The sequence below is a fragment of the Cynocephalus volans genome, chromosome 3 (genome assembly GCF_027409185.1).
Source record: "Cynocephalus volans isolate mCynVol1 chromosome 3, mCynVol1.pri, whole genome shotgun sequence".
NCBI lineage: Eukaryota > Metazoa > Chordata > Mammalia > Dermoptera > Cynocephalidae > Cynocephalus > Cynocephalus volans.
The window spans coordinates 25,324,596-25,396,684 of NC_084462.1; the positions used below are offsets into that span (position 1 = coordinate 25,324,596).

At 53.8% G+C, this 72,089-nt stretch overlaps 1 protein-coding gene across 1 annotated transcript; it reads left to right on the forward strand.

The window, feature by feature from the left end:
- The first annotated feature begins 1,036 nt into the window (after window positions 1-1,036).
- LOC134372506 (mucin-3A-like) lies at window positions 1,037-23,936 on the forward strand. Its single transcript, XM_063089985.1, has 22 exons — window positions 1,037-1,097; window positions 2,821-3,347; window positions 4,654-4,767; window positions 4,910-5,063; window positions 5,667-6,142; window positions 7,268-8,447; window positions 9,167-9,218; window positions 9,322-10,703; window positions 11,181-14,087; window positions 14,181-15,215; window positions 16,542-18,599; window positions 18,693-19,685; window positions 19,792-19,980; window positions 20,951-21,066; window positions 21,164-21,222; window positions 21,861-22,009; window positions 22,412-22,477; window positions 22,824-22,986; window positions 23,125-23,289; window positions 23,383-23,474; window positions 23,659-23,720; window positions 23,895-23,936. Exons 1-22 carry the CDS (start codon window positions 1,037-1,039, stop codon window positions 23,934-23,936), a joined length of 12,042 nt encoding a protein of 4,013 aa, XP_062946055.1.
- The last annotated feature ends 48,153 nt before the right edge of the window (window positions 23,937-72,089 follow it).

Genomic DNA, 72,089 nt, shown 5'->3' on the forward strand with positions numbered 1-72,089 from the left:
TGGAAATATACGTGCATGTGTGTTTTGACAGGACTTCTTCCACGATACCATTCTTCCTGATTTGAGCATAGTATTTTATAGCAATGACTATTCCATAGTCTTTCTGGATTGAAATAATCCAGTTTGGGCTGTTTCCGATTTCCACTGGAATTACAATAACTGATTGCAGTGAACATCTGCCTCCTTGAATTTCTTCACAGAGATGGAGGGTGGAATTGCTGGGTTCTAGGACAGCATGTAAAATTTTGATAGATGCTACCAAATTGCCTTTTCAGAGCAACACAACCCACTTACACTCCCAGCGGCTGGGGAAGAGTGTTTATTCTTTGCACCTTTGCCAACACTGAACGGACTCAAACTTCCTAATAGCTGTTAATTTGCTCAGTCAAAATGAACATTTTTGTCTGTTTCCACTGGCTGTCTGTATTTCCTTTTCTGGGAGCTGGCCCAGGTCTTTAGAAATTAAAATAACTTCTGATTGAATTCTGTGTTACTCCCCAGTCTTGTCAGGCTGTGGGGTCACAGCCCCAGAGTCCTGCTGCTGGCAGGATGGAGAGAGGGCAGAGTGAGGTGCATTGGGTGGGTGGGCAGTTGAAGGAGAGTGAGGTTCCACCTCCCTCCCCAGCCGGTGAAATTAAAACTAGGGAGAGGCTTCCAGAGCCAGTCCAGACTCCAGAGTCCAAGTGCTCAGCCAAGCATATCTTCCTCAGGTGGGCGGGGGGACAAAGAGCAACCTTCAGGGAAAGGCAGGCTGGGAACTTGGGCCACTAGCAGCTCTCCCTGCCTGACACATCCTGGGCTTGTCCTGTCTTCTCTGTGTTTTCGCTTCCCATGGTGTTGAAGTCCGGATCTGGGGAACCTGGGGGAGGTGGGGCAGCACAAAGGTGAAGCCACTCTCAGCCCCACGCCCAGCAGGGCAGACACTGCAACCTGCAGCCTGAGCTGTGCACACCTGGGGCTGCCTCTTGCCATTGACCTCCTGTCTGGAAGCCTGCTCTGTCCCCAGCCCTGGCAGCTGGCCATGCCCACCAGAGCCATGCAGCTGCTCAGGCTCCTTGGCCTCCTCTGGATGCTCAGGGCCTCCCCAGTGGTCACAGGTGAGGGGGAGAGGGGGAGGGGCTGGAGAGACCCCCCTGATGTTTCAGAGCAGGAGCGGGGAGGGTGGCTCTGAGGCCTAAGCGAGGCCTGATGAGGGGAGCAGGGAGAGCCCAAGCAGGGGCAAGAGAAGGGCAGTTGAACCTGCTGCTGTTGCGCTCGACCAGGGCCAAGCGGGTGGCAGGGGCGATGCTCACATCTGCATCTGGAGGGAGGGGGTTACCTCTCCTCAAGGAGTGTCTTCCTACTTTGACTCTGTTTTTTGAGCCTCCCCCTACTTCTGTCACCCACCCCAAGCCCACAGTGGGCTCTATCCCTCCCTGAACTTCCACGGGTGCCACCTTCTGCCTTCCTGAGAACCCTGCTTCTGCTCTGGGTCTCTCTCCTCTCTCTGCCTTTGGTCCCCAGGGGCACCTCCCCAGCTCCATCCCCACTCTCTCAGCCCCCATCTGGGCCCTCGTGCCTGGGTATGGCTGTTGCCATGGGCCTCAGTGGGGAGGTCCTGAAGGTTGCTTTGCTCCCAAACGGTGGGTGCGAGTCCACGCGTCAGGATCCCCACAATTCCTCTGCACGTCCCTCCTCTGCCCCGCAGTGTCTGCTTCTGAGCCCAATCCTAGACCATCCCAACCTAGAAGCCCACAGCTGGCCTTCTCGCTCACCTCTGGGGCAACCTCCTGGCTCTAAGGGCTCTAGCCTGGGAATCCTAATAATCCCCTGACCCCACTTCCTTGACATTCCCAGCTGGGCTGAGAAATGACACCCCAGCCCTCAGAAAAAAAAAATATGTCATGTCCCAGGTGAGGAGAGGCTAAAGCTGAGTGGGCAGGAGGCTGGGGGCCTGTCTTCCCCACCTCTCACCCCAAGCACAGCGAAATCTCTGGTCCTCAGTCTCACCATCTGTAAAATGGGTTGATGATGTCTAGAGAATGAGGGGGGTTCATATTGGTAAACTAATTAATTCAGTGGCCGAAACAGACTAGTTATATAAAATATGTCTTTTTTTGTGATTTAACACTCACTGCTAAAACTTAAAGTCTCTGGAACGCACACCTGCCTGCTGAGGTATCCCTTTCTGGAGGTTTCCTTTTCTGGCTGCCCCTCAGCCTCTCAGTGTGCTCCTCTCTGCATGTCCCTCAACCTCAGTAGGACCTGAGCTTCCATCTCTTTTTTCCCTTTGATGTTCTCTATGCAGTTTGCCCTTCTCTGACCCTTCGTCTCCTGGTTTCCATGCCATGTCCCCAGCCCAGCCTTGGCTGGGTTCTTTCTCTTTGGAAAGGAGAGTCAGCCCAGATAGCAATAGGGGACTGGAGAATGGCAGAGGCAGGTCAAAGGGTGGGGGCACAGAGCCAGGAGGGGCAGAGGACTCCAGGCAGCAGGTGGAGCAAGCAGAGGAAAGAGGGCCTGGCTGTGAGGGGGGTGGAGAAGGGAGCCTCAGCTGAACTCGCGTGTGCAGCATGGTATCCCAGGGCAGGAAGGTCAGTCATGCAGACAAGGCTGGGGCATGGGTCTGAGGGCATCCCACCCATGCTCCCCAGAGAGCAGACAAATGGTGCACTTCAGAGCCCCAAAGCTCCCAGCTCCAAACTGCCTCTCTGGGGAGACAGCGATGGCATATTCCACCTTCTGTGATATGTACCTGGATAATGGGGTTGTGAATAACCTACATGGTCTCACTATTGTAAATGGTGATGTACCAATGGATTCCTCCATTTACCACCAATACAGGAACTTTATCCATGGCCACATCCACACCTGGCATGCTGCTTCCCAGTGCAGAAGCAGCCCACACCACTTTCAGCACTGCCCCACCCTCCAAAGGCACAGCAGGGTGGCCATTTGGAACCCCCCCCATCTCTTCTCCTGCTCCCAGCAACAGGGCAAACATACCTATGACTCTCACGAAGTCCCTCCATTATAAACCCACTTTTGAAACATTGCTCAAATCTCCAATCACTTCCAACACCTCATCAATCCCAACATCCAAGTTTGTCATCAAGGTTGAAACCATGCCACCCACCACCCATCTTTTTCTGTACGGCACCAATGAGTGCATAAATCCAACAAGCTTTATAATCACGACCACCTATCCCACCACCACCTGTGTGACTGTGACCCATGTGTCCTTCACCAGCTCCTACACCACCACTTACCCTATTATCACTACTGAGAAAGTGATCTCAGCCATGACCTCTTCTCTCACTACAGCCACTATGGAGAAAACTCCCACAATGACAGCCCCATCTTCCTCCTCCGTCTCAACCACAGACTCAATCTCATCTACTATTGAAACCACAACCACATCTCCTACCCCAGTCATTACTTCTCTGTCTGCTACTACTCCTTCTCTGGTGACAACAAAAACCTTCTTGACACCTTCTCACCGACCACCACTAGTGCCTTCACAAAGCCAACAACGATCACAACTTCATTTCCTAAGACTAGCAATATATTTACAACAGAAAGTACCGCCAGCCATTCTTCCACGTCCACCAACATACTCACACCGACTGCACCTGTTGCTTCGGCTGCTACTGAAGCAACCGCGCAACCAGGAACACCAACAATGACAACCGTCAAAAGGAGCTCTGAGAAACAAACACAAGCTCTGGCGAGTGACACTGCCAGAGAAACTCTCACCATGGAAATTACGTCTACTTCTCCAATCATTCCGGTAAGCACACCAACAAATACAGTGATTAATTCCACATTCACCCCCTCCACTCCAATGACCGCCAGAACCTTACCAAGACCAACAAGTATGGTTCTGTCTTCTACATCTTCAGACTACTCCCCCACAGTCAGAACAAGCACAAATGTCATCACCTCACATTTCACTTCCTTGGGTACAGTGGGGACATCTACAGGCATAACTCTTACTTCTCTGGGTACGCCTATACCTACCATAACTCTAACAAATGTCACCCCCTCATCTGTAGGCAGTACTACTTTGTTGATGATGACAGACTTCACCTCAACACACCCTGCTTCCAGTCGATTGTCAAAAGTGACAGGGATCATTCCATCTTTCCCCAAAACATGAAAAACAGAGACCACTTCTGACATAACGGCACCCTCAGCTAACACTTCCACTGTGATAAAAACTTTCACTAGTATTGAGAACACTGTGCCAAGTACCCCCTTGAAGAGCTTTCCAGTGACATCGGCATTCTCCTATTCTGCATCTGCCAGCAGCAACAGGAACACTGACACAGAGAGCTTCCCCTCAGCTCCAACCATCATCAATACACTACGCACAACATATAAATCCAACCCGCCTCCCACAAACACGGATATAGTAATAACATCCACAACTACAGAAACACCTCCACCTACTGCAGCTGCTACTGAAACAAGCCAGATGAGATTCCACATGCCCAGAGACAAGGGCACTGGTGACAAAACACGGCACCCTACAGCTAAAGTTCCTACAGAATCTCTATTGACTACAATTATGGCTATTTCAACAATCATTTCATTATTAACTCCCACAGATTTGGTGAATTCGAGGACAAACAATGACTCTCCTACCAGTACCACCACCGCTTTCAAACCACTCAGCAGGAGAATTTCATCTCCGACACCTATCCCGACTACAAGGATGTTCAGCAATGGGACAACAAACAACAGAGCTTTAACAAGATTGAAGACAACACTGCCTACGACCAGGGCCAGGTCAATCCCTGCGTCTGACACAACCTACCCCACTCCTCCTAGTACTGCTCTGACACAGTCCACAACTAAAATCACCACTGCCACCATGACGAAGCACAAACCTGCCACTGCCACCACTCCCACGCCCACCTCCCTCTATCAGCCATCTACAAAAACAGCCACCACTGCTGTCACTGATCCGGTGACAACACCCAATGTGACTACATCATACAGCCCTCCAAGCTTCACTTCTTCAAACACCCACTCCATTTCCAGCACCCCCATGACGGCCCTCAGCTCACCTCCTTCCACCCCAGGTACGTTGATGACGAGCACAGCCATGACTCCATCCTCTCTAAGTACACACGTGGCTACCACAACACTCACAGCTGTCACCCCCTTATCTGTAGGCACCTCTCAGTTCTTGACGACAAAGACAGACCTCCCCACAGCACACACAGCCTCCAGTCCATTTTCAATGTCCACAAGTATCGTTCCACCTTCCACCACAACAAAGATAACGGAGCCCTCATCCCATGTTAGCACACGCCCTGCCAACACTGCCACTGTGAGCACTACTCTCACAAGTACTGACAGTAGTGAGACCAGTACCCTCTTGACTAGCTTTCGAGTGACATCTGCATTCTCCTCTTCCGCATCTGCCAGCAGCACCAGGACCACTGACACAGAGAGCTTCCCCTCAGCTCCAGCCATCACCGATACCCTCTGCACAACAGGGAAATCCACCCTGACTCCCACCAGCAGAGACTTTCTAACCACATCCGCATCCACAGAACTGCCTACACCCACTCCAACTGCCACTGCAACCAACTGGATGACCTCTCCTACTCCCAGTGACACGACCACTGGTGAAACCACATGGCCTCCTACCCCTGACGTTTCTACCGAATCTCTCTCAGACACAATGACCACTACTCTGACAGTCACTTCCTCCGTCACTCCCACGCCTTCAGTCACTTTGGACACAACCACCACGTCTCCCTCTGGCACCACCCATGTTTTCACGTCACCTCAGGATACAATTTCATCTTCCACACTTGTCCCGAGTACAGAAACCGTTGCCACTGGTACCACATACTCCACCCCTTTACCCACCACGGTGACCGCACTCACTACTACCAGTACCTGGCCGACCTCTACTTCTGAGACCACTTACCCCACTCCTCCTAGTACTGCTCTGACACGGTCCACAACTGAAATCACCACTGCCACCATGACAATGCACACACCTGTCACTGCCACCACTCCCACGCCCACCTCCCTCTATCAGCCATCTACAGAAACAGCCACCACTTCTGTCACTGACCAGGTAACAACAGTCACCCAGTCCACGTCACACAGCACTCCCAGCTTCAGTTCTCCAAACACCCACTCCATATCCAGCACCCCCACGACGGAGCTCAGCTCACCTCCTTCCACCCCAGGTACGTTGATGACGAGCACAGCCGTTACTCCACCCTCTCTTAGTACACACGTGGCTACCACAACACTCACAGCTGTCACCCCCCTATCTGTAGGCACCTCTCACTTCTTGACGACAAAGACAGACTTCCCCACACCACACACAGCCTCCAGTCCATTTTCAATGTCCACAAGTATCGTTCCACCTTCCCCCGCAACAGAGATAACGGAGACCTCATCCCATGTTAGCACACGCCCTGCCAACACTGCCACTGTGAGCACTACTCTCACAAGTACTGACAGCACTGAGACCAGCACCCTCTTGACTAGCTTTCCAGTGACATCTGCATTCTCCTCTTCCGCATCTGCCAGCAGCACCAGGACCACTGACACAGAGAGCTTCCCCTCAGCTCCAGCCATCACCGATACACTCCGCACAACAGGGAAATCCACCCTGACTCCCACCAGCAGAGACTTTCTAACCCCATCCGCATCCACAGAACTGCCTACACCCACTCCAACTGCCACTGCAACCAACCGGATGACTTCTCCTACCCCCAGTGACACGTCCACTGGGGAAACCACATGGCCTCCTACCCCTGACGTTTCTACCGAATCTCTCTCAGACACAATGACCACTACTCCGACAGTCACTTCCTCCGTCACTCCCACGCCTTCAGTCACTTTGGACACAACCACCACGTCTCCCTCCGGCACCACCTATGTTTTCACGTCACCTCAGGATCCAATTTCATCTGACACACTTGTCCCTAGTACAGAAACAGTTGCCACTGGTACCACATACTCCACCCTTTTACCCACCACGGTGACCGCACTCACTACTACCAGTGCCAGGCCGACCTCTACTTCTGAGACCTCTTACCCCACTCCTCCTAGTACTGCTCTGACACGGTCCACAACTGAAATCACCACTGCCACCATGACAATGCACACACCTGTCACTGCCACCACTCCCATGCCCACTTCCATCTATCAAGCAACTGTGGAAACAGCCAACACTGCCGTCACTGATCCAGTGACAACACCTAATGTGACTACATCATACAGTCCTCCAAGCTTCACTTCTTCAAACACCCACTCCATATCCGGCACCCCCACGACAGCCGTCAGCTCAGTTCCTTCCACCTCAGGTACCTTGTTGACAAGCACAGCCGTTACTCCCTCATCTCTTAGTACACACGTGGCTACCACAACACTCACAGCTGTCACCCACTTACCTGTAGGCACCTCTCAGTTCTTGACGACGAAGACAGACCTCCCCTCAGCACACACAGCCTCCAGTCCATTTTCAATGTCCACAAGTATTGTTCCACCTTCCCCCGCAACAGAGATAACGGAGCCCTCATCCCATGTTAGCACACGCCCTGCCAACACTGCCACTGTGAGCTCTACTCTCACAAGTACTGACAGTCCTGAGACCAGCACCCTCTTGACTAGCTTTCCAGTGACATCTGCATTCTCCTCTTCCGCATCTGCCAGCAGCACCAGGACCACTGACACAGAGAGCTTCCCCTCAGCTCCAGCCATCACCGATACCCTCTGCACAACAGGGAAATCCACCCTGACTCCCACCAGCAGAGACTTTCTAACCACATCCGCATCCACAGAACCGCCTACACCCACTCCAACTGCCACTGCAACCAACCAGATGACCTCTCCTACCCCCGGTGACACGTCCACTGGGGAAACCACATGGCCTGCTACCCCTGACGTTTCTACCAAATCTCTCTCAGACACAATGTCCACTACTCCGACAGTCACTTCCTCAGTCACTCCCACGCGTTCGGTGACTTCAGGGACAAACACCACCTCTCCTCCTAGCACAACCGACGCTTTCACATCCCTCACGAGTAGAATTTCATCTTCTAGACCTGTCCTGAGTACAGAAATCGTCACCACCGGGACCACAGTAACCTCCCCTTTACCCAGCTTGACGACCACACTGCCTATGAGCAGTGCCAGGTCAATCCCTGCATCTGACACCACCTACCCCACTCCTCCTAGTACTGCTCTGACACAGTCCACAACTGAAATCACCACTGCCACCATGGCGATGCACACACCTGCCACTGCCACCACTCCCACGCCCACCTCCCTCTATCAGCCCTCTACAGAAACAGCCACCACTACTGTCACTGACCAGGTAACAACAGTCACCCTGTCCACATCACACAGCACTCCCAGCTTCAGTTCTCCAAACACCCACTCCATGTCCGGCACCCCCACGACGGCCCTAGGCTCACCTCCTTCCACCCCAGGTCCGTTGATGACGAGCACAGCTGTTACTCCATCCACTCTTAGTACACACGTGGCTACCACAACACTCACAGCTGTCACCCCCCTATCTGTAGGCACCTCTCACTTCTTGACGATGAAGACAGACCTCCCCACAGCACACACAGCCTCCAGTCCATTTTCAATGTCCACAAGTATCGTTGAACCTTCCCCCGCAACAGAGATAACGGAGACCTCATCCCATGTTAGCACACGCCCTGCCAACACTGCCACTGTGAGCACTACTCTCACAATTACTGACAGCACTGAGACCAGCACCCTCTTGATTAGCTTTCCAGTGACATCTGCATTCTCCTCTTCCGCATCGGCCAGCAGCACCAGGACCACTGACACAGAGAGCTTCCCCTCAGCTCCAGCCATCACCGATACACTCCGCACAACAGGGAAATCCACCCTGACTCCCACCAGCAGAGACTTTCTAACCACATCCGCATCCACAGAACCGCCTACACCCACTCCAACTGCCACTGCAACCAACCGGATGACTTCTCCTACCCCCAGTGACACGTCCACTGGGGAAACCACATGGCCTCCTACCCCTGACGTTTCTACCGAATCTCTCTCAGACACAATGACCACTACTCCGACAGTCACTTCCTCCGTCACTCCCACGCCTTCAGTCACTTTGGACACAACCACCACGTCTCCCTCTGGCACCACCCATGTTTTCACGTCACCTCAGGATACAATTTCATCTTCCACACTTGTCCCGAGTACAGAAACCGTTGCCACTGGTACCACATACTCCACCTCTTTACCCACCACGGTGACTGCACTCACTACTACCAGTACCTGGCCGACCTCTACTTCTGAGACCTCTTACCCCACTCCTCCTAGTACTGCTCTGACACGGTCCACAACTGAAATCACTATTGCCACCATGACAATGCACACACCTGTCACTGCCACCACTCCCATGCCCACTTCCATCTATCAGCCAACTATGGAAACAGCCAACACTGCCATCATTGATCCGGTGACAACACCTAATGTGACTACATCATACAGTCCTCCAAGCTTCACTTCTTCAAACACCCACTCCATATCCAGCACCCCCACGACGGCCGTCAGCTCACTTCCTTCCACCTCAGGTACGTTGATGACGAGCACAGCCATGACTCCATCCTCTCTAAGTACACACGTGGCTACCACAACACTCACAGCTGTCACGCCCTTATCTGTAGGCACCTCTCAGTTCTTGACGATGAAGACAGACCTCCCCACAGCACACGCAGCCTCCAGTCCATTTTCAATGTCCACAAGTATCGTTCCACCTTCCCCCGCAACAGAGATAACGGAGACCTCATCCCATGTTAGCACACGCCCTGCCAGCACTGCCACTGTGAGCACTACTCTCACAAGTACTGACAGCACTGAGACCAGCACCCTCTTGACTAGCTTTCCAGTGACATCTGCATTCTCCTCTTCCGCATCTGCCAGCAGCACCAGGACCACTGACACAGAGAGCTTCCCCTCAGCTCCAGCCATCACCGATACACTCCGCACAACAGGGAAATCCACCCTGACTCCCACCAGCAGAGACTTTCTAACCACATCCACATCCACAGAACCGCCTACAACCACTCCAACTGCCACTGCAAACAACCAGATGACTTCTCCTACCCCCAGTGACACGTCCACTGGGGAAACCACATGGCCTCCTACCCCTGACGTTTCTACCGAATCTCTCTCAGACACAATGACCACTACTCCGACAGTCACTTCCTCAGTCACTCCCACGCATTCGGTGACTTCAGGGACAAACACCACCTCTCCTCCTAGCACAACGGACGCTTTCACGTCCCTCACGAGTAGAATTTCATCTTCTAGACCTGTCCCGAGTACAGAAATCGTCACCACCCGGCCCACAAACACCTCCCCTTTACCCAGCTTGATGACCACACTGCCTACGACCAATGCCAGGTCAATCCCTGCGTCTGACACCACCTACCCCACTCCTCCTAGTACTGCTCTGACACAGTCCACAACTGAAATCACCACTGCCACCATGACAATACACACACCTGCCACTCCCACCACTCCCACGCCCACCTCCCTCTATCAGCCTTCTACAGAAACAGCCACCACTTCTGTCACTGACCAGGTAACAACAGTCACCCAGTCCACGTCACACAGCACTCCCAGCTTCAGTTCTCCAAACACCCACTCCATATCCAGCACCACCACGACGGCGCTCAGCTCACCTCCTTCCACCCCAGGTACGTTGATGACGAGCACAGCCGTTACTCCACCCTCTCTTAGTACACACGTGGCTACCACAACACTCACAGCTGTCACCCCCCTATCTGTAGGCACCTCTCACTTCTTGACGACAAAGACAGACTTCCCCACACCACACACAGCCTCCAGTCCATTTTCAATGTCCACAAGTATCGTTCCACCTTCCCCCGCAACAGAGATAACGGAGACCTCATCCCATGTTAGCACACGCCCTGCCAACACTGCCACTGTGAGCACTACTCTCACAAGTACTGACAGCACTGAGACCAGCACCCTCTTGACTAGCTTTCCAGTGACATCTGCATTCTCCTCTTCCGCATCTGCCAGCAGCACCAGGACCACTGACACAGAGAGCTTCCCCTCAGCTCCAGCCATCACCGATACACTCCGCACAACAGGGAAATCCACCCTGACTCCCACCAGCAGAGACTTTCTAACCCCATCCGCATCCACAGAACTGCCTACACCCACTCCAACTGCCACTGCAACCAACCGGATGACTTCTCCTACCCCCAGTGACACGTCCACTGGGGAAACCACATGGCCTCCTACCCCTGACGTTTCTACCGAATCTCTCTCAGACACAATGACCACTACTCCGACAGTCACTTCCTCCGTCACTCCCACGCCTTCAGTCACTTTGGACACAACCACCACGTCTCCCTCCGGCACCACCTATGTTTTCACGTCACCTCAGGATCCAATTTCATCTGACACACTTGTCCCTAGTACAGAAACAGTTGCCACTGGTACCACATACTCCACCCTTTTACCCACCACGGTGACCGCACTCACTACTACCAGTGCCAGGCCGACCTCTACTTCTGAGACCTCTTACCCCACTCCTCCTAGTACTGCTCTGACACGGTCCACAACTGAAATCACCACTGCCACCATGACAATGCACACACCTGTCACTGCCACCACTCCCATGCCCACTTCCATCTATCAAGCAACTGTGGAAACAGCCAACACTGCCGTCACTGATCCAGTGACAACACCTAATGTGACTACATCATACAGTCCTCCAAGCTTCACTTCTTCAAACACCCACTCCATATCCGGCACCCCCACGACAGCCGTCAGCTCAGTTCCTTCCACCTCAGGTACCTTGTTGACAAGCACAGCCGTTACTCCCTCATCTCTTAGTACACACGTGGCTACCACAACACTCACAGCTGTCACCCACTTACCTGTAGGCACCTCTCAGTTCTTGACGACGAAGACAGACCTCCCCTCAGCACACACAGCCTCCAGTCCATTTTCAATGTCCACAAGTATTGTTCCACCTTCCCCCGCAACAGAGATAACGGAGCCCTCATCCCATGTTAGCACACGCCCTGCCAACACTGCCACTGTGAGCTCTACTCTCACAAGTACTGACAGTCCTGAGACCAGCACCCTATTGACTAGCTTTCCCGTGACATCTGCATTCTCCTCTTCCGCATCGGCCAGTAGCACCAGGACCACTGACACAGAGAGCTTCCCCTCAGCTCCAGCCATCACCGATACCCTCTGCACAACAGGGAAATCCACCCTGACTCCCACCAGCAGAGACTTTCTAACCACATCCGCAGCCACAGAACCGCCTACACCCACTCCAACTGCCACTGCAACCAACCAGATGACCTCTCCTACCCCCGGTGACACGTCCACTGGGGAAACCACATGGCCTGCTACCCCTGACGTTTCTACCAAATCTCTCTCAGACACAATGTCCACTACTCCGACAGTCACTTCCTCAGTCACTCCCACGCGTTCGGTGACTTCAGGGACAAACACCACCTCTCCTCCTAGCACAACCGACGCTTTCACATCCCTCACGAGTAGAATTTCATCTTCTAGACCTGTCCCGAGTACAGAAATCGTCACCACCGGGACCACAGTAACCTCCCCTTTACCCAGCTTGACGACCACACTGCCTATGAGCAGTGCCAGGTCAATCCCTGCATCTGACACCACCTACCCCACTCCTCCTAGTACTGCTCTGACACAGTCCACAACTGAAATCACCACTGCCACCATGGCGATGCACACACCTGCCACTGCCACCACTCCCACGCCCACCTCCCTCTATCAGCCCTCTACAGAAACAGCCACCACTACTGTCCCTGACCAGGTAACAACAGTCACCCTGTCCACATCACACAGCACTCCCAGCTTCAGTTCTCCAAACACCCACTCCATGTCCGGCACCCCCACGACAGCCCAAGGCTCACCTCCTTCCACCCCAGGTCCGTTGATGACGAGCACAGCTGTTACTCCATCCACTCTTAGTACACACGTGGCTACCACAACACTCACAGCTGTCACCCCCCTATCTGTAGGCACCTCTCACTTCTTGACGATGAAGACAGAACTCCCCACAGCACACACAGCCTCCAGTCCATTTTCAATGTCCACAAGTATCGTTGAACCTTCCCCCGCAACAGAGATAACGGAGACCTCATCCCATGTTAGCCCACGCCCTGCCAACACTGCCACTGTGAGCACTACTCTCACAATTACTGCCAGCACTGAGACCAGCACCCTCTTGACTAGCTTTCCAGTGACATCTGCATTCTCCTCTGCCGCATCTGCCAGCAGCACCAGGACCACTGACACAGAGAGCTTCCCCTCAGCTCCAGCCATCACCGATACACTCCGCACAACAGGGAAATCCACCCTGACTCCCACCAGCAGAGACTTTCTAACCACATCCGCATCCACAGAACCGCCTACACCCACTCCAACTGCCACTGCAACCAACCGGATGACTTCTCCTACCCCCAGTGACACGTCCACTGGGGAAACCACATGGCCTCCTACCCCTGACGTTTCTACCGAATCTCTCTCAGACACAATGACCACTACTCCGACAGTCACTTCCTCAGTCACTCCCACGCATTCGGTGACTTCAGGGACAAACACCACCTCTCCTCCTAGCACAACGGACGCTTTCACGTCCCTCACGAGTAGAATTTCATCTTCTAGACCTGTCCCGAGTACAGAAATCGTCACCACCCGGCCCACAAACACCTCCCCTTTACCCAGCTTGATGACCACACTGCCTACGACCAATGCCAGGTCAATCCCTGCGTCTGACACCACCTACCCCACTCCTCCTAGTACTGCTCTGACACAGTCCACAACTGAAATCACCACTGCCACCATGACAATACACACACCTGCCACTCCCACCACTCCCACGCCCACCTCCCTCTATCAGCCTTCTACAGAAACAGCCACCACTGCTGTCACTGACCAGGTAACTACAGTCACCCAGTCCACATCACACAGCACTCCCAGCTTCAGTTCTCCAAACACCCACTCCATATCCGGCACCCCCACGACGGAGCTCAGCTCACCTCCTTCCAGCCCAGGTACGTTGATGACGAGCACTCCCGTTACTCCACCCTCTCTTAGTACACACGTGGCTACCACAACACTCACAGCTGTGACCCCCTTATCTGTAGGCACCTCTCAGTTCTTCACGATAAAGACAGACTTCCCCACAGCACACTCAGCCTCCAGTCCATTTTCAATGTCCACAAGTATCGTTCCACCTTCCCCCACAACAGAGATAACGGAGACCTCATCCCATGTTAGTACACGCCCTGCCAACAATGCCACTGTGAGCACTACTCTCACAAGTACTGACAGCACGGAGACCAGCACCCTCTTGACTAGCTTTCGAGTGACATCTGCATTCTCCTCTTCCGCATCTGCCAGCAGCACCAGGACCACTGACACAGAGAGCTTCCCCTCAGCTCCAGCCATCACCGATACTCTCCACCCAACAGGGAAATCCACCCTGACTCCCACCAGCAGAGACTTTCTAACCCCATCTGCATCCGCAGAACCGCCTACACCCACTCCAACTGCCACTGCAAACAACCAGATGACCTCTCCTATCCCCAGTGACACGTCCACTGGGGAAACCACATGGCCTCCTACCCCTGACGTTTCTACCGAATCTCTCTCAGACACAATGACCACTACTATGACAGTCACTTCCTCCGTCACTCCCACGCCTTCAGTCACTTTGGACACAACCACCATGTCTCCCTCCGGCACCACCTATGTTTTCACGTCACCTCAGGATACAATTTCATCTTCCACACTTGTCCCTAGTACAGAAACAGTTGCCACTGGTACCACATACTCCACCCTTTTACCCACCACGGTGACCGCACTCACTACTACCAGTGCCAGGCCGGCCTCTACTTCTGAGACCACTTACCCCACTCCTCCTAGTACTGCTCTGACACGGTCCACAACTGAAATCACCACTGCCACCATGACAATGCACACACCTGTCACTGCCACCACTCCCATGCCCACCTCCCTCTATCAGCCATCTACAGAAACAGCCACCACCTCTGTCACTGACCAGGTAACAACAGTCACCCAGTCCACGTCACACAGCACTCCCAGCTTCAGTTCTCCAAACACCCACTCCATATCCGGAACCCCCACGACGGCCGTCAGCTCATCTCCTTCCACCTCAGGTACCTTGTTGACGATCACAGCTGTTACTCCCCCCTCTCTTAGTACACACGTGGCTACCACAACACTCACAGCTGTCACCCGCCTATCTGTAGGCACCTCTCACTTCTTGACGACAAAGACAGACCTCCCCACACCACACACAGCCTCCAGTCCATTTTCAATGACCACAAGTATCGTTCCACCTTCCCCCGCAACAGAGATAATGGAGACCTCCTCCCATGTTAGCACACGCCCTGCCAACACTGCCACTGTGAGCACTACTCTCACAAGTACTGACAGCACTGAGACCAGCACCCTCTTGACTAGCTTTCCAGTGACATCTGCATTCTCCTCTTCCGCATCTGCCAGCAGCACCAGGACCACTGACACAGAGAGCTTCCCCTCAGCTCCAGCCATCACCGATACACTCCACACAACAGGGAAATCCACCCTGACTCCCACCAGCAGGGACTTTCTAACCCCATCCGCATCCACAGAACTGCCTACACCCACTCCAACTGCCACTGCAACCAACCGGATGACCTCTCCTACCCCCAGTGACACGTCCACTGGGGAAACCACATGGCCTCCTACCCCTGACGTTTCTACCGAATCTCTCTCAGACACAATGACCACTACTCCGACAGTCACTTCCTCCGTCACTCCCACGCCTTCAGTCACTTTGGACACAACCACCACGTCTCCCTCTGGCACCACCCATGTTTTCACGTCACCTCAGGATACAATTTCATCTTCCACACTTGTCCCGAGTACAGAAACCGTTGCCACTGGTACCACATACTCCACCCCTTTACCCACCACGGTGACCGCACTCACTACTACCAGTACCTGGCCAACCTCTACTTCTGAGACCACTTACCCCACTCCTCCTAGTACTGCTCTGACACGGTCCACAACTGAAATCACCACTGCCACCATGACAATACACACACCTGTCACTGCCACCACTCCCATGCCCACTTCCATCTATCAGCCAACTATGGAAACATCCAACACTGCCATCATTGATCCGGTGACAACACCTAATGTGACTACATCATACAGTCCTCCAAGCTTCACTTCTTCAAACACCCACTCCATATCCGGCACCCCCACGACGGCCGTCAGCTCACTTCCTTCCACCTCAGGTACGTTGATGACGAGCACAGCCATGACTCCATCCACTCTAAGTACACACGTGGCTACCACAACACTCACAGCTGTCACCCCCCTATCTGTAGGCACCTCTCAGTTCTTGACGACAAAGACAGACTTCCCCACACCACACACAGCCTCCAGTCCATTTTCAATGTCCACAAGTATCGTTCCACCTTCCCCCGCAACAGAGATAACGGAGACCTCATCCCATGTTAGCACACGCCCTGCCAGCACTGCCACTGTGAGCACTACTCTCACAAGTACTGACAGCACTGAGACCAGCACCCTCTTGACTAGCTTTCCAGTGACATCTGCATTCTCCTCTTCCGCATCTGCCAGCAGCACCAGGACCACTGACACAGAGAGCTTCCCCGCAGCTCCAGCCATCACCGATACACTCCACACAACAGGGAAATCCACCCTGACTCCCACCAGCAGAGACTTTCTAACCACATCCGCATCCACAGAACTGCCTACACCCACTCCAACTGCCACTGCAACCAACCGGATGACCTCTCCTACCCCCAGTGACACGTCCACTGGGGAAACCACATGGCCTCCTACCCCTGACGTTTCTACCGAATCTCTCTCAGACACAATGACCACTACTCCGACAGTCACTTCCTCAGTCACTCCCACGCATTCGGTGACTTCAGGGACAAACACCACCTCTCCTCCTAGCACAACCGACGCTTTCACGTCCCTCACGAGTAGAATTTCATCTTCTAGACCTGTCCCGAGTACAGAAATCGTCACCACCCGGCCCACAAACACCTCCCCTTTACCCAGCTTGATGACCACACTGCCTACGACCAGTGCCAGGTCAATCCCTGCGTCTGACACCACCTACCCCACTCCTCCTAGTACTGCTCTGACACAGTCCACAACTGAAATCACCACTGCCACCATGACAATACACACACCTGCCACTCCCACCACTCCCACGCCCACCTCCCTCTATCAGCCTTCTACAGAAACAGCCACCACTGCTGTCACTGACCAGGTAACTACAGTCACCCAGTCCACGTCACACAGCACTCCCAGCTTCAGTTCTCCAAACACCCACTCCATATCCGGAACCCCCACGACGGCCGTCAGCTCATCTCCTTCCACCTCAGGTACCTTGTTGACGATCACAGCTGTTACTCCCCCCTCTCTTAGTACACACGTGGCTACCACAACACTCACAGCTGTCACCCCCCTATCTGTAGGCACCTCTCACTTCTTGACAACAAAGACAGACCTCCCCACACCACACACAGCCTCCAGTCCATTTTCAATGACCACAAGTATCGTTCCACCTTCCCCCGCAACAGAGATAATGGAGACCTCATCCCATGTTAGCACACGCCCTGCCAACACTGCCACTGTGAGCACTACTCTCACAAGTACTGACAGCACTGAGACCAGCACCCTCTTGACTAGCTTTCCAGTGACATCTGCATTCTCCTCTTCCGCATCTGCCAGCAGCACCAGGACCACTGACACAGAGAGTTTCCCCTCAGCTCCAGCCATCACTGATACACTCCGCACAACAGGGAAATCCACCCTGACTCCCACCAGCAGAGACTTTCTAACCACATCCGCATCCACAGAACCGCCTACACCCACTCCAACTGCCACTGCAACCAACCGGATGACCTCTCCTACCCCCAGTGACACGTCCACTGGGGAAACCACATGGCCTGCTACCTCTGACGTTTCTACCGAATCTCTCTCAGACACAATGTCCACTACTCCGACAGTCACTTCCTCAGTCACTCCCACGCATTCGGTGACTTCAGGGACAAACACCACCTCTCCTCCTAGCACCACCGACGCTTTCACATCCCTCACGAGTAGAATTTCATCTTCTAGACCTGTCCCGAGTACAGAAATCGTCACCACCGGGACCACAAACACCTCCCCTTTACCCAGCTTGATGACCACACTGCCTACGACCAGTGCCAGGTCTATCCCTGCGTCTGACACCACCTACCCCACTCCTCCTAGTACTGCTCTGACACAGTCCACAACTGAAATCACCACTGCCACCATGACAATACACACACCTGCCACTCCCACCACTCCCACGCCCACCTCCCTCTATCAGCCCTCTACAGAAACAGCCACCACTTCTGTCACTGACCAGGTAACAACAGTCACCCTGTCCACATCACACAGCACTCCCAGCTTCAGTTCTCCAAACACCCACTCCATATCCGGCACCCCCACGACGGCGCTCAGCTCACCTCCTTCCAGCCCAGGTACGTTGATGACGAGCACTGCCGTTACTCCACCCTCTCTTAGTACACACGTGGCTACCACAACACTCACAGCTGTCACCCCCCTCTCTGTAGGCACCTCTCAGTTCTTGACAACGAAGACAGACCTCCCCACAGCACACACTGCTTCCAGTATTTTAGCTACCTCCACAAATGTCGTTCCACCTTCCTCCACCATGCAGAATACAGTCACTGCAGTGGGTACATCTACCAATGCAGTCACTACCTCCTTCAGTACTGTCCTGTTGACTTCAACACCGACAACAATCATGTCATCTTCTCTGTCTCCCAGCAGCCGAATTCCTTCACTCACTCGTACCACTGCCACTCTTCCGTCCTCCCCACATACCTCCAGTACAGAAAACATTGTCTCCTCTTTTATTCCCTCTTTTCCTACTCGCTCTTGGTCTCCCACTGCAAGAACTTCTCCTAGCACCTCCATCCCATCCACAACTCTTACTCAAACGACGCCAATTTTTTCCATTTCCCCTTCTTCTACTACCCCGTGTCCAAAAACTACAACAATTACTGTTGTCTCAACCTCTACTGTTGATCCATGTATTGAATTGGATCCCAGCTTTGATCGTAGTTCTACTCCCATTACCCCATCATCAGTCCTTCCCTCTACTACTGCAATGGTCACCTTTCCTAGTTCCACCAGTATGAGAACCGTCCCTCCTACATATGTGGACACTTTTACTTCCATGAGTCTGGACAGTGAGCCCACCAACATCATAACTGATGCCCCTAGTTCTCCCGATGCTGGAACCGTACCCTGGAACACAGGTTGGACAAGCACCCCAGTGCCCACCAGTGAGAAATGGCTGAGCACCAAGTCTGTAACTACCCCACATTTGCCTGGCTTCACTAGTCTCCCACTCACCATGAAACCAAGCAGCAGTCTTCCAACTGCCTTGATGACTTCAAGCAAGTTGACATATCCCACCCCACCCACCACCCAGACTTCAAAGACACCGGTGGCTACTACCCAGACTCCCACCACCAGTACGTCACCCAGGACAACATCGACCACTACTCAGATGACTACACAGTCAACCACCACCCAAGGTTGGACCTGCTGCCTCTCTATTCCCTCTCCTCCCTCCCCTGTTAATTTTTCTGCCACCAAGGTCAGGCTCTACCCTGAATTTCCCTTTCTTCCTGTGCTTTCCAGGCACCTGCGACAATGGAGGCACCTGGGAACAGGGCCAGTGCGTTTGCCCCCCAGGGTTCTCTGGGAACCTCTGTCAGGACCAGGAGACCCAATGCCAGAATGGGGGAACGTGGGATGGCCTCAAGTGCCAGTGCCTCAGCACCTTCTACGGCTCCCACTGTGAATATGCCATGGAAGAAATACAAGTAGGTGAGTCGGCAGAGCCATGCCCTCTGCACTTCCTTCCAGAGGTGCCACGGACTCCCCTGGTCCCAGCCCTGTGGGTGGCCTGGAAGACCCCATGCCATTGTGCCCAATCCTTCCATCCCTGCTTTCTCTCCCATGTCCTCCGCTGCCCCCTATCATGCCTCCTCTCCATCCTCACCTCCAGGCAGTGGCTGGGACCACACTCCCTCTTGGGGCCTCCTCTTGTTCTGAGCTGCTTAGAACTGTATTAGCTTCCAATTGCTGCTATAATGAATTACCACAAACCTAATGGCTGAAGTGACACAAAATTATCAAGTTACAGTTCTGTAGATTAGAAGCCCGACATCGATCTCAATGGGCTAAAAAATCGAGGTGTCACCAGGGCTGTGTTCTTTCCCAGAGACTCTAGGGAGGAGTCCATTTCCTTGCCCTTTCCAGCATTTGGAGCCTCCCACATGCCTTGTGACAAGGCCCCTCTCCTTCCTCAAGGGCAGCAAGATGGCATCTCTCTGTGCCTTTCTTCCATAGTCACGCCTTCTTTCGATTGACTCTGACCTCTTTGTCCTCCTTGTCTCAGTGCTGAGGACCCTTGTGACTACATTGGGCCTACTCAGAGAGCTAGCATTAATTTTTCCATATTAAGGTCAGTTGATTAGCGATCTACTTTTGTCTGCATCCCTGCTTCTCCCTTGCCATGCAGTATGAGAGACTCACAGGTTCTGAGCAGTAGGACATAGACTTCTTTGGGGGCCATTACTCTGCCTACCACAGGGACAGACAAGGGAGGGGCCATGGGCTGACCGCTGTGCATCCTGACTTCTTCCCCTCATTTCCAGAATTCCTACCTCTCTCCCTGCTGCTGTTCAGTCAGTCCTCAGGGACCACAGAAAGGGGCAGAGGCAGGAGCCTGTGGGTTGGGTGGTGGTGACAGGGGCAGATGGTGACATGACCAGAGTGGGCATGCCATGTGCAGACACAGTGGAGGCCGAAGTGAGCATGGAGGTGTCCATTGATGAGACGTTTTCCTCAGAACTCAATGACACCACTTCAGAGGTCTACAAGAAATTCAGCAGCATCTTCCTGGATCAGGTGAGGGGGAAGAAGAGGGGAACTTAAGGGCTTGGGCCTCCAGATGCCCTCAGGACTGCATGTTCAGATATGAGCCCAGGGATCCTTGGCTTTTCAGATGAGGAAGATTTACCAAAACGTGCAGGGGTTCAAGGATGTGGAGATCCTGTCCCTGAGGTAGGAGACCCTTCTGGGGATGTGGAGGCCAAGTTAGGTGGAGAAAAGGGGTGCAGAGAAAGGCTGGAAAGTGCACCCCTGCTTTCAGAGTCATCAGATTTCATAGAGAGGGGGGCAGGAGGAGTATGCAAAGGGAACACTCCAAGGGGCATTTTTGTGATCACTTTCTGGGGTCATGTCTCTGTAGAAGAGGTGGCACCCTCCTCTTCAGCACGCTGGAAGGGGAGAGTTTGCAGGGACCTGCAGGGAGGTGGTGTGTGGGTTGTTGACTTGGCCTCTCTCTAGCTGGCACCTGCTCTGTTGGGTGGGTCAGAGAGAGAGAGAGAGACAGAGAGAGAGAGAGAGAGACAGAGAGACAGAGAGAGAGAGAGAGAGGCAGAGAGCCCAGGAGGGCCTGGTTTGGTGATGGCTTCATGCAACACGAAGAGAATGTCAATCATTCCTTGTCCGTCTTTCCGGGCTGGCCAGGTTAGGGATGCTGGCAGCCCCTTCTGAAAAGGATGTGTCTGGCATCTGAACTCATGACCTTTGTCCCCTTCCCCCCTTCCTGCACAATTTGTGGTTGGTCCTGGAGGTGCCCCTCCAAGGACCTATGTACCCGAGGCCTGGGCATCCTCTGAGACCCCTGACCCTCTCAGGAATGGCAGCATCGTGGTGGACTATCTGGTCCTGCTGGAGTTGCCCTTCAGCCTCTCCCTGGTGGATGAGTATGAGGATGTGAAGACAGACCTGTATGAGAAGCTCTACAATGCCAGCCTGGTTGAGTACAGCTGCCAGAATAACCAGAGTAACCAGAGTGAGCCGAGGCTGAAGGGAGGGTCAGGGTCAAGGTCACACCCCAGCCCACTCTGGCTCAGTCAGGGGGCCTTCTGGGATCAGGTGCCAGCCTGTGGTACCTCTGGCCGGTTGGGAGAAGGGGCACAGGTCTACACCCAACTGGGTCAAGGGTGGGGATAGGGAGGGTCTCGCCAGGACCTGGGTCCTGGCAGGTGTGCTCAGTATTTCCAGGATGGCTGAAGAGCCCTGATTATTCAGGGGAGAGGAGGCAAGCAACAGGAGTCTTCCCTCGTGGCCCCTCCACACCCCCCATTCTGAGAGATTCCTGTCTGCCCTCTGTCCCTGCCCTGTCTCCCTGGCCCTAACCCCTTTGCCTGTGCGCCCCATTCCATCTGTGCCTGTGTCCCTCCAGCGCTGTGCTTTATGTACGACTCCATCAAGGTGAACAACAACACCACGACAGATCTGACTGTGGAAGGTGAGGGTGGGGCAAAGGGCTGAGAGGCCTCAGGTGGCCATGACCCCTCCCTCCAGGGACATCTGCCCATTGAGGTTCCCTGGGGAGGAGGGGGAGACCTTTAGGGGAGGCAAATGATGTGGCCCAGGGCTGCCCTTCTGGCGCTTGTTTGTAGCTTCCACTCAAGGACCAGCAGGGTGAGGGTGCTGGTAGCCTGCCTTCCCCTCATCTAATCCTAGGGTCTACCCCACCACACTCATCCTTGGAAATGCAGTCCTCCCCATGCATTTCCAGTCACTATAACCAGGCCCCTGAGCAGAGTGAATGAGGTCTCTGTCTCTTTGCAACCCCCTCCCCAAACCCCCAGCCATCTGCCGCCGTGCCGCTCCCGAGGGCTACGAGGAGTTCTACTTCCCCTTGGTGACGGACGAGAGCCTCCTCTGCGTCACCAAGTGCACGGTGGGCGTAGAAAACGCCCTTGACTGTCACCAGGGCCAGTGCCTACTGGAGAGGAGTGGTCCCACTTGTCGGTGAGGCCCCGCCCACGCGCGGGAATCCCCGCCCACCCATAACACCGCCCCCGGCCCCTCCCACCCACCCGCTCGGGCGGTGCGCGTGAGGACGCGGGCGGGGTGGCGATGGGGTGTGACTGGCTCCCGTCCCCTCAGCTGCTTCTTCACCGACACGCACTGGTTCTTGGGCGCGCGCTGCGAGGTGGCCATCCACTGGAGGGCGCTGGTCGGCGGCCTGGCGGCGGCCGCGGCGCTGCTCCTGCTGCTGGTGCTCGCCTTGGTGGCGCGCTCCCGGAGGAGGAGCGGCCAGCTCGGAGGCCGGTGAGCGCGCTGGGGGTAGGGAGGGGGGGCGGGGGACTGCAAAGGGGACCCAGACGGGGCGGCCCTGCCTGACCTCGCGGCGCCCCCACTTAGGTCCTGGGACGAGGACGGGAAATGGGTTGAGGTCTGCGATGAGAGCATCGTGGGGACTTTTTCAAACATGGGCTTCGAGGACTACGGAACAGGTGAGTCCTGCCTCCTGGGACAGGGGGTAGAGATTTCCCTGGCATCGTTGCAAGGACACACACGTCGTGCCGGGGAGCTTGTGTCAGCGCTTCTCCGCGCCCCTGCCCCCTTCTCGCTCCCTCCCCCTCGCTTCTCCTGTCCTCCCCACCTCTCCTCTCCTCTGTGTTCTCGCTCTCTCTGTAGCCAAGTATGAAAACTTTGAAAACTTCTCTGTGAACCTGGAGAACGTGGACACCACTGTGAAGGTGAGGGGGCGGATGAGCGATGCAAAGGAACTCTCCCGGCTCCGGTTCCAGACTACCTCCCCCCACCCCCACCCGGGCAGGGGCTGGGCTAGGACCAGGCGGCAGTTACCTCCCAGAGAGCCCAAGCTGATGGCTCCCTGTTCTCATTCCCTTTCACGGTGTACTCGGTGGCAGGGGCACATCCAGAGACCTGAGATATCCTTCTCCTGGCTGTGAGCCCTGTGGAGGCCTCTTCCCCACACCTCCACCCTGCCCAGGACAGCAGGAGGGAACTGTCTGCACCGCATCAACTAAAAGAGATGGCCGAGGACCTATGCAGCTCTTGGTGTCCTTGGGCAAAATGAGACTGTTTCCTTCTCCCAGATTGGCTGAAACCCACCTGGAGGCCCAGTTCACATCCACACTCTTCCACTGTGGACCTTGGGCAAGTCAGTAACTTCTCTGAACCTCAGTTTCCTCACCTGTAAAATGGGTATAACATACTTGTCCTGATGCCTCACATACCACAGGGTATAACATACTTGTCCTGATGCCTCACATACCACACGTTTGGTCAGTTCTTTGTCTCAGTCCCCTCTCTTGTCTCAGCCCTCATGTTTACGCTGTCTCTCTCGGATCTCCCAATCCTCAGTCCTCCAGCTGGTTTCAGGCCTCAGTCCCTGTTTTGCTGTTCATATTCTTACCGCCTATGCCTCACCCTGAACCTGTAGCCATCCTGCAGCCCATGCTGTCTTCTACCCTCTCCATATGTAGCTCCTCGCTGTGCCCCTTGCTCTTTCCTTAAATCTTCTCCGCTTCTGAGCCCATTGCTTAATCAGTCCTCCCCTGCCCCACACCAGCCCCATATCTCCCTCAGTTTCCATGTTCTCCCTTTCCCAGTCCTGAAACCCTCAGCCCTGAATCCTTACTTCCCCTATCCCAGTGCCCCGGCCCTAAATCCTTCCTCCTCCCTGACACCCCTGTCCCTAGCTAGGTACAGATACCCTGTGTGTGTGTCTTAGGAGCCCCCAGCTGGCACTCCCCAGGTCTGATCCCCATTCTGAGGCCCCACCCCTTCCTTTCACCCCCAAGCACCCTGGATCCCTGTGTGTGTGTGTGTGTGTGTGTGTGTGTGTGTGTGTGTGTGTGTGTGTAGGGGGGCATGTGTTTCCCCAGGTCCCCAAAGATGGGGGAAGTGGGACCCTGAGGTGGGAAAGCCCCCTCTGTTCCCCTTCTCCTCATTCCCCTAGCCCTCCCTTCCTTCCCTCTCACCTCGCCAGTGCCCCCTTCCCATCCCCTCCTCTGTGTCCTCCTCTCTTCTTTCTCCCTGGTATCACCCACCCCAATCCCAGCAGTAAGGCAGTAATCTCTGAGCCCTGAAGCCCTCAACCTCCTTTGCCAGGAAGATCTAGCTTGGGGACAGGAAGTCAGCGAGTCTCCAGTTCTCCATTACACAATATAGCATTTCTTGTAAAAGGAGCTGCTCTGCGTCTCTCTTCTTTTCACCCCCTAGTGGTCTCCACTTGGTTGGAGAACAGGGACCCAGAGGAGATGTTGTCGGAGGGCCTGGAGACTACCATTTCTCCTGGGAAGGAAGGGGGGGCTCTGTGGGCAGCCTTCAGGGACTATGAATGTCCTTGTAGAGAACATAGAGACGGAGTGGGGGTGGGGGGGCGCATTTTGTTAGGGAATGGGTGGGGGCAGGAGGCCCCTTGGATTTTGTCATCTGTGCCCTTTTCTCCTTGTCATTGCCAGTTGAGGACTGGGGCTTTGGGAGGAATTGGGCCCCGGGTGCTGGGCCTGGGAGGTGAGTGGCCCAGGCTAGGCCTGCTTTTTGTGAGGGTGGGTTAAGCTAGGCCTCCCCAAAGACCCCGAGCCTCCCCAAGCCCCTATCACAAACGCATACTCACACCAGGGCCTGTGCATGCTGCATCTTGGGCCCTCATGCTCCCGATGTCACGGGAAGTCAGGCCTGCCTGACTGGAGCGGAAGGTGGTCGGGAATAATTTGTCCCCTTGGCTCTTTGGGTGGGGGGTTGAGAAGGGCCCCTGGGACCTTTTTCCTGGGCAGGGACTAGTCATGGCCTTCCCTCACCTCTGTCTCTGGCTGGGGGTGGAGGCCAGAACCATAAAGTCTCAGGTGTGAATAGGTGCCCCATCCAGGCAGACTGGTGGTGGGGGACTGGAGCGGGGAAGGCCCTGGAAATCTGGAAGGGGCTGTCTTGAGGTGGTCAGTGGGGAAGGAAGGCTGGAAGAAAGAGGAACTTCTTGGGGGTGGAGTGGAGGGTCTTTGGCTTAGCCTGGCCTGTTGCTGGCTGCCTCTCCCAGGGTTCTGAACCCCCTCCCTCTGTCATCACCCTCTCTCTGGTGTTTCTTGGCCCCCACCTGTTGGCGACATTCATGGGCTCTCATATCTCCGGCACCCAGTCCCTCCCTCTTGCCCTGCCCCAGCCATGGCTCTGGGTTCTGCTGACGAGACTATGACTTGGCATCAGCAGCACTCCAGGAGTTGGAGGGGATGAAGGTTGACGGGCTACATTTTGGCCAATCTCCTGTGGTCACCACACACTGCCCACCCAGCGCCATGACCTCCACCCCATCCTGGATCAGGTGCTGTTCTTTCCCTAGGCAAAGGTCTCTGGGGTCATTGTTATAGCTGACCCCTCCCTGGGAGGCTCTCCTTTCTTCAGCCTACTCTCTGAGAGGTGCTGGTGAGCTGGGTCCTGCAGATGGCTCTCTGGCTCTTGCCGTCCAGCCCGCTGCAACCACACAGAGTGAGTGAGCCCCAGTCAGGTGCTACCCAGTGGTCCCCGCACGTGCCCACATGAGGCCTCAGTCAGGGCTGCAGGGGGCTGGCCTCCCTCCCTCCCTGTCTCCCTCCCTTTGCAAGGAAAGGCTGGCAAAGCCATGCTGTGACCTCATCCTGCCTTAGGGGGAGTTAAAGCATCACTCTGCAGGCCTGTGGGGGTCCTGTGGCTGTGCAGTTGATGGCCTGCTCACAGCCCTGGGCCGAGGGGCCAGGGGCAGCTGAAATCCACCCCTTCTCCTCTCTGGGCTTCCCCTGGAGGATGAGGGGGCTTTTTCTTCACACAGACAGTGGTGTCTGCCTGCCCTCATCCAGCATCTGCCCGAGGGCCAGGTCTTTCCAAACCTGCACAGGCTGCCTGCCCTGGCAGGGAGGGAAGGAGGTTAGGGCGGCATCTAGTAGCCTCCCCCCCTTGGTTTGGGAGAGTGCAGATGTGCCTGGGAAAGCCCCCCCACCCAGTTAGAAATGGCTAAGTGGGGAGACACAGGCTGTGGAGTCTTTGTTGAGCCTTGTCACAGCCATGTCAGGGAAGTGACTGGTTATAAGCTGATCTCACTCATGCAGAAATGGACTTTCTGATTACCCCGAGGCAGGGAGGAACACTAGGTTGAAGGGAGGTGGGGGAGCAGCCCTGACAGATCCCCTTCTCCCATACCCAGATGTAGCGGGAGGGCACAGACTGGGAGGAGCTGTCAGGAGAGGAGCGGCGTGGTCTTAAGGACATTATGAGAGTCTATTAATAACAGACATATTCCCTTTAAGGCAATATACCGAGAGCAGGCAGCTATAGGCAGGGGGTTGATCTTAGCAGGGGACCTCCCTGTCCCTGCTCCCCAGGCCTGGCCCAGTGGGTCCTGGGACCTCTGCCTGGCCAGGCTGTCTGAGGAGAGGGATACTGTTGGTGACAATACTGATGACGAAGGCCCCAACAGTCGAGTGCATTGCCTCTGTGTGCCCTACTGGGCATTAGGACAGCCACCACCCAACCAAAGCCCTCAGGCCCTAGGGTGCTTACAATTGTGTGGGAAAGACAACACAAGTGACCCCGTTAGTATGCAGAAGGGTCGAGAAAACATCTGTCTACAATACGTGCAGAGCAGTCAGGAGCCAGCGAGGCCTGGCGAGCAGGGCTTTAGGGGGACTCCGCAAGTTCTGACTTTACCCAGAGGCCCCCGCCCTCACTCGCAGGGGGCTCTGCTGTTCACACAGCCATTTCACAGCAGCTCCTCGAATGATTCTCTCAAGGAGGATGTGTGAGGAAGTCAGGACAGATGGCAAAATGGAGGCTCAGAGACGATGGTGACTTACCCGGGGCCACACGGCAGACAGTTAACATGACTTCACCGACTTAACACAGGGTTTGCTCCCCTGCCCCTCCCTTCTCTGAGGCCCTCCATCCTCTGCAGCCCCTGCCCCGCTCCCCAACCCCGCAGGCATGTATTCTGGGTCCTCAGGAGCAGTTCAGATGTCAGGTCAGAGACCATGTGTAGGGCATGTGTAGGGGTTTTTTTTGTTTTTACTACTGCACCCTTCTATGGGTACTCCAGTTCACAGTGAGGTCTGATGAGGTTTTGGACAAGCAGACAGCGGGGAGAAGTAAGACCACGCCAAGAAGGTAGAAAAAACATTCGCAAAGAAAAAACATTCGCAGGCTGTGCAGGGAGTGCCCGGGAAGCCAGGGGCTGGTGTCGGGGGTGGAGCTGGAGGTTCGGAGAGGAAAGCAAAGGGGTGCTGGAGTATTTGTGGGTGACAGGACAATAAGACCACGATGAGGCTTTTAGACACCAGAGGAACTTTTGTGTGCTGAACAGGGCTGGGGACACTCCTGCCAGCGTAGACTAGCATCACTGAGGCCTGTTGAGAGGCACTGAGAGCCACCCTGAGATGACAACACTGAGAGCCCAGCTGGAAGCCCAACTCCCCTGGACATGGAAGTTCCATTCAATGGTGGACTGTGGGGGCACCAGGATGGACTGTTCAAGAGGCTGTATTGACTGGGAGGACAGGAGCCTCTTTTTGGTAGATGACAAGGGTTTCTAGCTGGGTCTGTTGAGTTTGGGGTGACCAGGGAATTTCTGGGTGGAGTTGTCCTGGGGGGTTGGGGCTCAGGGAAGGACAGGAATAGGGAAGGACACACTCTAGGATTCTACATTCTCCACGTGCTGCTGTAGGCAGAAAGACCAGAAAGTGACTGAAAAATGCCGGGGATCAACATGAGGGTTGGAACCTGTAACATGCATTGTGCACAGGAAATTTCAAAGTGCCCACAGTAAGGTGGGGAAGGGGAGCTCTCCGGAGTGGCATGGGGAAGGGGGACAAAGGGTGTGTCCTGGAGGGGCTGGGGCAGGGTCTGAAGGCACCAGAGCTCTTTGGCCTGGAAAGGTGAAGGTGCAGGTGGAAATGCTCAACATCTGTAGAATTGGGAAGAGTGTGCTGGAGGTGAGAACAGATTGTTCACAGCAGAGGGGCAACCATTGAAACGCGGGTGATGTAAATTAAGAGCAATTAAAAGGAGGTGCTACTTTACACAGAGTAATAAACGTATTCAGCAAACACCAAAGGTGGGCTGTGCCTGCACAGGTGCTCAGAATAAGGTAGGATGAATAAACACTTTACAGTAGAGCCAACGAGACTGGAACAGTGCAAAGGCCAAGACCGGTGCTGGAGCTGCGAGGGGGACCCAGTGCTGGAGGGGGGCACAGGGGCCCTTGGAGGGAAGCTACACGGAGAGACCACATTTGAGTTTTGTGGCTGCTGAGGAGGAGCACAGGAAGGAGGAACTGATGGATGCTCAAAGGCCTTAGACAAATTCAGAAATGACGAAGCCATACATAGCTGTGGGATATCAGAATACTGATAAACAGATTACCTGGGGAACAGCAACTTGAGGATGCCACGTGCCCCGATAATCTGGGTATTATATCAGTGATAAACATTGCTGAGTTTCATTGAGGGTCTACTATGTGCTGGGCACTGTTCTAAATATCTATCATCTCATTTAATTCTCACAACAACCCCAGGAGGAAGGGCTGTGACTGATTTCTGGTTTTATACAGGGGGAAACTGAGGCACTGAGATGTTAAATAATTTGCTCAAGGTCACCCAACCATCATGTGGAGGAGACAGGATTTGAACCCAAGCCTTCTGGCTCTAGAGCCCACATTCTTTGCCACTTGCCGTAACTGGGATGCCTGTATTGTTTCCTGTGGCTGCTGCAACAAGTTCCCACAAACCTGGTGGCTTAAAACAACAGAAATTTATTCTCTCACAGTTGTGGAGGGCAGAAATCTGAAATCAAGGTGTCATTAGTGCCACGCTGCCTCCAGAACCTCTGAGGGGGGCACGCTTCCTTGCTTGTTCCAGCTTCTAGCGACCCTGGCGTCCCTGGGCGCATGGCAGTACCACTCCAATCTCTGCCTTGGCTTCACATGCCCTTCTGTCTGTCCTCTGTGGGTCAAATCGCCCTCTCCTTTCTTTTATAAGAACACTAGTATTTGGATTTAGGGCCCACCCTCAATCTTATCTTGAGATCCTTAACTTAATTACACCTATAAAAACCCTATTTCCAAATAGGGTCCCATTCACAGGTACCAGGGGTTAAGACTTGGACATATCTTCTGGGGGGGACACAATTCAACCCACTACACCTGCATTGGCAGCGTCCAGGTGGCACTCACAGCAGTAGGTGATGGGCGGGGCGAGAGTGGCACTAGAAAGTCAGGAAGCCCATCTGCTCACCATAGGTGTTGCAGGGGGTGGGGAGAGAGCCAGGGTGGCCCTGTCTCATTCTCCACTGCAACTCTGCCAGGTGCAAATGACCTTACACAGAAGCTACTGAGTTCCTGTGTGGCAGGGGGGTGAACATGTGCCCAGGACTGAATGATTGAAGTGCCCCCAAAAGACTGTAGAATATTCTAGGGTGAGCAGGGTGGTCAGACAGGCATCATTCATCCCCATTTTCCAGGGATTGTTCGAGAAATCGAAGTTCAGAGCAGTTTGCTGGATTGCACAAGGTCACACAGCTGTGTAGAGGCTGATCTTGGAGACACACGGGGGCTTCCCGTTCCACACCCCATGGGGGCTGCCAGCACCACCACTACGTCTTCGTGGTGGCGGCTGCTGCTGGCGACCCCACTGACTGATTTCATCACAAGCAGAAATGTGTTTTGGAAAATGGATGAGGAGACAGTCTTATAGGCTGGTGACGGTCTTGAGACTTGTCCTCCAGGTGTCTTCTAATGCTTTTCCCCAAGAATGCCACAAGGTGAAAGATTTGCCTGACACACCAGCTACCTTAATTAAATGATAATTGTTTTAAAGAAAAGCCCAAAGACGTGTAGAATGAAGAAGCAATAAAAACCGTAAAGAGGGCAAGAAAGTACTCAACTTTACTTGTTTAATGACAAACCATGCCGTAACTTTAGACAGAACAAGAAAGTACCAAGCTTTTCTTGTTTAGTGGGAGAGCTAGCTGGCATCTCTGATGGTTGGTGTGGCTACAATGTGGGCAAATAGATAATATTTGTTAAGCCATTTGACTACAAAGGTCCAGGAAATCTCAGCTTGAGAATCATTAACAATGAGTGATTTTCCCCGGATTCTCCAAGGGGGTGATATTGTACATAATCTAACATAAAAAAAAAAAAAGTACAGAAAAAAAAAAGTACAGGTGTATACTTTATTATGTTTTAAAAATTATAACATAAATGCATTTAGAAAAAATAGACAAACAAAAGGAAGAAAATCTCCCTTAACTTTATCATGCGGATAACCATTAACATTTGGATTTAGTTTTGAATATGTATTTAGATTGATTCTGTGAGCAGTTTTATTGTAATGGCTGATTAATATTCCATTCCATGGAATACCACAGTCATCTAACCAGTGCCCTATGTGTCTATTCTTGGACATGTTTACCCCAATTTTTCACTATAATAAAATAATGATACAATAAACATTCTTATATAAGATTTTTATATCTGAATCAGATTATTTTAAAATCAGTAACTGGAAATGGCATCGTTATAGTGGTATGATTATTCCTGTGGTCCCTGATGTATATTTTCAAATTATCTTTTATGAATAGGATAGCGAGTTAATGCCCACTGACACTGTATGAGAACTCCCCAACCAACACGAGCTATCTAACGTCAGGTTGGGGGCGTTTTGATAGGTAAAAAATACATAGTATCTTGCTTTGCCTTAAATTGCTTTGCTTCCTGGCAGAGTTTACTTCTTCTCAATGGCTTGTTGGCCACTTGAGGGTCTTTGTGTGATTTTCCATTGCCCAGCTTCCTGGTGGAGCATCCCAGACCCTGGAGGTGGACCTCGGGAAGGACAGCTTCACCTGCTCTGCCACACCCTTTGGGGACACCGTTGCTGCCAAAATCCTGGGCTGGAAGGGATCTGAATCTTTTCACCCAGGGCATTGTTCCCTTGTCCCTCCCTGAGCAAGTGAAGAGCCTTGGCCCGGAAGGCAAAGGATGGCAGAGCTGAAGCCTTGAAGTTGGAGTCGCACTTAGATGGTGAGCAGGGAAGAGCAGCAGGAGCTGAGAAGGACCAGGAGGAGGGCTGGTGTCTTGGGAACTGAAGGAGATGAGAGATTTTAGGAGGAAGGGCAGCTCCATGTGAGGACAGGGATTTGGTCACTTAGAACTCGGCGTGAGCCGAGAGGGCAATTGCAGTAGAGATGTGGGTAAGGACAGGTCGAATGGTAACAAGATGGAGACATGGTATGAGTCCAGGAATAAAGACAAGAGAGTGGGCGTGTCCGAGTGCCCTCGCCCCCCATTCCAGAGTGTCCTCGCCCCCCATTCCAGAGTGTCCCTGTCTTCCTTGGGCCCCTCAGTAACCCACCATGTCACTGCTGTGGCCTCATCAGTCTCCAGGCCTCCGCCCCTCCTGCCCCTTCTCACACCTCCAGGGCACGGCTTCTAAGGCACAGTTGGCCTTGTGCTGAACGTTCTTCACTGCCACTCAGTCAAGTGCAAACCCTGTTTTCAGGCGGGGATCATGCCCACCTTACCAGCTCCCCTCTGCCGCCACTGGTCTCTGTGTGTCCTGGCCTACCCCAAGCACACAGCGAGCATGCTTTCTCGCCTCTGGGCCTCCACACATGCTGTTCTCTCTGCTTGAAACCTTTCCCTTCCTCTTCTTTACTCCCTGAGCCCTTGGCTTGTGCTAAATGCAAAATCCATCTTTAGCATGTGCTTGAATTCTTTCTTACAAGCTGAGCGACTGTGGAGAGTATTCCTGGAGAGTATTGAACCCTCAGGGCCTCGACTCATGTGTAAAGTAGAAATAGCCACATCTACCTCACAGGGTTTCTGGGAAGAGGACATCCAGTATTCACTGACTCGTGTGCTTAAGGGATTCTCGTGGGGCATCTACCCTGGGACAGCTGAACAGAGCAGAAGCGGGATCTCCTCTCCTGGAGTTTTCAGTGTGGAGGGGCAGAGGCACTCCGCGGGCAGTTACAGAATCTCCGAGCTCCACTTGTGCGATGGCCTGTGGCAGGGCGAGGACAGCAAGCCCACAGGCAGCCAATAAATGCCACCTCTCCCCACCCCTGCTCGTTCTTTTTGAGTCAGTTAGGGAGAGGATCATAAACTGCCTTTATGTGCCCTTTCATTGTTTGATTTGTCACAATAAACTTGTTGTACTTTTATAACTTAAAAAGTCCAGTAAGATTTATGAGTAAATCCCATCAGCTCCTTTTTTTAAAAAAAAAAGAGGAAGAGAAAAACAAGAGCTTGGGTGTTACCTTCTTGAAACCTTCCTTAACAAGAGGCGGGGGGCTCCCTCTACTTCCGTTGACGCCTGTTCTGCCTTCGCATGGGCTCACCCTACCTCCTCATGTATGGGGGGGTCCAGGAGCCCCAGGGAGGGGCAGGGGCTGATTTGTCTTTGATTGCAGGGCCCAGCATGACTTGTGTTAGGTCACAAGTAATTGCTTGTTCAATGGGAGCAGGAACGAGTGGGCTGTGAAGCTCAGAAAGGGTCTTCTCGAGGGTGCACGAAGGCTGCGTGGCCAAGGGTTGTGATTGTCTCTGGATGAGGAACAGAGGGGGCTTCCAAGGGGTGAGTGGGGGAGGCACCCTCAGAGGCCAGGAGGGCAGAGGAGCCCTTCGCTCAGGGAAGGAGGAGCAGGAGGAGAAGACAGCCCGTGGCAAGAAGCCTAGCTTAGAAGTCCTACCGCCAGGCCCGGGCTCACCCCGAGCCCTGCCACCCTCCGCCTTAGATGCACCCGAGCCCTCGTGTGCGCTCTCTGACCCTCCTCATACTCACGACTTGGGGATGTCCAGTCTCTACCCTGGGCAGGTTCTTGAGCTCAAACCCTCCACTTCCATCATGCTGAATTAGACAGCACTCAACTCATAGACGAGAGGATTGGGCAAAACCAAATAGACCTACTGACATAAAAACAAGCCATCTTTTCAGTCTTTCTTCATGAATTTAGAATTCTAAAAATCTTAGGCATTACCGCACCTTTGGTCTGAACTGCATTAATCAGCGATTAATGATAGTGCCTTTCCCTCATGTTTGGCAAAGCCAGTGATCCAGAACTGTCAATGGAAATGATGTGTCTTGACTCTCGGTCCACCACTCTACCCTGGCCTCCAGTCCTGGTCCAGCTCCTGGCTTCTCCCTGTGACCATCCGTCTCTTTCAGGGGCTGTCTGGGATGGTGGAGGGTGCCTCTGCCCTGGTGGCCTCCAGAGTTCCCTCTGCCAGGGGCTGAGATTGGCTTTCCTGAGAGTTCTGAAAGATGCAGTTTCAAGACACCTTTGGGGAGTGGTAGGGGACTGACAGCAGGGACAAGGGTCCACATGCACCACCCCTCAGAACTTCTAGTAACCCTGGGCTGAGGGCATTATTGTCACAAAGTCCCTGTCCACACATGACCTGATTCATCTCATAGGCAGGATGGAGAGAATTCGGGGACTGTATTCCCATCTAATATAGGAAAATAGAGTCCTACAGGTGCCATCGCATGTTCTAAGTGGCACAGAGAAGACAGAATAAGCCATCCAGTTCCAGGCCTAGCCTAACTCTCTTACTACTACAAGACTGCAGCCCACTGAGTGGGCTCTGTGACCCGGGGTGGAGGAGGAGCTCACCTTGGCAGGTCGTGAGGGCCACAGGACAGCCAGGTAGATGGGGTTGTCCTCCAGGTGGGGGGCCAGCCCGTGTGCATGTAAATGTATCTGGAGAGAAAGGACAAAGGGAGAATTATCCATGGTCACAGATAATTACTGCCTTGCCTCTCTCTTCCTCCTGGGTCAGTGGCAGCTGCTGGTTTAGAGGTTAGAGGGGACTCTCAGAAGTAGAGGATGGGGAAGAGATATCTGTCAGATTATAGCCAGATGATGTAAGGTGAGTGTGCCATCTGCAAATTACAGAATGTGAGGGACAAAAGGGATGTACCTGGGGGCATTTGAATGAATACGACCTTCTGCTCGAGTTTGTGCCAGAGCGCCTGAGTAAATGAACACGTCCAGTGCACCTAAGGAGGAATGCACAGGCAATATTGGGCAGAGGCATATACATATGGTTCTGTACAACCATACAGATTTGTCAAAGCCCACAGCCATGCTACTAACAATTCAAGTCGCAAGTCACAATCAAGCCCCAGGAAATTATCTAGTAACATCTGCACTATTACATTCCACAGAAGAGACAAAGGCCTACAGCACCACTGGAAACTTGTCCAAATCTACAGGTTCACCTGACACTTCATATACCCCTGAGAAGTGGAGCTGAGCTTCAATATCGTCTGCTGACCAGCTGTCTCCCAGCCCAGCTGCCTCAAGACTGTCACTCAACTCACTGAGGAGTTCATCAGTCACCGAAGCTTTTTTCTCAACCCCCAGGCTCATCAACAACCAGACATGAAACTCCCTCAGCCCTTCTGGTGGTCATAACTAATAACTGGCACCTCCCCAACCACAGGCATCACTGTAGGATCTATAATGTCCCCAAGCAACACAAGCTCACCCTGACACTGGAACCTGACAGTTTCCCAGCACCAGGCCACGGTGGGAGATCCACAACTGCTCCAGAAGCCCAGGCTCGGCACTCGCAACAGTGCCAGCCGACAGCTCCACGAGCCCAAGTCTTGGTGGAGGATCCACCACCATGCAAAGCGGCCCAGAATCCCAACACACAACAGTCTCACCTCATGGCCCCACGACCGCTCTTCCGGGTGTGGCCTCTTCATCTTCAGCCACTTCTGAAGTTATTCAGTTATTCACTTATTATACCTGCTCCTGGGTTTTCTTCCCTTCTATCCTCCTCTGCCCTTCCTGGTTCTCCAGTCCCCGGCTTCAGTCCCTTGTCGACTCCTGTCCCTTATTCACTAGCCCTCGCACTACTGTGATGACAACCACTTCTTCAGCTGCGACAGCAGCTAAGTTTGTCTGTGTGTCACTCTACGGGCCTCTCCTGTCTGCCTCCCTCACCAGCTTTGCCCTGTTTGGTCTCTCATTCCACCCTTTCACCTCTCTCCTCACCAATGTGTTGACGGATGTCGCTCTATTGGATTTGTAGGGCCCTTGTTTCCTTACTGCCCAGTGTCCCTCCTTCTGCCCTCACTATCTCCTGGGGATGGGGGTGGCAGCCGAGGGGCCTCGGTTGCTACGCGATCACCTGGTCCCTTCCCCACTTTCAGTGTGATCCCTGAATGATGGGACCTGGAATAGGAGCCAGTGTTTTTGTCCCTGGAGCTTTTATGGTGACTGCTGTGAATCCTGTCCACCCATAAGGCAATGCCAGGATGGGAGAACGTGGGACAGAAGAGTGTCTTTCCTCAAGGTTTCTTTGGTTACAAGTGCCTGACCCTTCCTCAGTCATTCCCCTTAGGTAATGGCCTCTTCTGAGCCGCAGCTCTTCCCAGGCCCTAGACCACTTAAAACAGGACAGCAGCATTGGAAGTCAGCCACTACCACTGCTTGACCCTTCAGGTAGAGGGGATGACGTCACTTTCACCCAGGTCACATGGCAGGTGGGACATGGACTTCTGCTACCCCTTTCAGGGCCCTTTTCACTAGCTCACCTGCCCCTCCAATCAAGGGTTTCTACCCCAACCCTTTCTGGAGCCATCCTCTTAGTTCTGTCTGGCTCTCAGTCCTGGCCACTAGCTCCCCATGGTATTGAGAGATAAGGGACAGAAGTCTCAGTGACCCCCACCTGCCTCTTGAATTTCCATCTTCCCTCCCACCCACTTCCTTTACCTCTGTGAGACCAACAGGCAGAGGATATACCACTCCGGGGAGACATTACTGGGAGGTTGCTGTCTCATGAATAGAGTGGCCTGTCCCCACAGAAAGCCCACAAAAAAATGCCACTTTAGGTGTGACACTGAAAGTGAATTTCACAAAAGACCTGACAAACATATCTTCCAAAGCGTACTGGAACTTCACTGAACTATTCAAGGAATTTAAACAATTCAAGAGCGAAAAAACAATGCAATTGAGAAATGGGCAAATGATCTTAATAGACATTTCTCAAAAGAGGACATACAAATGGCCAACAGGCATATGAAAACATGCTCAACATCACTAATCACCAAGGAAATGCAAATCAAAACAGCAATCAGATACCACCTCACTCAGGTTAGAATGGCTGTTCTGGCAGGCCAGTTAGCTCAGTTGGTTAGATCTAGCGCAGCCTTATAACAAGGTCACGAGTTTGTATCCCCATACTGGCCAGCTGCCAAAACAAAAATTAAAAAAAAAAATTAAAAAAGAAATGCTTTCTCAAAAAAACAAAAGAAAACAAGCGTTGGCGAGGATGTGGAGAAAAGGGTACCCTTGTGCACTGTTGACGGGAGTGTAAACTAGTACAGTCATTATGGAAAACAGTCTGGAAATTCTTCAAAAAGTTAAAAATAGATCTAGCAGATGACCCAGCAATCCCAGTACTGGGTATACACCCAAAGGAAATAAAGTCATTATATGTACTAGATATCTTCACTCCCATGTTTATTGCAGCGCAGTTTATAATAGCTAAGAGATGGGATCAACCTAAGTGTCCAACAATGGATGAATGTATTAAAAAAAGTGCTACATATACACAGTAGAACACCATTCGGCCATAAAAGAGGATGAATACCTGCTATTGACGGCAACATGGATGGACCTGGAGGTTATTATGTTAAGTGATGTAAGCCAGGCACAGAAAAACAAACACCACATGATCTCACTTATATGTGGAATCTAAAAAAAAAAAAAGAAAAAACAAAAAACAAAGTTGGTATTATAGAGACAGATTGTAGAACAGTGGTTACCAGGGACTGGACAGGGGAGAGAAGAGAAAACAGGGAGAGGTTGGCCAGCAGGCACACGATTACAGTGATTTCAGATGGTCACAGCAGGGTGCTAACACTAAGGTCTGGGGTTCGATCCCTGTGCTGGCCAGCCACCAAAACAAAACGAAACACACAAAAACAAACAAACAAAAACCCCAAATTACAATTAGACAGGAAGAATAAGTTCTGGGGTTCTACGGCGCAGTAAGGCGACGATGGTTAACAGTTAAGTTTTGTATGTTACATAATAGCCAGAGGAGAGGCTTGTGACTGTTTTGCCACAAAGAAATGAGAGATGTGTGGGGTGACGGTTACATTAACTACCCTGACCGGATCATTATACAACATGTATATGTGTCAGAACATCAGATTGTACCCCATAAGCATGTACAATTACAATGTGTCAAAGAAAATAAAAATTAATTTTAAAAAAAGAATCAGGTAAGAATCAGGGACTTGCTTTCCCAACTATAAAATGGGGCAAGATGCACCCGGGGAGGTTGCTGCGAAGCTCGGCACAGTACCTGGTCCTGAGTCAGCCACTGAAGGGAGCTACCCTGACTCTAGGCCAATGCCCCCTCCTCACAGCCGAGGAGACCAAGGCCAGTACCTGCCGGAGAGAGGCCCTGGTGATGTTGCTTTTCGTTCTCTGCCACCATCACTGCTGAGGGCAGGGCCCTCTCTGACTCAGGGCTCTGGCCATGACAGTCCCCTTGAGGGAAGCCAAGGGTTGCCAAGGGTCAGGGTCCATTGAGCCCCCTCCTCAGTCTCCCTGCCTCCAGCTGCATTTCCAGAGTATGACTTGCCTAATGTGTAACAAAGAGAGGACATACCTGGCAGCTTTAAGAACACAGGCATCTGGGAAGGTACCTCTCCTCAGGGGCCAGGGGGTGGGCAGAGCTGGAGAGTGGAGAAAGGCAGGGCCTGGTGTGCTGTGGCTGTGGGGGTGACACAGGTGTCCTGCCCACCCCCCCACTGTGGCCGTCAGATTCATGCACTTCCTCTGCTCCTCTTCAGCCCTCTGACCCAGATCCCCCTCCTACCAGTCTTTTCTCAGCTCCTTCCTGAGAAAAGACTGGGCCCATGCCCACCGCTCTCCCTCCTTCTTGCCTTTGTACATTCTGTGCCCCTGTCTGGAAGGTTCCACTCGCCCAACCATCTCTGCATGCCCAAGTCCCACTCTGCTCCACTCTGTCTCACTCGGGTCCCAAGATCTGGTTCAGATGCTGTCACCCTCTCCAGGGAGCCTTTCTGTGTGTTCAGCCTTCTCTGGCTCTAGAACCGCTCGGCCCCTCATGGTATGGGCCCTGCTGTCAAGGGGACAGTCATGTGTCTGCTCTGATTTCTCTTCACACAACCTCCTCCCCCACCCCCAGCACGCTTACTCACCTCTGCCCAAGCTGCCCGAGCAAACCCAGCCTTCCCTGTGCCTCCTGACACCCCAGTGGCCAGATCCTGCCCCCAGAGACCACCCTGGTGAGGGCGTCAGAGGCACACTCAGTGAAGTGGGATGAGAGGGCTATGCCCAGGGCATGATAGAACACAGAGGTGTGACCCAGCGGGTTGTGGGGTGAGGGGGTCACCTGAAAGAAGAGGCATGCTTCCTGCTTCCACAAAGGGACTGTGACCTCAAAGGAAACTGAGGCCAAATACATATAGCAAGAATTTATTGATCCAATATGACGATTGCAGCGGGGAAGATATAGATCAGGTCGCCCTGAAAATATGTTCTGAGGAGGCCAGCAGAACTTAGCATTTTATAATCACAAGAAGGAGAAAGGGTCAAAGGAGAAAGACATAGGACACCCCACCTAGTTTCTCCATCAGGCTTTCTATGTGACACATAGGTTTGAGATCATTATCTGGCCACACCCTACATGCAGGGATCTAGGTAAAGGTTTACAAGAAGCATCTTAGGTTATTTTACGGCTTTTGGGTGCCATATGGCTGCTTCTAAGTAAAATGGTCTTAGGATAACGTTTTCCAGGACAGGTGGACGTGATTACTGACTTACCCCAGATCTCCCAAGGCACTATCATTTAGCTGAGCTGGTCAGAGCAGATTCTTCTGGTTATTAGAACATGGAGCCCATTAAGGACAGAGGCCTCATGCCAGTGAGGTCAAGGGAGAGGGAGTCCCAGGCGTGGGGCACTGGATAAGGAGAGGCTCAGAGGTAGGAAACAGCGTTCCTGTGTGGAACCCCAGGCAGGTCAGTCTTGCCAAGAAAGGGGGAGTTGAGGGGCGTGAGGTGGTCAGAGTCAGGTCATGGAGGGCTTTGGGGGCTGGAATGGGGTGGGGGCACCCACTGGAGGGGCTTTAAACAAAGAGCAGCTCATTCAGGTGGATGTAAGGGGCAGCACTAAGGCGGGGAGACCAGGTGAGTGGAGACCGAAGGGGCTTGTTGCTCACAGGCTGGGGAAGGAAGAAGGGGTGATGGAGGATTCCCGGGGCTGTCTGAGCTGGTGCCAGGGGACCAGGCTGGCAAGAGGCCACTGCCTGAGACGGGCGTCCAGGGGAGAAGCATAGGTGGGGACACTGGGCTGGGGGCTGGTGGGGTGCTGAGGGGCAGGTGCCACAGGCTCTTGCATTTTGGAGTCCTGGGAGAGGTCTGCAGCCAGAGGGGGACGGGCAGCTCTCCGTGGGTCTGGAACCACAGGACTGGCTGGGATGTCCGTCCTGTCTGTCCATCTGGAGAATTCAGGAGTGGGAGGTGAGGGAGTAGACAGGCCGGCCCAGGCAGAGCATGAGACCTCAAAGGAGGCAGAAAGGGAGTGGCCGGGTATGCAGGGAGGAGTGGGGAGTGGGCTGCAGGACTGAGGAAGTGAGTGCTGAACATGAGGAAACGTGAAGGGCAGAAGGTTCCAGGCCAAGCTGGTCTCTGCCTGCTGTGGTTACCGTTGCTATAAGCGAGTGTGGCCCTGCAGCCTCCTGCTCCACCCTGACCCGTCACCCCACACCCGCGGCTGTACCATGCCCTGGACAGTGGCCCCCACCCTCCGTGGCCATGATGCTTGTCCTGGCACGTCAGGGGTGGGGGCTGCTCTGCCTCCACAGCTTCCTGGGCAGGCTTTAGGACCCGCAAAACTCCAGGGGTGAGCTGTGCTGGTGGAAGGAGGGAGGGGAAAGAGAGTGGGGCAGATGCCAACTGATGCTCCAAACCTGTCCTTTGTACTGGAAAAATCTCCAGCTGCCTCCTGCAGCCTCCCCCAGGCTCCTCTCACTCGGGCACCTCTCCCAACAGGCAAGCATGTGCAGGAGGACCCATTCAACCTCAGGAAAGCCCACAGCAGCAGCAGACCTCCCCAGGGGATGGTGACACCAGCACGGAGGTGACTCAGCCAGGAGCTGCCCCCCACGCCCTGGAGCTGCTCCCTCCTCCTGGGGCTGCTCCCCTCCCCTGGGGCTGCTCCCTCCTCCTGGGGCAGCTCCCTCCTCCTGGGGCTGCTCCCCTCTCCAGGGGCTGCTCCCCTCTCCTGGGGCTGCACCCTCCTCCTGGGGCTGCTCCCCTCCCCTGGGGCTGCACCCTCCTCCTGGGGCTGCTCCCCTCCCCTGGGGCTGCTCCCTCCTCCTGGGGCTGCTCCCTCCTCCTGGGGCTGCTCCCCTCTCCAGGGGCTGCTCCCCTCTCCTGGGGCTGCACCCTCCTCCTGGGGCTGCTCCCCTCCCCTGGGGCTGCTCCCCTCTCCTGTGGCTGCTCCCTCCTCCTGGGGCTGCTCCCTCCTCCTGGGGCTGCTCCCCTCCCCTGGGGCTGCTCCCCTCTCCTGAGGCTGCTCCCTCCTCCTGGGGCTGCTCCCCTCCCCTGGGGCTGCTCCCCTCTCCTGGGGCTGCACCCCTCTCCTGGGGCTGCTCCCTCCTCCTGGGGCTGCTCCCCTCTCCTGGGGCTGCTCCCTCCTCCTGGGGCTGCTCCTTCCTCCTGGGGCTGCTCCCTCCTCCTGGAGCTGCTCCCCTCCCCTGGGGCTGCTCCACTCCCCTGGGGCTGCTCCCTCCTCCTGGGGCTGCTCCCTCCTCCTGGAGCTGCTCCCCTCCCCTGGGGCTGCTCCCCTCTCCTGGGGCTGCTCCCTCCTCCTGGGGCTGCTCCTTCCTCCTGGGGCTGCTCCCTCCTCCTGGAGCTGCTCCCTCCTCCTGGGGCTGCTCCCCTCCCCTGGGGCTGCTCCCCTCTCCTGGGGCTGCTCCCCTCTCCTGGGGCTGCTTCCTCCTCCTGGGGCTGCGCCCCTCCCCTGGGGCTGCTCCCCTCTCCTGGGGCTGCTCCCTCCTCCTGGGGCTGCTCCCCTCCCCTGGGGCTGCTCCCTCCTCCTGGGGCTGCTCCCCTCCCCTCGGGCTGCTCCCCTCTCCTGGGGCTGCTCCCTCCTCCTGGGGCTGCTCCCCTCCCCTGGGGCTGCTCCCTCCTCCTGGAGCTGCTCCTTCCTCCTGGGGCTGCTCCCTCCTCCTGGAGCTGCTCCTTCCTCCTGGGGCTGCTCCCTCCTCCTGGAGCTGCTCCCCTCCCCTGGGGCTGCTCCCCTCCCCTGGGGCTGCTCCCTCCTCCTGGGGCTGCTCCCTCCTCCTGAGGCTGCTCCCCTCACCTGGGGCTGCTCCCTTCTCCTGGGGCTGCTCCCTTCTCCTGGGGCTGCTCCTTCCTCCTGGGGCTGCTCCCTCCTCCTGGAGCTGCTCCCTTCCCCTGGGGCTGCTCCCCTCTCCTGGGGCTGCTCCCTCCTCCTGGGGCTGCTCCCTCCTCCTGGGGCTGCTCCCCCCTCCTGGGGCTGCTCCCCTCTCCTGGGGCTGCACCCCTCTCCTGGGGCTGCTCCCTCCTCCTGGGGCTGCTCCCCTCCCCTGGGGCTGCTCCCTCCTCCTGGGGCTGCTCCCTCCTCCTGGGGCTGCTCCCTCCTCCTGGGGCTGCTCCCTCCTCCTGAGGCTGCTCCCCTCCCCTGGGGCTGCTCCCCTCTCCTGTGGCTGCTCCCTCCTCCTGGGGCTGCTCCTTCCTCCTGGGGCTGCTCCCTCCTCCTGGGGCTGCTCCCCTCACCTGGGGCTGCTCCCCTTCCCTGGGGCTGCTCCTTGGTGTCACTTGTCTCTCCCACACTTCAGCTCCACATTCAGAGGCCTGAGGGTGACAGAGCCGAGGAAGCTCCCACCCCTCATCCAGATCTGGAGAAAAGAGCAGCAGACAGAAAGCCCACCGCAGGTCCCTATGGTTGGCCAGGAGGAAACTGAAGTCATGCCCTGAGGCTGGGATCCACTCAGAGCTGATGAACTTGGCTGGTCCCCTGCCAGCACCTGCGGTGGGCCTGCTCCTTGCCTCCCCCTCCATCTGGGAACCCCAAGGCTCCCACTCTGAGACACCTTGACTCCCCACATGCTCCTTAGGTGACTCCCAGCCTTGGAATTTTCTTACCAGTAAAAGCAAATCTTCAAGAGCAGAGTTTGACCAAGGTCAAGGGTTTGGATCCCATACAGACCAGCACTCTGGGCCCCTTCCTGTGCTCAGAAAGGGAGCGCTTGCCCCGCTCCAGCCGGACCAGGACCACCTCTGCCTGAGGTTTCTGAGGCAGACAAGCCTAGGGTTGTGTCCTGGGGACACAAGTGACCTCAGGCCCAAGGAGTGAAGGATGGGAGACCCCAGAAGGCTGAGGATTGAGCACTTGATTCTGCTGACAATTCTGAACCCACAGACCCCTGGGCCCACAGACCCAAGGGCTGGGCACTGGCCAGGGTGTGGCTACAACCTGTCCCCATAGGACAATAAAAAGTGCTTGAGAGGAGGGAAGGGGGTCTCCTTGCCAGGGACTGGGGTCAAACGCAGGGGGCCCTTCTCTCCTGCTTGTCCCTTCCCGCCTCCCTCTGGGGGTCTCCTCCTCCGTTCCTCCAGGCTGCATGGCCCCTCTAATGGGGTGGTAAATCTGAGCGCTTGCACGCCTCAGTGCTGCTTGGCCAGAGAGGGGCACCTCCCTCTGCCCTTTGGCCCGAAGCAGGCCCCCACCCCCCACCATGAGGGAAGCTCCCTGCCTAATTCTGGGTTGGTCCTCAAGAACCTCAGTATTCAGGGGTCAAAGTTCTCCAAAGCCCATTTATTCCTGGAGTTCCTCGGCTGACATTCATTTTGCCAGCTCACAGGAGGGTGACAGGCAGGTGCTCTGAGTTCTGATGCCAAGGCTGGTGATAATGGCACTCTGCCTGCTGGCCCTCGTCCTCCCGCTCCTGCCTCCCCAAGCAGCTGCTCAGGCTGGTGAGTGACCCCCTAGCCCCGCTGCCCTCAGCCCCAGTCCACGGGCCTGCCTCCTGTGGCACGGGTGGGTCACCCTCCACCCGGAGCTCAGTTTTCCCTCCAGTAAGTGAGAATAACAATGCCTACTCATCAGGGCTGCTGCTAGGAGTAAATGCAGCCCCCAGGCACGGCCCGGCACATGACAGATGCCCAAGCAGTGACAGGGTCTGTCCTTACCCAGTGACTGTTCCTGTCCTATTCTCTCTCGCCTGCCACCCCCACGCCAAATGTGCGGGATCTTCCTCCCATGACAGAGACTTAAAGCTCTGCTCCCTCCCAATCTTGTCCTGGCCATTTCTGCATCACCCCACCCCGCCTTGTGCCCGAGGATATCACAGAGCCGTGGGCAAACGAACACAAGATGGTGTTTCAGGAGGAGCCCCAGGTTCTGATCCTGTCATGAACGAGCTGTGCGACGCAGAACCGTCAGCTCACCTCTGGCCTCAGTTTCTCCCCCCAAAAGACAAGGGCTGGCCCTCCAAGGTTCCTTCCAACTCAGCCTCTTTGGGCTCCATGGCCTCGGGGACCAGGCTCAGGTCAGCAGCGCATGTCAGTGGAGCCCTGCTGTCTCCGGGAGCTCCCTCTGCCCCTCACTTGTCTCCAGGGAAGGGCAGAGTGGGGACCAAGGCAGGAACTAAGCCACCCCCTTGAGATGTCACCCTGCAGTGATGTTACCCAGAGCTGCTGTCCTAAAAGAAGTAATAACGCCGTCTTTCCTGAACTTTCTGTGCCTCCCAGACCTTTAATCACGCATCTCTAATGGTGGCATTTGAGACATTGTCACAGGTCTTAGGAGGGGGGGGATCTTTCAGGCTCCCTCTCTTTCCTTCTTCCCTCCCTCTCTTTCTCTCTCTTTCTTTCTTTCTTTTTCCTGCTTTTCCCTTCCCTCTTTCTGGGTCCCCTTGTCCCCTGCCCCATCCCCTTCCCTTTCTTCCCCCTTTCTGCATGCTGGGGCTCACTTCGTCCTAGCCTCAGGCTCTCCGTCTGTAGAATGGGAGCTTTCAGACTTTGTTCCTGCTGTCCAGGATTCCATGGTTCCTCCCTCTCTGGGCCTGGTATTGGCTGGTCTCTAGGGCCCTGGTCAGCTTTGGGGCACCTGACCCTCTCATGTCCCCTCCTGGGGACCCAGAGCGCCACCCCTCCTCAGTCCACTGGGTTAGGATTGTCAGGAAAGGGCAGAGCCTAGAGAAGGGGACTAGCTAGGGGACTTGGCTGGCCTGAGCTGGCAGATATGCCCTCTCACCTGCTGGTATATCTGGTTATATTGCATATTAATGAAACATAATGTCCTCCTGGCTGGCCCAACCCTGTCCTGCCTTGGCCAATGCCTTCTGGCCACCCACACCCAGCATGAGTGTGACCAAGGCCCACAGCTCAGTCACCTGTCCACAGCATGATCCCTCCACCCCTTCTACCCCATCCCCCTAGCCTTCCTGGGGGTCTCTACTAACTCCTCTCCCCTCAAATCCACCCCTGCAACCACAGGGGACCAGAAGGAAACTATATTTGCCTCCTGGTGGCTGTTCTAACAAAGCACCCTAACCTGGGTGGCTTAGAACAACAGAAACTTACTGTCTCACAGTTCTGAGGGCAGAAGCCTAAAACCACGGTGTTGGCAGGGCCGTGCTCCCCCGACAGGCGCCGGGGAAGGGTCCGCTCCAGGCCTGCCTCCTACTTCCCATGGTTGCGGGCCACCTCTGGCATTCCTTTGTTTGTAGACACATCGCCCTGACCTCTGCCTTCATCTTCACCAGGTGTCCTCCCTACATGCGTGTCTGTCTCCAGGTCCATGCCTCCCTTTTACGTAAGGGCACCAGTCACATTGGACTAGGGCCCACCCTAATGACCTCGGTTTATCCTGATCTCCTGCAAAGACCCTATCTCCAAATAAGGTCATATTATGAGGGCTTCAATTCAAGGAATGAGAGGAGACCCCGCTGGGGTGGGGGGTGGTGGCAGCGGGGAGGAGGGCTTTTAAAAGTAATTGCTGTTGGCCAGAAACAGCAGTGAGGGAGAAGAGGTGGGTGGCCCAGGTGCCCTGCCCCCTTCTCTCCCCAGCTTATCTACCACCCCCCAACCCCCCTCAGCAGAGAGGTAGCTGCTTGTCTGCCCGGCCCCAACCTGCAGCCCTGACCTTCTGAGATCAGATGAAGATGAACTCTTTTGGCCTCAACATGGACAATCTATTTCTCTGTAGTTGGCCAAAATTAGGAGGAAAAAAGAGAAGAGAACCGACAATTAGAGGAGCATCCATGCGGTGGCTATTGTGCAACTGATCACTGGTTGTGGCGGCCCCTGCCACCAAACACTGTCCAAGGCCCAGTCCCTCTGTCACCTCAACCCCCCAACCCCAGCCCTGCAAAGCCTAGAGCTTCCTTCTCACCCCACCCCCCTCCCACCTCTCAGGGTCAGTGATCTGGGCTGCTGGGGAGGCAGGGTGAAGATGCTGACCATGAATCCATGGATTCCTGTAAGTGTCCTAACTGACCTGCAGGAGCCAGGCCCAGGGAGGGACAGGGATGGGCTGGTTCCAGGAAGCCCAGCCTCGAACTGCGGCCCATCTTTGTCATAAGGATGAGCGACTGCTCTGGGGATGGTTCTGGAACAGTCCCCTTCTTGGCCTCTGTCATCAGCTCTGACTGCCCATCGTGGGCACAGCTCTGGCATAGGGGGCCCATCCTTGCCGACATTCGCCACTGGTGCCTCACAAACTGAGCAACTTCAGGCAACTCATATAGCTGAGATGATGGGCGTGAGGCCTCTCGCCTGGTTCTAGCCGGGACTGGTTACATTATCTGCAGGGCAAAGTGTAAAATGGACACACGAGCCCTTTGTTCTAAGGTTATGAAGAATTTCAACGCAAGGACAGCAGAGCCTTAAACCAGCCTGGGTCCCTGCCCAGGAGCTGGCCAAGTATGTAGACAATTGACTGACAACAAACTGGGTCTTAAAAATTGATGTAAAAAAACCGATCAAAAAATACGTTCCCAGCCACAGCTCTTTAACCTGCTGAAACAGGTGCACCATGGGAGGGGCATTTGAAAACTTTTAATATTTCTTTAAGCATATTTGTCTGTTTTTCAGAATGGCGAATGGGTTTGGGGGGATTTCTTCAACTGTTTTGATTTTTACATTTGTTTGTTTGTTTGTTTTTGGCATCTGGCCAGTACCGGGGTCCAAACCCTTGACCTTCAGGTTATCAACATGGTGCTCTAACCAGCTAAGCTAACCGGCCAGCCTGATCTTTACATTTCTTGACCATTTTTTCAAACTTTCACTTTGAAAAATGCCAAAGGTAGAATGAGAACAGTATACATTTTTTAAATTTCTAAAATGTTTTCAGTGTTTCCATAATTTTTACATTTTGACTCTAGCTCTAAGCAAACAACTGTCGAAAACCAATCAGTAGAAAACAAATACTTCCAACTACCAGCTTGTGTTTCTTTGACTTTTTGTACACCCTAGGATGATTTAACCGTGTTTTTATGTTTTGTTTTTAAAGCAATCTTATCTGCTCTTGGGCTTATTTAGGTTTTTAATTCTTTTTAAAACTTGAAAATATAACTTTCTCAGTATTTACATTTTAATTTTTCATAATTGAAAGATCAAAATTCTATTAATTTATGTCATTCCAGTGTAGACAAAGGATAGTGAGATGGGAGGGCGGTTCTAGGAGGAGGACAGAGGCCTCGTAGGCAGTGGCCACAAGTTTTGAGTTTAGTCTAAGGTGAAGGAGGCCATGTTAATTGCCCAAAGTTGCCATAACAAAGGACCACAAACTGGGTGTCTTGAACAGAAATGTGTTGTCTCACAATTCTGGAGGCTGGAAAGTCCAAGATTGAGGTGGCAGCAGGGTTAGTTCCTTCTGAGGGCTGTGAGGGAGAATCTGTTCCCTGCCTCCCTGTAGCTTCTGCTGGTTTGCTGGCAACCCTTGGCATTGCTTGGCATGTAGAAGCCTTCCCCTTTTCTTTTTTTTAGAATAAGGAGATGCACTGGCTAGAATCTGCAGTGTAATATAGAACAGAGCTGGTGAAAGTAGACATCCCTGTCTTGTTCCTGATCTTGGGGCCAGGGGAAAGCCTTCTGTCCTTCACCATTAAGTATAATGTCAGCTGTAGTTTTTTCATAGATGCTCTTTATTGGGTTGAGGAAATTCCTTTCTATTGCTAGTTTGCTAAGACTTTTGACAAGGAGTTGATGTTGGAATTTTTCAAGTGTTTTAGCTTTATCTGTTGAGATGATCATATGGTTTTTCTTTTTCAGTTTGTTAATATGGTGAATTATATTGATTGATTTTAAAATGTTAAACCAATACTGCATTTCTAGAATAAACCTCACCTTGTTATGATGTGTTATCTTTTTAATATATATAACTCAATTCAATTTTCTAAAATTATGTTTAGAATTTTTACATCTATGTTCCTAGGGATATTCATTGGTCTGTAGTTTTCTTTTCTTGTAATATCTTTGGTTTTTATATCAAAGTAATGCTGGCCTCCTAGAATGAGTTGAGAAGTAGTGCTTCCTCTTCAATTTTTGGAAGAGTTTATATACAATTGATATTATTTCTTCCTTAACTGTTTGGTAGAATTCACCAGTGAAGCTATCTGGCCTAGAGTTTTCTTTGTAGGAAGGTTTTTGAACTACAATTCAATTTCTTTAATAGATATAGGGCTATTCAGGTAATCTATTTCTTCTTGACTGAGCTTTTGTAGTTTGTGTCTTTTGGGGAATGTGTTCATTTAATCTGAGTTGTCAAATTTATTGGCATAAAATTGTTTATAAAATTTCTTTAAAATATATCTGTAGGATCTCAACACCTTGGTAGTTTCCTTCTTGTTTCTTGTGTCTGGGGTTTGTCAAACTTCTTGAATCTGTGGACTTACAGTTTTTATCGAGTTTGAAAAATTTTGGCCATTGTTTCTTCACACATTTTTTTGGTTTCCCCTTTCTTTCCTTGTCTTCAGGGACTCTAATTACCCATATATTAGGCTGTTTAAAGTTGTCCCAAAGCTTACTGATGATTAAAAAAATTTTTTTAGATTCATCTTTTCTCTGTACATTTTGGTTTGGATGGGTTCTATTTGCCATGCCTTTAAGTCATTACTTTTTTCTTCTTTAATGTCTAATCTGTCCTCAATCCCATCTGATGTGTTTTTATCTCTAGAAGTTCTGTTTGTCTTTTTTTTTCCTTTTCATATCTTCCGCACCTTTACTTAATTGTTACACATATGGAATGCAGTTATAAAAACAATTTTAATGTCTTCTCTGAGAATTCTTAGATCTGTGTCAATTCTAGGTAGATTTCACTTAATTGATTATTTCCCTCATTATGGGTTATGTTTTCTTGACTCTTTATGCTTAGTGATGATTAGATGCCAGATATTGTGAATTTTACCTTGGTGATGCTGGATATCTTTGTATTCTTATAGATCTTGAGCCTTGCTCTAGGATGCAGTTGAGTTACATGGAAACAGTTTGATCCTTTTGGGTCTCATTTTTATGACTTCTTACACGGGTCCAGAGAAATGCTCGGTCTAATTCCCCATTACTGAAACAAAACCCTCCCGAATACTCTACCCAGTGTGGCTGGTGGGAACTGCCCTGGGTGAGAGCCAGGCTCCGTTCCTTCTAACCTTTTCCAGTGGTGCCTCCCTGGCCTTGGGCATGTTCTTCATCAGCATGACCTCCAGGGACCTCCATGTAGGTTTCTCCTCTCCAAAACTCTGTCCTTTAAATGAGCTGCCTTGTCTCCCAAGACTCTTGTCTGCATCTGCTCGACTCAGGCATCTGCTGGGCTCCCCCTGTGTTCACCTGCCTGCATTGCTGCCTGGGACTCTCAAGCCAATACACTGGGGCAACTGCAGGGCTCCATTCCTCTGTTCACCACCTTGCAGGAATCACTGCCCTCTGCTGTGTGCTCTGCAGTGTGTTGAAAGTCACTTTCATATCTTCTGTGTGGTTCTGTGATCATTGAGGTAAGGGGGGGCGTTGTTTCAGGTAGAAAGATAAATCCAATTCCTGTTACGTCATCTTGGCCCAAAACAAAAGTACAACAATTGCTTTTGTGAAGGTCTTTGCTGAGTGTTTAATCTATTTTACACACATGGCTAATTAAATTGCTTTAAATATTTTCAATTGCATTTATAAAATTAATATACTGTGTTTCCTATTTAAGGACTTCAATTGTCTGATTAATAAACAGAACCTTTCTAAGTACTTAAGAAATTCCATAAATCTAATAAATTAAATGTATATTTTTAAAAACTTCCCAAGAATGTATGCAATTCAACGAGTCTAATAAATTAAGTATATAAGTGTGGTGAAGCTTAAATTGTCTTAAACGTTTTAATATTGTTTACAACCTTAGCAAGATTTGACTGTAAAATCGCAAGTCTAAATTAATGACTCACCTCTATATTTTAAATCGCAACGACAAGGTTGTCATGATATTCTAAGAGGCCATATTCTCTTGAACATCAGAAATATATTAAATCCCAAATGTGAAAAGATTATTTAATACAAAAATATTAATACTATGAACTTGAATTTTTTAAGGATGATTGAAGTAATTCTGTATGTTCCTGGGACTACATGAAGCCCCCCATGGTGTTAGTGAGGATATTTTGTATCTCCTGTCACAAATATGCTCAAAATGTGTAATAGATCAGCCACAATGGGAGCATTTTTTCTTGCTTACGCGACGATACAAGGCAAGTGTTTCTGACTGGTGGTAGCTTCCCATCCTGTGGAGACTCAGGGACCTCGCCTCCTGAGACCTCACTCTCCCTCCAACCTCTTTGCCACCTGCCTGCACCTGCAGAAGGGAAGAGCAATTGGGACCATCAGGAAGTTTTATGATGGAAACTGGGAGTGGGATCCAGCCAATGTGCTCACATTCCACAGGGAAAAACTTAGTCACCCGTGAATATTTACTTCCCTGAAATGAGCCTCCTGAATTGGGTGGGAGCCGCCTTTCCTGCACCTGCACAACTCGACACCGCCCAGCCTCCCCCAAGACCTGCACGGCCCCCGCCCCACCTTCTTGCTTCACTTCTGTGCTGGACGAGGTCCTGATGCCTGATTTTTAGACCGTGAAATAAGCTCACTGGTTCAGGTGCCAGGGCCGTTCCAGAGCTCGGGGGTGCGGAGTGAATGGGAAGGAGGGCTGCGAGTCCCCAGATGGGAAGGAGGGCTGCGGGTCCAGGAAACTAGCTGTCCCCTTTGTGTCTTTCAGACCTCACTGAGAACAGGACCGTCTGGGATGGAGGAGGATGCAGTACTGAAGACGAGTGCCTGCGGCAGATGCAGACCCTGGACAGAGGTGAGGCGGCGCCCTGGAGAGCTGGGGGCCATTCTTGTAGGAAGACAAGAGCGACCCCAGCCAGGTAGCAGCACAGCAGACTTCACAGTCCGAGGCTGCTTAGGCCGGGGGCCACGCAAGGTGTGTTCAGGGTGAAAGGGAGCTAGCCAGGGACAGTGCAAGGGAGTTGAGCTCAGCTCAGTTCAGAACAGCCCAGAAGGGAAGGCAAGAGGGAAGAAAGGACGCTGCAGACGACTGAGTCCAAGTCACTTCTGACATGGGATTGTGACGGCAACATTTTCTATACCTGCTTTCAGGAAAAACCTCAAGCTCAGGAACCACTTCTGATAATGTGACCTCTGCGAAAACGGACAGGAGTGAATACACTATGGGATGGTCAAATACAAAACCCACTGCTGCAGCAACAGAAATGCAAAGCTCGGCAACGTCAGCAAATTATGGTAACAGCACCAACAATGAGACGACCGCTACACAGTCCAGCACATCTTCAGCAACCACCAGTGACACTACAACCCCTGGGTCAACAATTACAGAGGTGAGCACATTTCTAGCCACTCCCCATGACACTCCGACCTCTGGGACAACAACTACAGAGACTAGCACATTTTCAGCAATTCCCAATGACACTGTGACTCCTGGTACAACAACTATAGACACCAGCACATTTTCATTAACCCCCAGTGACACTCCCACCCCTGGGGCTACAACTACAGGGGCCACCACAACTTCTGTAACCCCCAGTGACACTGCCACTCCTGGGACAACAAGTCCAGAGGTGAGCACATCCTCAATTATCCTCAGTGACACTACCACCACCTTGACAATATCTACACAGGAGAGCATATCTTCAGCAATGTACAGTGAGAGTGTCGCCACAGAGACAACAAATACAGAGGCCAGCATATCTTCAGTAATTCCTGATGACATTGCCAACCAGGGGACAACAACAAAAGAGGTCATCACAACTTCAGTAAATTCTAGAGACACAACCACCACTGGGGTAACAACTCCAGAGGCCACCACACCTTCAGTGAATGCTGCTAACACTGCCATCTCTGGGAAAACAACTACAGCGGGAACCACATCTTCAATGCCTGCTGGTGACACCTCCACCCCTGGAAAACCAACTACAGAGGGGAGCACAACTGCACTAACTTCTACTGTCACTGCCATCCCTGGGACAACAACTCCAGAGGTCACCACATTTTCAATGATTGCTGGTGACAACTCTGCGCCTGGAACAACAACTGCAGAAGCCACCACATCTTCAATGCCTGCTGGCGACACCTCCACCCCAGGAACAAAAACTGCAGAGGGCACCACATCTTCACTAATTCCTACTGACACTGCCACACGAGGGACAAAAACCTCAGAGGCGACCACATCTTCAGTAACTCCTAGTGAGACTGCCACCTCTAGGACAGCGACTACAGAGGCCACCGAATCTTCTTTAAATTCTGGTGACACGACCAGTCCTGGGAAAACAGCTACTGCATCTACTCCATCTTCAGGAACTCCTCGTGGCACTTCCACACCTGGGGAAACAAGTACAGAGGCAAGCACAGCGTCAGTAACTTCTAGTGTCACTGCCACCCCTGGGACAGCAACTGCAAAGGCCTTCACAACTTCAGCAACTTCAAGCGGCACTTCCACCCCTGGGCAAACGACGGCACAGGCCACCACATCTTCAGTAACTCCAAGTGATACTGCCATCCCGGGGAAGACAACTGCAGAGGCCACCGTGTCGGCCGTGACTTCTGGTCGCACTACCACCACGGGCACCACAACCGCCGAGGCCACCACATCTTCAGTCACTCCTAGTGACACTGCCACCCCAGGGACAACAACCACGGAGGCTACCACTTCTGCAGTGAGTCCTCATGAGACTGCCACCTCTAGGACAGCAACTACAGAGGCCACCACATCTTCTATCACTTCTGGTGACACTACAAGTCCTGGGAAAGCAGCCATAGCATCTACCCCATCTTCAGGAACTCCTAGTGACACTTCCACACCTGGGGCAACAACTACAGAGGCAAGCACAGCGTCAGTAACTTCTAGTGTCACCGCCACCCCTGGAACAACAACTACAAAGGCCAGCACATCTTCAGTAACCCATACTGATACTGCCACCCCGGGGAAGACAACTGCAGAGGCCACCATATCTTCAGTAACTCCTAGTGACACTGCCACCTCTGGGATACGAAGTACACAGGCCACCACATCTTCAGCAACTCCTAGTGAAGATGCCAACCGTGGGACAACAACCATAGAGGTCAGCACACCTTCAGTATCTTCTCGTGTCACCGCCACCCCAGGGACGAGCACTACAGGGGCCACCACGCCTTCAGTAATTCCTGGTGACACTGCAACCACTGGGACAATATTTACCGTGGTCAGCTCATCTTCAGTAAGTCCTACGGACGCTGCCTCCACTGGGACAACAACTGCAGAGGGCAGCCCAACTGCACTGACTTCTACTGTCACTGCCATCCCTGGGACCACAACTGCAGAGGCCACCACATCTTCAGTGCCTGCTGGCGATACCTCCACCCCAGGAACAACAACTGCAGAGGCCACCACATCTTCAGTGCCTGCTGGCGTTACCTCCACCCCAGGAACAACAACTGCAGAGGCCACCACATCTTCAGTGCCTCCTGGCGACACCTCCGCCCCTGGGACAGCAACCCCAGAGGGCAGCACAACTTCAGGAACTTCGAGTATCACTGCCACCCCCGGGACGGTAACTACACAGGTCAGCACAACTTCAGTTACTCCTGGTGACACCAACACCCCTGTGCATACAACTATAGAGGCCACCAACTCCTCAGCAACCCCCAGTGATACTGCCACCTCGGGGAAGACAGCCACAGAGGACACCACATCTTCAGGCATTCCTACTGACACTGCCACCCCAGGGACGACAACCACGGAGGCCACCACATCTTCAGTAACTGCCAGTGCGACTGCCACCTCTGGGACAGCGACTACAGAGGCCACCGAATCTTCTTTAACTTCTGGTGACACGACCAGTCCTGGGAAAACAGCTACTGCATCTACTCCATCTTCAGGAACTCCTCGTGGCACTTCCACACCTGGGGAAACAAGTACAGAGGCAAGCACAGCGTCAGTAACTTCTAGTGTCACTGCCACCCCTGGGACAGCAACTGCAAAGGCCTTCACAACTTCAGCAACTTCAAGCGGCACTTCCACCCCTGGGCAAACGACGGCACAGGCCACCACATCTTCAGTAACTCCAAGTGATACTGCCATCCCGGGGAAGACAACTGCAGAGGCCACCGTGTCGGCCGTGACTTCTGGTCGCACTACCACCACGGGCACCACAACCGCCGAGGCCACCACATCTTCAGTCACTCCTAGTGACACTGCCACCCCAGGGACAACAACCACGGAGGCTACCACTTCTGCAGTGAGTCCTCATGAGACTGCCACCTCTAGGACAGCAACTACAGAGGCCACCACATCTTCTATCACTTCTGGTGACACTACCAGTCCTGGGAAAGCAGCCATAGCATCTACCCCATCTTCAGGAACTCCTAGTGACACTTCCACACCTGGGGCAACAACTACAGAGGCAAGCACAGCGTCAGTAACTTCTAGTGTCACCGCCACCCCTGGAACAACAACTACAAAGGCCAGCACATCTTCAGTAACCCATACTGATACTGCCACCCCGGGGAAGACAACTGCAGAGGCCACCATATCTTCAGTAACTCCTAGTGACACTGCCACCTCTGGGATACGAAGTACACAGGCCACCACATCTTCAGCAACTCCTAGTGAAGATGCCAACCGTGGGACAACAACCATAGAGGTCAGCACACCTTCAGTATCTTCTCGTGTCACCGCCACCCCAGGGACGAGCACTACAGGGGCCACCACGCCTTCAGTAATTCCTGGTGACACTGCAACCACTGTGACAATATTTACCGTGGTCAGCTCATCTTCAGTAAGTCCTACGGACGCTGCCTCCACTGGGACAACAACTGCAGAGGGCAGCCCAACTGCACTGACTTCTACTGTCACTGCCATCCCTGGGACCACAACTGCAGAGGCCACCACATCTTCAGTGCCTGCTGGCGATACCTCCACCCCAGGAACAACAACTGCAGAGGCCACCACATCTTCAGTGCCTGCTGGCGTTACCTCCACCCCAGGAACAACAACTGCAGAGGCCACCACATCTTCAGTGCCTCCTGGCGACACCTCCGCCCCTGGGACAGCAACCCCAGAGGGCAGCACAACTTCAGGAACTTCGAGTATCACTGCCACCCCCGGGACGGTAACTACACAGGTCAGCACAACTTCAGTTACTCCTGGTGACACCAACACCCCTGTGCATACAACTATAGAGGCCACCAACTCCTCAGCAACCCCCAGTGATACTGCCACCTCGGGGAAGACAGCCACAGAGGACACCACATCTTCAGGCATTCCTACTGACACTGCCACCCCAGGGACGACAACCACGGAGGCCACCACATCTTCAGTAACTGCCAGTGCGACTGCCACCTCTGGGACAGCGACTACAGAGGCCACCGAATCTTCTTTAACTTCTGGTGACACGACCAGTCCTGGGAAAACAGCTACTGCATCTACTCCATCTTCAGGAACTCCTCGTGGCACTTCCACACCTGGGGAAACAAGTACAGAGGCAAGCACAGCGTCAGTAACTTCTAGTGTCACTGCCACCCCTGGGACAGCAACTGCAAAGGCCTTCACAACTTCAGCAACTTCAAGCGGCACTTCCACCCCTGGGCAAACGACGGCACAGGCCACCACATCTTCAGTAACTCCAAGTGATACTGCCATCCCGGGGAAGACAACTGCAGAGGCCACCGTGTCGGCCGTGACTTCTGGTCGCACTACCACCACGGGCACCACAACCGCCGAGGCCACCACATCTTTAGTCACTCCTAGTGACACTGCCACCCCAGGGACAACAACCACGGAGGCTACCACTTCTGCAGTGAGTCCTCATGAGACTGCCACCTCTAGGACAGCAACTACAGAGGCCACCACATCTTCTATCACTTCTGGTGACACTACCAGTCCTGGGAAAGCAGCCATAGCATCTACCCCATCTTCAGGAACTCCTAGTGACACTTCCACACCTGGGGCAACAACTACAGAGGCAAGCACAGCGTCAGTAACTTCTAGTGTCACCGCCACCCCTGGAACAACAACTACAAAGGCCAGCACATCTTCAGTAACCCATACTGATACTGCCACCCCGGGGAAGACAACTGCAGAGGCCACCATATCTTCAGTAACTCCTAGTGACACTGCCACCTCTGGGATACGAAGTACACAGGCCACCACATCTTCAGCAACTCCTAGTGAAGATGCCAACCGTGGGACAACAACCATAGAGGTCAGCACACCTTCAGTATCTTCTCGTGTCACCGCCACCCCAGGGACGAGCACTACAGGGGCCACCACGCCTTCAGTAATTCCTGGTGACACTGCAACCACTGTGACAATATTTACCGTGGTCAGCTCATCTTCAGTAAGTCCTACGGACGCTGCCTCCACTGGGACAACAACTGCAGAGGGCAGCCCAACTGCACTGACTTCTACTGTCACTGCCATCCCTGGGACCACAACTGCAGAGGCCACCACATCTTCAGTGCCTGCTGGCGATACCTCCACCCCAGGAACAACAACTGCAGAGGCCACCACATCTTCAGTGCCTGCTGGTGTTACCTCCACCCCAGGAACAACAACTGCAGAGGCCACCACATCTTCAGTGCCTCCTGGCGACACCTCCGCCCCTGGGACAGCAACCCCAGAGGGCAGCACAACTTCAGGAACTTCGAGTATCACTGCCACCCCCGGGACGGTAACTACACAGGTCAGCACAACTTCAGTTACTCCTGGTGACACCAACACCCCTGTGCATACAACTATAGAGGCCACCAACTCCTCAGCAACCCCCAGTGATACTGCCACCTCGGGGAAGACAGCCACAGAGGACACCACATCTTCAGGCATTCCTACTGACACTGCCACCCCAGGGACGACAACCACGGAGGCCACCACATCTTCAGTAACTGCCAGTGCGACTGCCACCTCTAGGACAGCGACTACAGAGGCCACCGAATCTTCTTTAACTTCTGGTGACACGACCAGTCCTGGGAAAACAGCTACTGCATCTACTCCATCTTCAGGAACTCCTCGTGGCACTTCCACACCTGGGGAAACAAGTACAGAGGCAAGCACAGCGTCAGTAACTTCTAGTGTCACTGCCACCCCAGGGACAGCAACTGCAAAGGCCTTCACAACTTCAGCAACTTCAAGCGGCACTTCCACCCCTGGGCAAACGACGGCACAGGCCACCACATCTTCAGTAACTCCAAGTGATACTGCCATCCCGGGGAAGACAACTGCAGAGGCCACCGTGTCGGCCGTGACTTCTGGTCGCACTACCACCACGGGCACCACAACCGCCGAGGCCACCACATCTTCAGTCACTCCTAGTGACACTGCCACCCCAGGGACAACAACCACGGAGGCTACCACTTCTGCAGTGAGTCGTCATGAGACTGCCACCTCTAGGACAGCAACTACAGAGGCCACCACATCTTCTATCACTTCTGGTGACACTACCAGTCCTGGGAAAGCAGCCATAGCATCTACCCCATCTTCAGGAACTCCTAGTGACACTTCCACACCTGGGGCAACAACTACAGAGGCAAGCACAGCGTCAGTAACTTCTAGTGTCACCGCCACCCCTGGAACAACAACTACAAAGGCCAGCACATCTTCAGTAACCCATACTGATACTGCCACCCCGGGGAAGACAACTGCAGAGGCCACCATATCTTCAGTAACTCCTAGTGACACTGCCACCTCTGGGATACGAAGTACACAGGCCACCACATCTTCAGCAACTCCTAGTGAAGATGCCAACCGTGGGACAACAACCATAGAGGTCAGCACACCTTCAGTATCTTCTCGTGTCACCGCCACCCCAGGGACGAGCACTACAGGGGCCACCACGCCTTCAGTAATTCCTGGTGACACTGCAACCACTGTGACAATATTTACCGTGGTCAGCTCATCTTCAGTAAGTCCTACGGACGCTGCCTCCACTGGGACAACAACTGCAGAGGGCAGCCCAACTGCACTGACTTCTACTGTCACTGCCATCCCTGGGACCACAACTGCAGAGGCCACCACATCTTCAGTGCCTGCTGGCGATACCTCCACCCCAGGAACAACAACTGCAGAGGCCACCACATCTTCAGTGCCTGCTGGCGTTACCTCCACCCCAGGAACAACAACTGCAGAGGCCACCACATCTTCAGTGCCTCCTGGCGACACCTCCGCCCCTGGGACAGCAACCCCAGAGGGCAGCACAACTTCAGGAACTTCGAGTATCACTGCCACCCCCAGGACGGTAACTACACAGGTCAGCACAACTTCAGTTACTCCTGGTGACACCAACACCCCTGTGCATACAACTATAGAGGCCACCAACTCCTCAGCAACCCCCAGTGATACTGCCACCTCGGGGAAGACAGCCACAGAGGACACCACATCTTCAGGCATTCCTACTGACACTGCCACCCCAGGGACGACAACCACGGAGGCCACCACATCTTCAGTAACTGCCAGTGCGACTGCCACCTCTGGGACAGCGACTACAGAGGCCACCGAATCTTCTTTAACTTCTGGTGACACGACCAGTCCTGGGAAAACAGCTACTGCATCTACTCCATCTTCAGGAACTCCTCGTGGCACTTCCACACCTGGGGAAACAAGTACAGAGGCAAGCACAGCGTCAGTAACTTCTAGTGTCACTGCCACCCCTGGGACAGCAACTGCAAAGGCCTTCACAACTTCAGCAACTTCAAGCGGCACTTCCACCCCTGGGCAAACGACGGCACAGGCCACCACATCTTCAGTAACTCCAAGTGATACTGCCATCCCGGGGAAGACAACTGCAGAGGCCACCGTGTCGGCCGTGACTTCTGGTCGCACTACCACCACGGGCACCACAACCGCCGAGGCCACCACATCTTCAGTCACTCCTAGTGACACTGCCACCCCAGGGACAACAACCACGGAGGCTACCACTTCTGCAGTGAGTCCTCATGAGACTGCCACCTCTAGGACAGCAACTACAGAGGCCACCACATCTTCTATCACTTCTGGTGACACTACCAGTCCTGGGAAAGCAGCCATAGCATCTACCCCATCTTCAGGAACTCCTAGTGACACTTCCACACCTGGGGCAACCACTACAGAGGCAAGCACAGCGTCAGTAACTTCTAGTGTCACCGCCACCCCTGGAACAACAACTACAAAGGCCAGCACATCTTCAGTAACCCATACTGATACTGCCACCCCGGGGAAGACAACTGCAGAGGCCACCATATCTTCAGTAACTCCTAGTGACACTGCCACCTCTGGGATACGAAGTACACAGGCCACCACATCTTCAGCAACTCCTAGTGAAGATGCCAACCGTGGGACAACAACCATAGAGGTCAGCACACCTTCAGTATCTTCTCGTGTCACCGCCACCCCAGGGACGAGCACTACAGGGGCCACCACGCCTTCAGTAATTCCTGGTGACACTGCAACCACTGTGACAATATTTACCGTGGTCAGCTCATCTTCAGTAAGTCCTACGGACGCTGCCTCCACTGGGACAACAACTGCAGAGGGCAGCCCAACTGCACTGACTTCTACTGTCACTGCCATCCCTGGGACCACAACTGCAGAGGCCACCACATCTTCAGTGCCTGCTGGCGATACCTCCACCCCAGGAACAACAACTGCAGAGGCCACCACATCTTCAGTGCCTGCTGGCGTTACCTCCACCCCAGGAACAACAACTGCAGAGGCCACCACATCTTCAGTGCCTCCTGGCGACACCTCCGCCCCTGGGACAGCAACCCCAGAGGGCAGCACAACTTCAGGAACTTCGAGTATCACTGCCACCCCCGGGACGGTAACTACACAGGTCAGCACAACTTCAGTTACTCCTGGGGACACCAACACCCCTGTGCATACAACTATAGAGGCCACCAACTCCTCAGCAACCCCCAGTGATACTGCCACCTCGGGGAAGACAGCCACAGAGGACACCACATCTTCAGGCATTCCTACTGACACTGCCACCCCAGGGACGACAACCACGGAGGCCACCACATCTTCAGTAACTGCCAGTGCGACTGCCACCTCTAGGACAGCGACTACAGAGGCCACCGAATCTTCTTTAACTTCTGGTGACACGACCAGTCCTGGGAAAACAGCTACTGCATCTACTCCATCTTCAGGAACTCCTCGTGGCACTTCCACACCTGGGGAAACAAGTACAGAGGCAACCACAGCGTCAGTAACTTCTAATGTCACTGCCACCCCAGGGACAGCAACTGCAAAGGCCTTCACAACTTCAGCAACTTCAAGCGGCACTTCCACCCCTGGGCAAACGACGGCACAGGCCACCACATCTTCAGTAACTCCAAGTGATACTGCCATCCCGGGGAAGACAACTGCAGAGGCCACCGTGTCGGCCGTGACTTCTGGTCGCACTACCACCACGGGCACCACAACCGCCGAGGCCACCACATCTTCAGTCACTCCTAGTGACACTGCCACCCCAGGGACAACAACCACGGAGGCTACCACTTCTGCAGTGAGTCCTCATGAGACTGCCACCTCTAGGACAGCAACTACAGAGGCCACCACATCTTCTATCACTTCTGGTGACACTACCAGTCCTGGGAAAGCAGCCATAGCATCTACCCCATCTTCAGGAACTCCTAGTGACACTTCCACACCTGGGGCAACAACTACAGAGGCAAGCACAGCGTCAGTAACTTCTAGTGTCACCGCCACCCCTGGAACAACAACTACAAAGGCCAGCACATCTTCAGTAACCCATACTGATACTGCCACCCCGGGGAACACAACTGCAGAGGCCACCATATCTTCAGTAACTCCTAGTGACACTGCCACCTCTGGGATACGAAGTACACAGGCCACCACATCTTCAGCAAGTCCTAGTGAAGATGCCAACCGTGGGACAACAACCACAGAGGTCAGCACACCTTCAGTAACTTCTCTTGTCACCGCCACCCCAGGGACAAGCACTACAGGGGCCACCACGCCTTCAGTAATTCCTGGTGACACTGCAACCACTGTGACAATATTTACCGTGGTCAGCTCATCTTCAGTAAGTCCTACGGACGCTGCCTCCACTGGGACAACAACTGCAGAGGGCAGCCCAACTGCACTGACTTCTACTGTCACTGCCATCCCTGGGACCACAACTGCAGAGGCCACCACATCTTCAGTGCCTGCTGGCGATACCTCCACCCCAGGAACAACAACTGCAGAGGCCACCACATCTTCAGTGCCTGCTGGCGTTACCTCCACCCCAGGAACAACAACTGCAGAGGCCACCACATCTTCAGTGCCTCCTGGCGACACCTCCGCCCCTGGGACAGCAACCCCAGAGGGCAGCACAACTTCAGGAACTTCGAGTATCACTGCCACCCCCGGGACGGTAACTACACAGGTCAGCACAACTTCAGTTACTCCTGGTGACACCAACACCCCTGTGCATACAACTATAGAGGCCACCAACTCCTCAGCAACCCCCAGTGATACTGCCACCTCGGGGAAGACAGCCACAGAGGACACCACATCTTCAGGCATTCCTACTGACACTGCCACCCCAGGGACGACAACCACGGAGGCCACCACATCTTCAGTAACTGCCAGTGCGACTGCCACCTCTGGGACAGCGACTATAGAGGCCACCGAATCTTCTTTAACTTCTGGTGACACGACCAGTCCTGGGAAAACAGCTACTGCATCTACTCCATCTTCAGGAACTCCTCGTGGCACTTCCACACCTGGGGAAACAAGTACAGAGGCAAGCACAGCGTCAGTAACTTCTAGTGTCACTGCCACCCCTGGGACAGCAACTGCAAAGGCCTTCACAACTTCAGCAACTTCAAGCGGCACTTCCACCCCTGGGCAAACGACGGCACAGGCCACCACATCTTCAGTAACTCCAAGTGATACTGAAATCCCGGGGAAGACAACTGCAGAGGCCACCGTGTCGGCCGTGACTTCTGGTCGCACTACCACCACGGGCACCACAACCGCCGAGGCCACCACATCTTCAGTCACTCCTAGTGACACTGCCACCCCAGGGACAACAACCACGGAGGCTACCACTTCTGCAGTGAGTCCTCATGAGACTGCCACCTCTAGGACAGCAACTACAGAGGCCACCACATCTTCTATCACTTCTGGTGACACTACCAGTCCTGGGAAAGCAGCCATAGCATCTACCCCATCTTCAGGAACTCCTAGTGACACTTCCACACCTGGGGCAACAACTACAGAGGCAAGCACAGCGTCAGTAACTTCTAGTGTCACCGCCACCCCTGGAACAACAACTACAAAGGCCAGCACATCTTCAGTAACCCATACTGATACTGCCACCCCGGGGAAGACAACTGCAGAGGCCACCATATCTTCAGTAACTCCTAGTGACACTGCCACCTCTGGGATACGAAGTACACAGGCCACCACATCTTCAGCAACTCCTAGTGAAGATGCCAACCGTGGGACAACAACCATAGAGGTCAGCACACCTTCAGTATCTTCTCGTGTCACCGCCACCCCAGGGACGAGCACTACAGGGGCCACCACGCCTTCAGTAATTCCTGGTGACACTGCAACCACTGGGACAATATTTACCGTGGTCAGCTCATCTTCAGTAAGTCCTACGGACGCTGCCTCCACTGGGACAACAACTGCAGAGGGCAGCCCAACTGCACTGACTTCTACTGTCACTGCCATCCCTGGGACCACAACTGCAGAGGCCACCACATCTTCAGTGCCTGCTGGCGATACCTCCACCCCAGGAACAACAACTGCAGAGGCCACCACATCTTCAGTGCCTGCTGGCGTTACCTCCACCCCAGGAACAACAACTGCAGAGGCCACCACATCTTCAGTGCCTCCTGGCGACACCTCCACCCCTGGGACAGCAACCCCAGAGGGCAGCACAACTTCAGGAACTTCGAGTATCACTGCCACCCCCGGGACGGTAACTACACAGGTCAGCACAACTTCAGTTACTCCTGGTGACACCAACACCCCTGTGCATACAACTATAGAGGCCACCAACTCCTCAGCAACCCCCAGTGATACTGCCACCTCGGGGAAGACAGCCACAGAGGACACCACATCTTCAGGCATTCCTACTGACACTGCCACCCCAGGGACGACAACCACGGAGGCCACCACATCTTCAGTAACTGCCAGTGCGACTGCCACCTCTGGGACAGCGACTACAGAGGCCACCGAATCTTCTTTAACTTCTGGTGACACGACCAGTCCTGGGAAAACAGCTACTGCATCTACTCCATCTTCAGGAACTCCTCGTGGCACTTCCACACCTGGGGAAACAAGTACAGAGGCAAGCACAGCGTCAGTAACTTCTAGTGTCACTGCCACCCCTGGGACAGCAACTGCAAAGGCCTTCACAACTTCAGCAACTTCAAGCGGCACTTCCACCCCTGGGCAAACGACGGCACAGGCCACCACATCTTCAGTAACTCCAAGTGATACTGCCATCCCGGGGAAGACAACTGCAGAGGCCACCGTGTCGGCCGTGACTTCTGGTCGCACTACCACCACGGGCACCACAACCGCCGAGGCCACCACATCTTCAGTCACTCCTAGTGACATTGCCACCCCAGGGACAACAACCACGGAGGCTACCACTTCTGCAGTGAGTCCTCATGAGACTGCCACCTCTAGGACAGCAACTACAGAGGCCACCACATCTTCTATCACTTCTGGTGACACTACCAGTCCTGGGAAAGCAGCCATAGCATCTACCCCATCTTCAGGAACTCCTAGTGACACTTCCACACCTGGGGCAACAACTACAGAGGCAAGCACAGCGTCAGTAACTTCTAGTGTCACCGCCACCCCTGGAACAACAACTACAAAGGCCAGCACATCTTCAGTAACCCATACTGATACTGCCACCCCGGGGAAGACAACTGCAGAGGCCACCATATCTTCAGTAACTCCTAGTGACACTGCCACCTCTGGGATACGAAGTACACAGGCCACCACATCTTCAGCAACTCCTAGTGAAGATGCCAACCGTGGGACAACAACCATAGAGGTCAGCACACCTTCAGTATCTTCTCGTGTCACCGCCACCCCAGGGACGAGCACTACAGGGGCCACCATGCCTTCAGTAATTCCTGGTGACACTGCAACCACTGTGACAATATTTACCGTGGTCAGCTCATCTTCAGTAAGTCCTACGGACGCTGCCTCCACTGGGACAACAACTGCAGAGGGCAGCCCAACTGCACTGACTTCTACTGTCACTGCCATCCCTGGGACCACAACTGCAGAGGCCACCACATCTTCAGTGCCTGCTGGCGATACCTCCACCCCAGGAACAACAACTGCAGAGGCCACCACATCTTCAGTGCCTGCTGGCGTTACCTCCACCCCAGGAACAACAACTGCAGAGGCCACCACATCTTCAGTGCCTCCTGGCGACACCTCCGCCCCTGGGACAGCAACCCCAGAGGGCAGCACAACTTCAGGAACTTCGAGTATCACTGCCACCCCCGGGACGGTAACTACACAGGTCAGCACAACTTCAGTTACTCCTGGTGACACCAACACCCCTGTGCATACAACTATAGAGGCCACCAACTCCTCAGCAACCCCCAGTGATACTGCCACCTCGGGGAAGACAGCCACAGAGGACACCACATCTTCAGGCATTCCTACTGACACTGCCACCCCAGGGACGACAACCACGGAGGCCACCACATCTTCAGTAACTGCCAGTGCGACTGCCACCTCTAGGACAGCGACTACAGAGGCCACCGAATCTTCTTTAACTTCTGGTGACACGACCAGTCCTGGGAAAACAGCTACTGCATCTACTCCATCTTCAGGAACTCCTCGTGGCACTTCCACACCTGGGGAAACAAGTACAGAGGCAAGCACAGCGTCAGTAACTTCTAGTGTCACTGCCACCCCAGGGACAGCAACTGCAAAGGCCTTCACAACTTCAGCAACTTCAAGCGGCACTTCCACCCCTGGGCAAACGACGGCACAGGCCACCACATCTTCAGTAACTCCAAGTGATACTGCCATCCCGGGGAAGACAACTGCAGAGGCCACCGTGTCGGCCGTGACTTCTGGTCGCACTACCACCACGGGCACCACAACCGCCGAGGCCACCACATCTTCAGTCACTCCTAGTGACACTGCCACCCCAGGGACAACAACCACGGAGGCTACCACTTCTGCAGTGAGTCCTCATGAGACTGCCACCTCTAGGACAGCAACTACAGAGGCCACCACATCTTCTATCACTTCTGGTGACACTACCAGTCCTGGGAAAGCAGCCATAGCATCTACCCCATCTTCAGGAACTCCTAGTGACACTTCCACACCTGGGGCAACAACTACAGAGGCAAGCACAGCGTCAGTAACTTCTAGTGTCACCGCCACCCCTGGAACAACAACTACAAAGGCCAGCACATCTTCAGTAACCCATACTGATACTGCCACCCCGGGGAAGACAACTGCAGAGGCCACCATATCTTCAGTAACTCCTAGTGACACTGCCACCTCTGGGATACGAAGTACACAGGCCACCACATCTTCAGCAACTCCTAGTGAAGATGCCAACCGTGGGACAACAACCATAGAGGTCAGCACACCTTCAGTATCTTCTCGTGTCACCGCCACCCCAGGGACGAGCACTACAGGGGCCACCACGCCTTCAGTAATTCCTGGTGACACTGCAACCACTGTGACAATATTTACCGTGGTCAGCTCATCTTCAGTAAGTCCTACGGACGCTGCCTCCACTGGGACAACAACTGCAGAGGGCAGCCCAACTGCACTGACTTCTACTGTCACTGCCATCCCTGGGACCACAACTGCAGAGGCCACCACATCTTCAGTGCCTGCTGGCGATACCTCCACCCCAGGAACAACAACTGCAGAGGCCACCACATCTTCAGTGCCTGCTGGCGTTACCTCCACCCCAGGAACAACAACTGCAGAGGCCACCACATCTTCAGTGCCTCCTGGCGACACCTCCGCCCCTGGGACAGCAACCCCAGAGGGCAGCACAACTTCAGGAACTTCGAGTATCACTGCCACCCCCGGGACGGTAACTACACAGGTCAGCACAACTTCAGTTACTCCTGGTGACACCAACACCCCTGTGCATACAACTATAGAGGCCACCAACTCCTCAGCAACCCCCAGTGATACTGCCACCTCGGGGAAGACAGCCACAGAGGACACCACATCTTCAGGCATTCCTACTGACACTGCCACCCCAGGGACGACAACCACGGAGGCCACCACATCTTCAGTAACTGCCAGTGCGACTGCCACCTCTGGGACAGCGACTACAGAGGCCACCGAATCTTCTTTAACTTCTGGTGACACGACCAGTCCTGGGAAAACAGCTACTGCATCTACTCCATCTTCAGGAACTCCTCGTGGCACTTCCACACCTGGGGAAACAAGTACAGAGGCAAGCACAGCGTCAGTAACTTCTAGTGTCACTGCCACCCCTGGGACAGCAACTGCAAAGGCCTTCACAACTTCAGCAACTTCAAGCGGCACTTCCACCCCTGGGCAAACGACGGCACAGGCCACCACATCTTCAGTAACTCCAAGTGATACTGCCATCCCGGGGAAGACAACTGCAGAGGCCACCGTGTCGGCCGTGACTTCTGGTCGCACTACCACCACGGGCACCACAACCGCCGAGGCCACCACATCTTCAGTCACTCCTAGTGACACTGCCACCCCAGGGACAACAACCACGGAGGCTACCACTTCTGCAGTGAGTCCTCATGAGACTGCCACCTCTAGGACAGCAACTACAGAGGCCACCACATCTTCTATCACTTCTGGTGACACTACCAGTCCTGGGAAAGCAGCCATAGCATCTACCCCATCTTCAGGAACTCCTAGTGACACTTCCACACCTGGGGCAACAACTACAGAGGCAAGCACAGCGTCAGTAACTTCTAGTGCCACCGCCACCCCTGGAACAACAACTACAAAGGCCAGCACATCTTCAGTAACCCATACTGATACTGCCACCCCGGGGAAGACAACTGCAGAGGCCACCATATCTTCAGTAACTCCTAGTGACACTGCCACCTCTGGGATACGAAGTACACAGGCCACCACATCTTCAGCAACTCCTAGTGAAGATGCCAACCGTGGGACAACAACCATAGAGGTCAGCACACCTTCAGTATCTTCTCGTGTCACCGCCACCCCAGGGACGAGCACTACAGGGGCCACCACGCCTTCAGTAATTCCTGGTGACACTGCAACCACTGTGACAATATTTACCGTGGTCAGCTCATCTTCAGTAAGTCCTACGGACGCTGCCTCCACTGGGACAACAACTGCAGAGGGCAGCCCAACTGCACTGACTTCTACTGTCACTGCCATCCCTGGGACCACAACTGCAGAGGCCACCACATCTTCAGTGCCTGCTGGCGATACCTCCACCCCAGGAACAACAACTGCAGAGGCCACCACATCTTCAGTGCCTGCTGGCGTTACCTCCACCCCAGGAACAACAACTGCAGAGGCCACCACATCTTCAGTGCCTCCTGGCGACACCTCCGCCCCTGGGACAGCAACCCCAGAGGGCAGCACAACTTCAGGAACTTCGAGTATCACTGCCACCCCCGGGACGGTAACTACACAGGTCAGCACAACTTCAGTTACTCCTGGTGACACCAACACCCCTGTGCATACAACTATAGAGGCCACCAACTCCTCAGCAACCCCCAGTGATACTGCCACCTCGGGGAAGACAGCCACAGAGGACACCACATCTTCAGGCATTCCTACTGACACTGCCACCCCAGGGACGACAACCACGGAGGCCACCACATCTTCAGTAACTGCCAGTGCGACTGCCACCTCTAGGACAGCGACTACAGAGGCCACCGAATCTTCTTTAACTTCTGGTGACACGACCAGTCCTGGGAAAACAGCTACTGCATCTACTCCATCTTCAGGAACTCCTCGTGGCACTTCCACACCTGGGGAAACAAGTACAGAGGCAAGCACAGCGTCAGTAACTTCTAGTGTCACTGCCACCCCAGGGACAGCAACTGCAAAGGCCTTCACAACTTCAGCAACTTCAAGCGGCACTTCCACCCCTGGGCAAACGACGGCACAGGCCACCACATCTTCAGTAACTCCAAGTGATACTGCCATCCCGGGGAAGACAACTGCAGAGGCCACCGTGTCGGCCGTGACTTCTGGTCGCACTACCACCACGGGCACCACAACCGCCGAGGCCACCACATCTTCAGTCACTCCTAGTGACACTGCCACCCCAGGGACAACAACCACGGAGGCTACCACTTCTGCAGTGAGTCCTCATGAGACTGCCACCTCTAGGACAGCAACTACAGAGGCCACCACATCTTCTATCACTTCTGGTGACACTACCAGTCCTGGGAAAGCAGCCATAGCATCTACCCCATCTTCAGGAACTCCTAGTGACACTTCCACACCTGGGGCAACAACTACAGAGGCAAGCACAGCGTCAGTAACTTCTAGTGTCACCGCCACCCCTGGAACAACAACTACAAAGGCCAGCACATCTTCAGTAACCCATACTGATACTGCCACCCCGGGGAACACAACTGCAGAGGCCACCATATCTTCAGTAACTCCTAGTGACACTGCCACCTCTGGGATACGAAGTACACAGGCCACCACATCTTCAGCAACTCCTAGTGAAGATGCCAACCGTGGGACAACAACCATAGAGGTCAGCACACCTTCAGTATCTTCTCGTGTCACCGCCACCCCAGGGACGAGCACTACAGGGGCCACCACGCCTTCAGTAATTCCTGGTGACACTGCAACCACTGTGACAATATTTACCGTGGTCAGCTCATCTTCAGTAAGTCCTACGGACGCTGCCTCCACTGGGACAACAACTGCAGAGGGCAGCCCAACTGCACTGACTTCTACTGTCACTGCCATCCCTGGGACCACAACTGCAGAGGCCACCACATCTTCAGTGCCTGCTGGCGATACCTCCACCCCAGGAACAACAACTGCAGAGGCCACCACATCTTCAGTGCCTGCTGGCGTTACCTCCACCCCAGGAACAACAACTGCAGAGGCCACCACATCTTCAGTGCCTCCTGGCGACACCTCCGCCCCTGGGACAGCAACCCCAGAGGGCAGCACAACTTCAGGAACTTCGAGTATCACTGCCACCCCCGGGACGGTAACTACACAGGTCAGCACAACTTCAGTTACTCCTGGGGACACCAACACCCCTGTGCATACAACTATAGAGGCCACCAACTCCTCAGCAACCCCCAGTGATACTGCCACCTCGGGGAAGACAGCCACAGAGGACACCACATCTTCAGGCATTCCTACTGACACTGCCACCCCAGGGACGACAACCACGGAGGCCACCACATCTTCAGTAACTGCCAGTGCGACTGCCACCTCTAGGACAGCGACTACAGAGGCCACCGAATCTTCTTTAACTTCTGGTGACACGACCAGTCCTGGGAAAACAGCTACTGCATCTACTCCATCTTCAGGAACTCCTCGTGGCACTTCCACACCTGGGGAAACAAGTACAGAGGCAAGCACAGCGTCAGTAACTTCTAGTGTCACTGCCACCCCAGGGACAGCAACTGCAAAGGCCTTCACAACTTCAGCAACTTCAAGCGGCACTTCCACCCCTGGGCAAACGACGGCACAGGCCACCACATCTTCAGTAACTCCAAGTGATACTGCCATCCCGGGGAAGACAACTGCAGAGGCCACCGTGTCGGCCGTGACTTCTGGTCGCACTACCACCACGGGCACCACAACCGCCGAGGCCACCACATCTTCAGTCACTCCTAGTGACACTGCCACCCCAGGGACAACAACCACGGAGGCTACCACTTCTGCAGTGAGTCCTCATGAGACTGCCACCTCTAGGACAGCAACTACAGAGGCCACCACATCTTCTATCACTTCTGGTGACACTACCAGTCCTGGGAAAGCAGCCATAGCATCTACCCCATCTTCAGGAACTCCTAGTGACACTTCCACACCTGGGGCAACAACTACAGAGGCAAGCACAGCGTCAGTAACTTCTAGTGTCACCGCCACCCCTGGAACAACAACTACAAAGGCCAGCACATCTTCAGTAACCCATACTGATACTGCCACCCCGGGGAACACAACTGCAGAGGCCACCATATCTTCAGTAACTCCTAGTGACACTGCCACCTCTGGGATACGAAGTACACAGGCCACCACATCTTCAGCAACTCCTAGTGAAGATGCCAACCGTGGGACAACAACCATAGAGGTCAGCACACCTTCAGTATCTTCTCGTGTCACCGCCACCCCAGGGACGAGCACTACAGGGGCCACCACGCCTTCAGTAATTCCTGGTGACACTGCAACCACTGTGACAATATTTACCGTGGTCAGCTCATCTTCAGTAAGTCCTACGGACGCTGCCTCCACTGGGACAACAACTGCAGAGGGCAGCCCAACTGCACTGACTTCTACTGTCACTGCCATCCCTGGGACCACAACTGCAGAGGCCACCACATCTTCAGTGCCTGCTGGCGATACCTCCACCCCAGGAACAACAACTGCAGAGGCCACCACATCTTCAGTGCCTGCTGGCGTTACCTCCACCCCAGGAACAACAACTGCAGAGGCCACCACATCTTCAGTGCCTCCTGGCGACACCTCCGCCCCTGGGACAGCAACCCCAGAGGGCAGCACAACTTCAGGAACTTCGAGTATCACTGCCACCCCCGGGACGGTAACTACACAGGTCAGCACAACTTCAGTTACTCCTGGTGACACCAACACCCCTGTGCATACAACTATAGAGGCCACCAACTCCTCAGCAACCCCCAGTGATACTGCCACCTCGGGGAAGACAGCCACAGAGGACACCACATCTTCAGGCATTCCTACTGACACTGCCACCCCAGGGACGACAACCACGGAGGCCACCACATCTTCAGTAACTGCCAGTGCGACTGCCACCTCTGGGACAGCGACTACAGAGGCCACCGAATCTTCTTTAACTTCTGGTGACACGACCAGTCCTGGGAAAACAGCTACTGCATCTACTCCATCTTCAGGAACTCCTCGTGGCACTTCCACACCTGGGGAAACAAGTACAGAGGCAACCACAGCGTCAGTAACTTCTAGTGTCACTGCCACCCCAGGGACAGCAACTGCAAAGGCCTTCACAACTTCAGCAACTTCAAGCGGCACTTCCACCCCTGGGCAAACGACGGCACAGGCCACCACATCTTCAGTAACTCCAAGTGATACTGCCATCCCGGGGAAGACAACTGCAGAGGCCACCGTGTCGGCCGTGACTTCTGGTCGCACTACCACCACGGGCACCACAACCGCCGAGGCCACCACATCTTCAGTCACTCCTAGTGACACTGCCACCCCAGGGACAACAACCACGGAGGCTACCACTTCTGCAGTGAGTCCTCATGAGACTGCCACCTCTAGGACAGCAACTACAGAGGCCACCACATCTTCTATCACTTCTGGTGACACTACCAGTCCTGGGAAAGCAGCCATAGCATCTACCCCATCTTCAGGAACTCCTAGT

Excerpts from the sequence above, each read along its gene's own strand:
- LOC134372506 (XM_063089985.1), top strand. The coding sequence starts at position 1,037 with ATGCAGCTGCTCAGGCTCCTTGGCCTCCTCTGGATGCTCAGGGCCTCC. Across the intron at positions 22,478-22,823 it reads GACAGATCTGACTGTGGAAG|CCATCTGCCGCCGTGCCGCT; the intron begins GTGAGGGTGGGG and ends CCAAACCCCCAG. Across the intron at positions 22,987-23,124 it reads AGGAGTGGTCCCACTTGTCG|CTGCTTCTTCACCGACACGC; the intron begins GTGAGGCCCCGC and ends CCGTCCCCTCAG.